At 39.9% G+C, this 72,089-nt stretch overlaps 1 protein-coding gene across 2 annotated transcripts; it reads right to left on the reverse strand.

Moving 5' to 3' along the window:
- Positions 1-24,951: 24,951 nt before the first annotated feature.
- On the reverse strand, positions 24,952-46,474 carry LOC138843421 (uncharacterized). 2 transcript variants are annotated; one of them, XR_016211520.1, is made up of 4 exons: positions 46,119-46,462; positions 32,530-32,656; positions 32,195-32,287; positions 24,952-25,551 (listed from the first exon to the last, which is right to left on the reverse strand). XR_016211520.1 is itself a non-coding variant. In XM_089301832.1 (4 exons), exons 2-4 carry the CDS (start codon positions 32,651-32,653, stop codon positions 27,510-27,512), a joined length of 2,109 nt encoding a protein of 702 aa, XP_089157958.1. In that variant the 5' UTR covers positions 32,654-32,656; positions 46,119-46,474; the 3' UTR covers positions 26,942-27,509. The 2 variants fall into 2 exon arrangements, 1 of the variants encoding a protein (XP_089157958.1); XM_089301832.1 differs by lacking the exon at positions 24,952-25,551 and adding an exon at positions 26,942-29,401 and having other exon boundaries at positions 46,119-46,474.
- Between the last annotated feature and the right edge of the window lie 25,615 nt (positions 46,475-72,089).

A 72,089-nucleotide genomic window follows, 5' to 3' on the forward strand; every position in this document is an offset into this window, starting at 1 on the left:
GCAGAATCTGGTGCCCCAACCAGGACTAGAACCTGGGGTGCCAGTGCCGCAGGCAGCCACCTAGTGAGCCACGGCACCAGTCAATTGGGTACCAGTTTGAGTCCTGACTACCCCATTTCAGTTCTAGCTCCCTGTTAATTTATCTGGCAGACCTCTATAAAGTGACTGACTCCTAGCTTTGACATGGCCCAATCCCCCAATCCCAGCTATTGTGGCCTTTGGGGGAGTGAACCAGTGGATGAAAGATCCCTCTCCCTCTCCCTCTCCCTCTCCCTCTCCCTCTCCCTCTCCCTCTCCCTCTCCCTCTCCCTCTCCCTCTCCCTCTCCCTCTCCCTCTCCCTCTCCCTCTCCCTCTCCCTCTCCCTCTCCCTCTCCCTCTCCCTCTCCCTCTCCCTCTCCCTCTCTCCCTCTCCCTCTCTCTCTCTCTCTCTCTCTCTCTCCTTTTTGCTTACTAAGGAAGCAGCTCCCACAGCGATATGTTTATGCATCTCAGTGGTGTAGCCTTGTAGGACAGTTATAATCCTAGAGTCAGACACAACAAAGGCATCTGTCCCCAATTGTCCCTCAAAGTAAATATTAAGCACTCAGAATCATAGTGTACATGCCTCTCTGCTGCTACTCTGTGTTTCTAGGAGTACTGCTGTATGAGGTGAAATGTCTTTGAGCACAGTTTCTCTTAAAGGAAAATATGGAAGCCAAGAGGTTTTCCTTTCTAACAACCAAAAATATACTAACTTATGCTATCTAATGCTTCTCTCAAGAAACTTTCCAAACTGTGGCTTTAAAAAAATCATTAGATCATTGGTTGCTATTGTTTACATTCCTGCGAGTTGGGAATGTTTGAGAGGATTGAGTGTGTGCAGGCTCTCTCCTGAGGCTGAAGTTGGACATTCACTGGAGCTGTCATCATCTGAATACTCGATTAAGGCTGATGGACTCACTTATAACTCATTCACATGGTTGACACGTTGTCACTAGATTTTGGCTACAGCCTATTTTCTACACACATGTATCATTTCACATGGTTTCCTTAGTATCCTTACAGCATGGGGATTTTCCCCAGAGGAGCTAATCCAAGGCAGATGGGAGTGATCTTTATAAGTGCCTCAGAAGTCATATGTCATCACTTGCATGACATACTACTGTTTCTACAGGGCTATCTCAGATTCAGTGAGTGTGCAAAGGGTGTGAATACTGATAAGGATCATTGGGGATCATTTTGGGGATTTGCTGAACTAGTACTTAAAAGAATAAGAAGCATATCATAAAAGAGATAGAAGGGAAAGAGGGGGAGCATGGGAGAGAAGGAAATGTTTTGATTCCTAAAAGCTGAGAACAGATAGAAACAATGTACGCAGTTCTTTCCTGAGACCTCTGAGACCGACCTTGCTGTCTCTTCACAGGAGAATCCTCGAATCCAAACTCCAGCTTCTAAGGCAGAGATTTCAGAAGAGTCACAAAAAGACAGGATGCGTTGAGAAACCTCTTCCTGGTCCCAGGAGGCACAGCTGTCTTCCTTTCCCCTTTTCCTACCTTACCTTTGTTGAAGCTATGATGTGACAAGTACCTAAAAATAAGTCTGTGGCTTGACACACATGTTCTCAAAACTGGTCACTAAAAAGTGATCACACTGGGGTCAGTGCTGTGACAGAGTGGATAAAGCTGCCACCCACAGTCCTGACAACCCATCTGGGTGCCAGTTTGAGTTCTGGCTACTCTACTTCTAGTGCAGCTATCTGCCATGGCCTGGGACGGCAGCAGAAAACAGCCCAAGGCCTTGTGCCCCTGCACCCATGTGGAAGACCTGGAAGAAGCTCCTGGATGCTGGCTTCAGATCAGCTCATCTCTGGCCATTGCAGTCATTTGGAGAGTGAACCACTGGATGGAAGACCTCTCTGTGAGGCTCTGCCTCTGCCTCTCTGTAACTGCATTTCAAATAAATAAATAAATCTCTTTAATAAATGTGATTGCTTTTAAAAAAAATGATGCCTCTGGGGAAGGAATGATGCTAATGTAACCATGGATGCATGAATATCATAGTCTTCAACTTTCTACTGAATATATAGAGCAGTAATTTGGAACACCGCTGGAAGAAAGTGGGAACCTAGCACTTTCCTTGCTCTTAAAAGTAAATACAAAGCAAGAGATTTACTACAATCTGTAAAGATGGTAGAATTTAACACAGAGATGCATCTAAAACATGGGGGATGGAAGTAAAGATAAAGATAAAAGCCCTGTTCCTTCTCTCCTACTGTATCCACTGTGACCCTGTTATAACCAGTCAAGTAATGTCCATTCAGCATGTGCATATCCTGTGTCTCATCACTGGAAATTCAAGACCCTAATTATGTGTCTAATGCATTATTATAGCTCTGAATCCCCCAAATAATTTTCAAAACACCATGTACCACTTACCTCCACCTGTAGATGCAGCTCTGAAGCTCAAATGAGAGAAAGTTGAAAGTCTGGACACTTCTTAGGTGGCAATTATCCACATTAAACCTCTGGGAAACATGCCACAGGGTCTCCACTCAGCTCTATTACTAACCATTCATTACAGAAATGGCCTTATTGCAACACACCCAAAGACTTGTCTCTGAGTTGCTTCAAGTGGGCACCTGGCTGCTTCCATCTCAGGTAGAGGGGATGACACCCAGTGAAGTCAACAGCATGCTCGAAGCCAAATAGCCCACTGCCACCTTCAGGGAGTGGAATGTCAAGTGTCATTTCTCTCCCCAGCTCTCTCCTGCCTTACTGAACTAGACACACTCACTCACTTGCATATTGACTATGTGCTCTGTGCTAATGAGAGTCCCCAAAGTACCCTTAATTTATTTGAAAGATTTATTTATTTATTTGAAAAGATTTATTTATTTGAAAGGGTTATATAGAGAGGTAGAGACAGAGAGAGAGAGGTCTCCCACTGGTTCACTCCCCAGATGGCTGTAATGGCTGGAATTGCACTGATCTGAAGCCAGGAGCTTCTTCCAAGTCTCCCATGTGAGTGCAGGGGCCCAAAGACTTGGGCTATCCTCCACTGCCATCCCAGGCCACAGCAGAGAGCTGGATCAGAAGAGGAGCAGCCAGTACTAGAACTGGTGCCCATATGGGATGCCGGTGCTTAAAGCCAGGGCTTTAACCCACTGCGCCACAGCGCCAGCCCTCCAAAGTACCTTTAATTCTAGTGAGCACTCATGGGGATTCAGTTGTGGTAAGGCTTAAAATTATATGAAATATTTCCTGGATCCTGCACAAGCACAGAACTTGCTTTACCCATTGTTTTACAGTCACTCCCAAAATAAAGCCAAAATCCCTCTGCTGGAAATACAAAGGCTACTTTGTGTTTTACTATGGAATATCTAGGACAAGCAAAAATGTTCAACATCCATTTTCTTTTTAAAGATTTATTTATTTGAAAGGTAGAGTTACAGAGAGGCAGAGAGAGAGGGAGAAAGAAAGTCTTACATCTGCTGATTTACTCCCCAAGTGGATGCAATGGCCCGACTGGGCTGATTCAAAGCCAGGAACCAGGAACTTCTTCCAGATCTCCCACATTGGTGCAGGGGCCCAAGGACTTGGGCCATCTTCCACTGCTTTCCCAGGCCACATCAGAGAGCTGGATCAGAAGTGGAACAGCTAGGAACTGAACTGGTACCCATATGGGACCCCAGCACTGCAGGTGGCGCTTTACCTTCTACCCCACAGTGTTGGCCCCACAACATTTCTTTGAAGACACAGTGCTAAATAACTCTATTCATCACTCTCCTGAAAGTTGACTGAAATGGGAAATACTAGTAGTCTCAGATTTTTTTATTCAAGTGGGATGTAAAGTCCCTTGGGGCATCAAATTCTTCTCTAGACCCATCAAGTTAGGTCATGTACAAGGACTTGTAAAATTCTTAACCTTATCCAGTGTACAGAGTATATAGAGTATGTACAGTTAGCCAGACTATGACAAATCCAACCAAAATTAAGCATCAGCATTAAGGAATGTTTCCAGGTTTCAATGCTGGCTTGGCCACTTCTTAGCAGCAGCTTCTTGGGCACTCTCAGTTCTTCCTCACCTCTAAAATGATGACAATAATGCAACCTACTGCTTAAGCAAGAATGAAGTGGGACAACACATTTAAAATGCTAAGTGCCATGTCTAGCATATAGTGACTCAGTACTAGCTTACCATTATCACTACTACTGTTCTATCAGGCTAAGTGCAGTGGGCCACACTTGAGTTCCCATACTCTGAATGTATAAGCCCAATCAACACATGATGCAGCCTCAGAGACAACAATGGCTCTTGTTGTCTAAAGTTCTCTAGACCTCACATAGAGCAAACCATATCCAAATGGGCTTAAAAAAGTTCATAGGAGAAATTGAATTAAAAGATAATTTTGTTTCATTTAAAAAATCAGTACCTAGTTTTCTTCCCCTTGAGAGACATTTTAATGAAATTTTTAAAGACTCTTCATGCACCCCAGTCTCTACTATGGACAACATATTGATGGCCAGAGTCCTTTTGCTTGAATACTGTCCTTTCTCACTTGATTTCACTCACATAGAAAAGCTGTAGAAAATCATGGGAGTATTCACTAGGAAGTCACATCTGTAGACATCAATAGTCACTGGGTTCCACACTCCCCTTACTTCTCAAAACTAAGTTCTGCTAAGACAAGGAAAAAAGGTATCTCTTTGTCTTCTCTTATTGAAAACCTCACTCCTAAAAAAATTAAATGAAGTCCTCTATAGAAATTTCAATTTGTAGAGAAAACACTTAGCCAACATCTGTGATTTAGATAGCTGATCATTTTCAGCATTTTTGAGCAGGAATTATTAATGAGCTTTTAATCTGAAGGGCTTAAATCATCAAAGTGCTCTAAAATTTATTGAGAATTCATAAAGGAAGCCTATCAATGCCTTCCCAGCAGCTCCCATCTTGACACCCATCTCCCAATAAAAGCAGCTAAGACTGGGCTGGTGCCCTGGTACAGTGGGTTAAAGCCCCAACCTGCAGTGCCTACATCCCATATAGGCACTAGTTCGAGTCCTGGCTGCTCCTCTACTGATCCAGCTCTCTGCTATGGCCTGGGAAAGCAGTAGAAGATGGCTCAAGTCCTTGGACCCCTGCACCAGCAAGAGAGACCCAGAAGAAGCTCCTGGCTCCCACTTTGGATTAGTTCAGCTGTCCATTGTAGTCATTTGGGAGTGAACCAGTGAATGGAAGACCTCTCTCTGTCTCTACTTCTCTCTGTAACTCTTTCAAATAAATAAAATAAGTCTTTTAAAAAATGCAACCAAGAGGATTTCTAAGACCACAAGCACACATTAGTGAAGCCACATTACAAGTCCTGTTTAAAAATTGGTTTTTAAATGGTAAAGGTTGAGGTACTTTAACCTCCAACCACAAGCCTGCACAACAAGATATGCTGTGTGTCACAAAAGAGGGGAAAGCATTAAGCCACTTTCAGACCAGGTTTATTTAGAAGAATAAAGCCTAGGAGGGGCTCACTACCAGGTGAATGCATTTAAGACAGTTGCCAATGAATACAAAGCAGAGGGGAAACCCCTCCCTTAAAGACTAGTGTTTTATATAGCACAAAATAACTGGGAGGGGCTTGAAGGTCTGGGCTAAAGCTAGGCTAGTGAGACAAAGGGAGAATTTGGGCTAGATTTAAAGTCCCTTTGAGATAGTGTGAGCTGTGAGGGGTTGGGCTGAGGCTGGACTCTGAGGCTGAGCTGTTGAAATAGGGGGAGAGAACTTGGGAGGAGTAAGAGAGATCCTAGGCTGGTAGTAGGCATCTTTTGATAGCATTGTGTCCAACAATCAAGGCAGGACAGGGCTGGTCAAGGTAGAGTGGGGCTGTATTGGCAAGGCAGAGAAACAAGGACCTGCATGTTAGTTGAGAGGTCAACATGGATCTTGTTTTTTGTCCTAGCTCCATCACTGTGTATGATGAAGTCAGAATAAAGCACACTTTGATTAAGGAAATTTCTGGCACAAATTCTTTTCAAAAAGATTTTATTTATTTTATTTGAGAGGTAGAGTTACAGTGAGAGGGAGAGACAGAGAAAGGTCTTCTTTCCATTGATTCACTCCCCAAATGGCTGCAATGGCCAGAGGTGTGCTGATCAGAGACCAGGAACCAGGCATTTCTTCCTGGTCTCCCATGTGGGTGCAGGGGTCCAAAGACTTGGGCCATCTTCTATTGCTTTCCCAGGCCATAGCAGAGAGCTGGGCTTGAAGTGGAGCAACTGGACTAGAACAGGTGCCCATATAGGATGCTAGCACTGCAGGCAGAGGATTAACCTACTGTGTCATGGCACAGGCCCCTGGTAGAAATTCTATAATAAAAAATATAGCCAATTGCAATCTATGGCAATTCACATAGATTTCATTCTAGCTAAAGGGATTCATGTTTGGTGCCTTTAACTGAGAACATGAGGAAATGTCTAACAGGGGTGAATGCCATAGAAGTGGCCAGAGACTCTAGTAGAGAGAACAGTGCAAACCACCAGTGACAAAATCCAGCCCTAATGACAGTACTCAAATCCCCATGAGGGGCCACACATTTAGCATCTTTCAAGTTCACAAGGTGTACTTATATTTTACAAGAACTCTCAGTCAAGCCTCAAGTGATGTGCATGTCTATGTTTGTTTTAAGGAAATATCATGTGCTGGAACATTTTCAGGAAAGATGGGCAGAAACATAGCTGTATTAGGCCCTTCACTTACGATGTGTAACATCCCTACTACCACCAACTCAGATTTAAGAAGAGGTCAACTGCTAATCTTGGGTGTGCAAATTGAGGAAGGGACAAAAGGGATGTGCTTTCTGCTATCTCTTTGCTCTGTTTCTAGCCTGCAAATCTCTCGTCCCCTTCTCTAGCAGTCCTAGGCAAGAGGTTAGCCTGCTTCACTCACTCCCCAGTTTGTCTGGGAAATATGATGTCCCACTATTACTCTGTCAGACCCTCACATAGATCATGCATGTGGGTGACTGCATTGGCCAGCATCCACTGTTGCACATACTGTTAGGACTATGACCCACAACCTGTATATATTAACCAGAATCTCATCTTGTAGCCTTTCTTTTTTTTCCTTTTTTTCATTTTTTTAACTTTTATTTAATGAATATAGATTTCCAAAGTACAGCTTATGGATTACATTGGTTTCCCCCCATAACTTCCCTCCCACCCACAACCCTCCCCTTTCCCGCTCTCTCTCCAATTCCATTCTTATCAAGATTCATTTCCAATTTTGTTTATATACAGAAGATCAGTTTAGTATATATTAAGTAAAGATTTCAACAGTTTGCACCCACATAGAAACACAAAGTGAAAAATACTGTTTGAGTACTAGTTATAGCATTAAATCTCAATGTACAGCACATTAAGGACAGAGATCCTACATGAGGAGTAAGTGCACAGTGACTCCTGTTGTTGACTTTACAAATTGATACTCCTGTTTATGGCATAAGAAATCTCCCTATGCTCCAGTCACGAGTTTCCAAGGCTATGGAGGCCTTTTGAGTTCACCGACTCTTATCTTATTTAGACAAGGTCATAGTCAAAGTGGAAGCTCTCTCCTCCCTTCAGAGAAAGGTACCTCCTTCTTTGAAGAACTGTTCTTTCCACTGGGATCTCACTTGTGGAGATCTTTCATTTAGGTTTTTTTTTTTTTTTTTTTGCCAGAGTGTCTTGGCTTTCCATGCCTGTAATACTCTCATGGGCTTTTCAGCCAGATCCGAATGCTTTTAGGGTTGATTCTGAGGACAGAGTGCTGTTTAGGACACCCGCCATTCTATGAGTCTGCTGTGTATCTCGCTTCCCATGTTGGATTGTTCTCCCCTTTATTTATTCTATCGGCTAGTATTAGCAGGCACTAGACTTGTTTATGTGATCCATTTGACTCTTAGTCCTTTCATTATGATCAGTTGTGAGCAGAAATTGATCACTTGGACTAGTGAGATGGCATTGGTACATGCCACCTTGATGGGATTGAATTGGAATCCCCTGGTATGTTTCTAACTCTACCATTTGGGGCAAGTCAGCTTGAGCATGTCCCAAGTTGTACATCTCTTCTCTCTCTTATTCCCACTCTTATATTTAACAGGGATCACTTTTCAGTTAAATTTCAACATTTAAGAATAACTGTGTATTAATTACAGAATTAAACCAATAGTATTAAGTAGAGCAGACAAAAAACTACTAAGAGGGATAATGTATTAAGTTGTTCATTAACAGTCAGGGCTATGCTGATCAAGTCACCATTTCTCATAGTGCCTATTTCACTTCAACAGGTTTCCATTTTGGTGTTGAGTCAGTTGTCACCGATCATGGAGAACATATGATATTTGTCCTTTGGGACTGGCTTATTTCACTCAGCATGATGTGTTCCAGATTCCTCCATTTTGTTGCAAATGACCGAATTTCATTTTTTTTTACTGCGGTATAGTATTCTAAAGAGTACATATTCCATAATTTCTTTATCCAGTCTAACATTAATGGGCATTTAGGTTGGTTCCAGGTCTTAGCTATTGTGAATTGAGCTGCAATAAACATTAGGGTGGAGACTGCTTTTTTGTTTGCCAATTGAAATTCCTTTGGGTAAATTCCAAGGAGTGGGATGGCTGGGTCGAACGGTAGGGTTATCTTCAGGTTTCTGAGGAATCTCCAGACTGACTTCCATAGGGGCTTGACCAGTTTGCATTTCCACCAACAGTGGGTTAGTGTCCTTTTTTCCCCACATCCTCTCCAGCATCTGTTGTTGGTAGATTTCTGTGTGTGAGCCATTCTAACTGGGGTGAGGTGAAACCTCATTGTGATTTTGATTTGCATTTCCCTGATTGCTAGTGACCTTGAACATTTTTTCATGTGCCTGTTGGCCATTTGGATTTCCTCTTTTGAAAAATGTCTATTGAGGTCCTTGGCCCATCTCTTAAGTGGGTTGTTCGTGTTTTTTTGTGGATTTTCTTGATCTCTTTGTAGATTCTGGTTATTAACCCTTTATCTGTTGCATAGTTTGCAAATAATTTTTCCCATTCTGTCGGTTGTCTCTTCACTTTCCTGACTGTTTCTTTTGCAGTACAGAAACTTCTCAATTTGATGCAATCCCAATAGTTGATTTTGGCTTTGACTGCCTGTGGCTCCCAGGTCTTTTCCAGAAATTCTTTGCCTGTGCCAATATCTTGAAGGGTTTCTCCAATGTTCTCTAATAACTTGATGGTGTCAGGTCGTAGATTTAGGTCTTTAATCCATGTTGAGTGGATTTTTGTGTAAGGTGTAAGGTAGGGGTCTTGCTTCATGCTTCTGCACGTGGAAATCCAGTTTTCCCAGCACCATTTATTGAATAGTCTGTCCTTGCTCCAGGAATTAGTTTTAGATCCTTGATCAAATATAAGTTGGCTGTAGATGTTTGGGTTGATTTCTGGTGTTTCAATTCTGTTCCATTGGTCTATCCATCTGTTTCTGTACCAGTACCATGCTGTTTTGATTACAACTGCCCTGTAGTATGTCCTAAAATCTGGTATTGAGATGCCTCTGGTTTTGTTTTTGTTGTACAAGATTGCTTTAGCTATTCGAGGTCTCTTGTGCCTCCATATGAATTTCAGCATCATTTTTTCTAGATCTGCGAAGAATGTCTTTGGTATCTTGATTGGGATTGCATTGAATCTATAAATTGCTTTTGGGAGAATGGACATTTTGATGATGTTGATTCTTCCAATCCATGAGCATGGAAGATTTTTCCATTTTTTGGTATCCTCTTCTATTTCTTTCTTTAAGATTTTGTAATTTTCATCGTAGAGATCTTTAACGTCCTTGGTTAAGTTTATTCCAAGGTATTTGATTGTTTTCGCAGCTATTGTGAATGGGATTGATCTTAGCAGTCTTTCTCAGCCATGGCATTGCTTGTATATACAAAGGCTGTTGATTTTTGTGCATTGATTTTATACCCTGCTACTTTGCCAAACTCCTCTATGAGTTCCAATAATCTCTTAGTAGAGTTCTTTGGATCCTCTAAGTAAAGAATTATATCGTCTGCAAAGAGGGATAGTTTGACTTCTTCCTTCTCAATTTGTATTCCTTTGATATCTTTTTCTTGTCTGATGGCTCTGGCTAAAACTTCCAGAACTATATTGAACAGCAGTGGTGAGAGTGGGCATCCCTGCCTGGTGCCAGATCTCAGTAGAAATGCTTCCAACTTTTCCCCATTCAATAGGATGCTGGCCGTGGGTTTTTTATAAATTGCTTTGATTATATTGAGGAATGTTCCTTCTATACCCAATTTGCTTAGAGTTTTCATCATGAAAGGGTGTTGAATTTTATCAAATGCTTTCTCAGCATCAATTGAGATAATCATATGGTTTTTCTTTTGCAGTCTGTTAATGTGGTGAATCACATTGATTGATTTGCGAATGTTGAACCATCCCTGCATACCAGGGATGAATCCCACTTGGTCTGGGTGGATGATTTTCCTGATGTGTTGTTGCATTCTATTGGCCAGAATTTTATTGAGGATTTTTGCATCTATGTTTATCAGGGATATTGGTCTGTAATTCTCTTTCAGTGCTGCATCTTTCTCTGCCTTAGGGATTAAGGTGATGCTGGCTTCATAGAAAGAATTTGGGAGGATTCCCTCTTTTTTGATTGTTCTGAATAGTTTGAGAAGAAATGGTATTAGTTCTTCTTTCAATGTCTGGTAGAATTCAGCAGTGAATCCATCTGGTCCAGGGCTTTTCTTTGTTGGGAGGGCCTTTATTACTGTTTCAATTTCTGTTTCAGTTATGGGTCTATTTAGGTTTTCAATGTCTTCCTGGTTCAATTTTGGTAGATTGCATGTGTCCAGGAATCTATCCATTTCTGATAGATTTTCCTGTTTGCTGGCATACAGGTCCTTGTAGTAATTTCTGATGATTCTTTTTATTTCTGTGGTGTCTGTTGTTACGTTTCCTTTTTCTTCTCTGATTTTATTGATTTGGGTCTTTTCTCTTCCCTTTTTAGTTAGTTGGGCCAATGGGGTGTCAATTTTGTTTATTTTTTCAAAAAACCAGCTCCTCGTTTGGCTGATTTTTTATAATGTTTTTTTTTTTTTTTTTTTTTGGATTCAATCCTGTTGATTTCTTCTCCCGGAATGCCCTGGGAGAAAGGGAGAACTGGGGACCCCCAGTGTTTCCTGTTTGGTGGGTTGCCTGCAGTAGGGAAATTGAGTGCAGAGACTCAGGTTTTGTTTGTACTGCTGAAACTTTGGTATTTGATCGAGCTCCTTAGTCTTTTGTATTTGTATGGGACGCCCTGATGGCTCCTGTTTGGTAGACACTTTGTGTGGTCCTTGTGTGCTGCTTCTCTATGCTGTTTGTCTGTTTGTGTACATTGTGTTGTTTGCTAACATGGGCCAGATTGTGTCTACACCTTTGTCTCTAACTTTGAATCATTGGTAGGAGGTAAGCCACTAGGCACATACCTTTCTTTGTCAGTCAAAAAGGTAAAGTGTCAGTCTTTAGGTGCCTCTAAATGGCCTGCTCTTGGAGTGGACAGGCCCTCAGAGGGCTCATTCCATTTACCACTCATTAGCAGAGTGAAAGAGGCCATTCTCCAGCCTGGCCGTCATGGGCACCCAGATGGGGTTTTTAAGAAGACATTGAAGGTCAGTATTCCTTCCCTCAAGTGGGACCGGATCTGTGGAAGTGACCGTTGAGTGTCCGGCACCCCATAGCTCTCCGAGAAGGTGGAGTCCCCCCAGCCACGGCTTAGCTAAGGCTGAAACTCCAGAGGGATTGTAAGGAATGGGAGGGAAATTAGGAAGGGCAGTTGGCTGAGAGCCTGGAGACCCCCTGAGCTTGCTTCAGCTTCCAGACGGCCGGACTGCGACCCGAGGACCAGGTCTCTCGGAGGGACGCCTGGTCACGCTGCCTACTGCTACGTGAGCAGGGCTTAGCTTCTGTCGAGGCTAATATTGGCTCTTCAGTTAAACTCAGACAACTAGGTAGTGGGTAACCTTGAGCGATAGGAGATTTCAAACCCCACTCAGCCCCCAGACTGAGGAGCTTCATTGCTTTCTGCCTTCCTCCTCCTCCCGGGGGCTCCCTCCCCCACTCTTTTGCTCTCCTCATCTCCATTCCTATACCACTGGCCAGGAAAAAGGGAGAGGGAAATTCCACAGGTCTCCACCCAGGGAAAAGCTGTTACCTGTTAACCCTTTCCAACCTTGTAGAAAGTTTTCCATCTTTGCAGCTTATGGTAGCTCTGGTGCGTCTTAAAGTTTTTTGTGAACTATTACTGTTGCTAAGCTTTGATTGCCTAAGGACTGAAAGGAGCGGCCGAGAGCCGCCATAAAATGGCCTTAATAAAACAGTCCTGGGAAATGGGGAGTAAACTAAGTTCACAGAGAAAGCAGATAGCTACTAGCCAGAGATAAGGGCTACTACCCAGAGATAAGGGCTACTACCCAGAGATAAGGGCGACAGAACATCCTGGTATGCACATAAGCCCCCTCCCCTGTGCTTGTTCAAGCTTAACAAAGAAACCGCGAGACACGTAGGGCACGTAGCCACCCCTTTCTGCTCTTCAAGGACCCCCTCCCCTTGTCCAAGCTTAGACACGTAGGGCACGTAGCCCCCGTTTCTGTTCTCTCCTCCTCCTCGACGACCTCCTCCCCTTGTAGTTACCCAATAAACTTACGCCACCCTATGGTATGTTAATTTTGTGGTTTTGCCCCTTAAAAGCTGTGTGAGATAGCTGCTCGGGGCTCCTCTCGCTTGCTCGCTGCTTGCAGCAGTAGAGGGCCCATTTGCGCAAATGAAATAAATAAAATTACCTCGTGCTCTATTGCATCGTCTGGTCTGGAGTCTGTGTTTCTGGGGTCGTCACAAGAGGACACCGCTTTTGGGGTCCTACAGGACTAAATCTGGAAAAGAGCTAAAGTTAACTATCTGTTGTAATTGACTGAGTGTCTGCAGTAGTCCTAATTGATCTGGCTTTGGTTAAATTATAGGAGGTTCCCAACACTCTTAGTAAAACGGCGCACCTACCCAACCCCAAGGTTAGTCCTGCCAGGCCCTGGTGTGTGCAGTCTTCCCTGTAAATGGGGGAACACAGCCTTTCTCTGCACTCTATTCTAGTCCATGTGGCCTGCTGCACCCAGGCAGGCATAGCCAAATATCTCTAGGCAGAGCCCCCACACCAGGGCTGCTTCTTTTTCCTCTCCTGGAGGAATTTCCAATTCAATACCACTGCTGGCCTTACCTAAGGGAGCCAGAACCTTAAGCCATTAACCCTTTCCAACCTGATTAGCTTTTCTCTTTGCAGCTAATAAAAACCTAAACAATGGGTTCATATGCTGATAATCAGCTCTTTTCTGTGCTACTGTCCCTGACTTATCTGATGAGAGTGTTCACCTGTCTTGAAGGTTTTGTGTTTTTCTATTGCCATTATGAGTCTTAATTAAAAAAAAAAAACTACAGTGCGAAGTTTGTTTACACTGTTTATCTGTTTTTAATGTCTGATTACCCAACTGATCAGAAATGTACTAATTTTGGCTAAATGGTTTGACTCTCTGACAGCTTAAATTCTAAACCGAGTCTTCCAACTTTGGGCTTCCAGCTGGATCCCTGGAACTCTCAAAGAATGAGACTCTAAATTTGTTAAAGTAACAGCTGCTTGGGTCAATTCAAATTATATAAAATATATTAAAACGTTATAAATGGTGTCAGACCTATACTGTATTTATGTTTTTGCTTTCCAGCTAAAGTGGTCTTATAAAAATAAAAGTAAATTCTATGTATACAAGCCTTTATGTTGTTAACTAAAGTAAGCCAATGCAGATTGGTTCAGAAAATTGAGGTAATGCAAACACCCTTCGGTTTGCTCAGTGGCTTGCTTGCTCAGTTTTACATGTCTATAATATGCTTTAAACTTGTTTCTCTTAATGAGGAAGATCTTTTCAAAGCTGTAAACATGCACTAGTGTTTGCTGTCCAGGAGGTGTTATCCTCATGTTACTTAAAAACATAAAAATGTAATTTTAACTTTTATTTCAGATAATGGTGTGGTATTCATTAATAACTCAGTGTCTTAAGTCATCTAGGCATCAGTGCTAAGTAAAACTTGGGAAAATATATTATATATACTTTTAACATCTCAAATTCAATAAAAAAAACTGTTTGAGTTTGTTAACATGCATTCTCATAGGTTGTCCATACATGACAATTCAAGGCTATGTAAAAGTAACTATGGGTATAAAGTTTCAAAAGGTGTAAACAAGTCATAAAAAGTTTTAAAATGTTTACAATTTTAAAATATTGTTTACAGAGTTGAGTGCTAATGCCAAAATTACACTAACCTAAAGTTAAAGTCTGATCTTCTGTTATAACAATGGGTTTTTTTTTTTTTTAAAATGTGTACTAATGTTAGTAAATATCTAAAAATGGTCCAAATCATAAATCTTAAAATCTGTTTTTGCAAAAACTGTAACATCTATTTTAACAGTGTCTGATTATTCGGTTACTCTGCCATTTCTAGAGTTAGGTCCTGTAAGCTCTTTTTTTGACTCTGTTAAATAATCCTAAATTATGTAAACTCTTATATACAAGGTTTTTTTTATTTCTGGTTTATTCGACAACAAGAGACATAAAATTCATGTTAATCCATTGTGTACTCTACTGTCTCTGTTAAGTTATGGTTATGCGGCAGATGCTAGAAAACTGGGTTCCAGAAACCCAAGAAAACTCTAGTGTCCACAGGCTACACGGTAAATACCTGGAAGCCAAAGAATGGCAGAGACCTCTGCCACAATTTCTCCTCTAAGTCAGGCTACACAGTAAACACTGGTTAAACTGCCAGTTAAATCTAAAAGCCCAAAAAGTCAGGCTAGAGACCCAACTCGCTGCCTCACTTCTCCTCTTTTCTCTTCCAGAAGGGAAGTTACTACTGTTCTGCAGGACTCTCCACTGTGATGTACGGTTTGATCCCCAGACCTTATGTAAGGGATGACTGACCTTTTCTGTGATAATGACTGGCCACAGTATAGGGCCCCAAACAACAACAACAACAAAAAAGGTTAAACTATAAAATAATGTGACAACTAGATCAATTTTTCGGTGTAAAAAGTTACACTGATGACCTCAAAGTATGCAAGCAGGTCACCACAGTTGATCTTACCTAAAGGGTCATAGTTCTCCTCATGGGCACGGTCTTAACTCGCAGGAAAATACTAAGTGTCAGAATTTGCCCATGACCATAGTTTTTCTAGCTCACCCTGATATTTTAAAAAAATTTCCAAAAATCAGGATTGGGTTGAGCACCCCCTTGACTGACATCATAGAGGCTGCCTCCTTGGTCTACTTTATTAGAGACCAGGAAAATGAGGAGCAAGCTAGCAGCAGGAGCAATGTAAGGACAGGCAACAGGCCAATCAATGGCTGCTTTACACGATGATCTGCTGTCAAGGAGACCTAGCAAGGCCAATGCACCCCAAACGGCACCTGTTGCTGATATAAGGAGCCAGGGCATTGGGCAAGCAGGTGTCGTGACAGCAAATGCCTTCTGTCAGCTCTGCCAAGAGCACAGTCACTGGACATGGAACTGCCCTGGGTGTCGAAGGACCCCTGGTTCAGAACTGCAGACCCTGTGGCCCTGAACTAAAAAGTCTTTGGCTCTGCCCAGCCTCTGCCCAGCTTCCAGCTCCAGCCACTGCTATTGAGGGGACGGCCTAGGGTCAGTGAAACGCAAGTTGCCTATTTCTATCAGCCTCCTATTCAGCTCTCCTCCTAGTCTAGCCATGTAATGCAAGTCAACAGGGTGCCTCCCTTAAAGGAGATTTGCATCTCTTTCAATTCTCTTCCAGCACCCCATGGATAGGTCTGGGCCTCACACACCCAGCCAGGCCTTAAAAGTCTATCTAATAACATTAAGCATAGAAAGCCCTCCCTGCCAGTTCCTAAAAACAAGACTTTCAGTAACAGCTAACTCAGATAGCCCTACACCGATTTGGACAAGTCCTCACTGAGGACTTAAAGGGCCTATCTCTTGGGGGGGGGTGCACAATAATCCATAATATAAATGGTTAAATGTAAATAATTCATTAGTCTGTCCTTTTCCCAGCCTGAGACTCTAGTCTTGTACATTGGCTTAACTTCCTAGCAAAACGGCTACAAAATATCAAAAAAAAAAAAAAATTGTCTCTGGGTCAATCAGACTAGACAGGCAAAAACCCAAATTTGTACTTTTCCTGGAAAAAGCCAAACAGCTCCAGGACCAGGCCAAGCAGGGCTGGGATTCCTGGCCTGATATCTGGTCACGGAAATCCTGGCTATTTCCTCTCCTTGGCCCACTAACTTCTGCAATCTTGATGCTTCTCTTTGCACTGTGTGTTTTTAATGCCCTTGTTCGTTTTGTCTCTTAACAGACTAAAAGCTGTTGAACTCCAAATGGTCATCAGGCAAGACTTCCAGCCCATTCCACTGGACAACTTGAGCAGCCCTCTGGACCGAGCAACACAGTCTTTCCAAGGCCACTGTTGCACACCATAAGACAGGTAGCAAGAGGAAATACCCAAATCCCCCTTGACACCCACATGCCAGCTTCGAAGAAGTTACAGAAAATGGAACTCCATCCATAATCCCAAAGAAAAATTTTGGGTATTACCTCTTGAGGGGAAAATAATAGGCAGAAAGTCAGTTATGAGCTTATGTGTGTGTGACATAAAGGCCTAATGTGTCCAGCATATGCATCTACATCTCAGTCATCCTGACAATGTTTCATGGGCAGCACAGCCTTTGCATCCTGCCCTGCCCCCTTCTACCTGATAACCTGCCAGGTGGAGATCCCCGCCCCTTCTGCCTGACAAATCTTCCACAGTCTCCCAGATGTAGCCCAGTATCTGCATTTCAGTATTACAGAACAGACGGGGGTTGAATCTCATTTTCATGGGGGTGGGTTATGCGCGGCCCTAAAAAAAAAAAATCGTTTTTATGCCGACTAAACTGGGGTGGTTAGAAACTCCGTGGCCAAACTCAGAAAATGACTGAAAAAACAGCAACGGGAGAGGGAAACTCAACAAGGATGGTTTGAGTCATGGTTCGGCCAGTCCCCATGGCTTACTACTCTACTGTCAGCCCTAACAGGACCCTTAATTGTTCTACTCCTAATTGTAACCATAGGACCTTGTGTGTTAAATAGACTCATCACCTTCATGCGGGAACAAGTTAAAAATGTTAAACTCATGGTTGTAAGACAACAACATGTCACATTAAAAGAGACAAAAACGAATAATCTCTAAGATTAGAGATCCTCACAACAAGGAGTGGGGAATGAAGAGTTAAAATTGTATATGTGCAGGTGTAAAAAGTTAAGCTTAAGCTTACAGGTTTAAACCTTCCTGGTGCAGCTGTGAAAATAAGACAGAGTAAAGTAGCACCTTGACAGTAGGGACTCCATTTTGGAGCACTTGAGACTGCATTCTGGGAAAGCACCCCCACCATGAGACTCTGGTCTGAAATTATGATCTCAAATAGTCGGACAATAGCAGTGCACTACATCACCCTTGGCAATGCACAAAAACCCCCTAGCATGATTGCTCAAGCTTAAAAGTAGAAAGGTTGCACCTGGGTTACCTGGGCTAATAATAAAAATGTGATTTGTCTATGTCTTAAGATCATAATTGCTGATTGTAAGATTTTAGCAACTGCTTAACAACCATGTATTCTCTCCCTCCTCCCAATTTTGCGGTTTTTGCCTTTATAAACCCTATGCTGTAGTTCCTCACTGCTCCTCTGTCCTTGTCAGAGGGCCCCAACATGTTGGATCAATAAATTTAACCCTTTGCTGGTTGCATGAGAGAAAAAGTCTCTTGGAGTCGTTCCTTGGGCGGTGGGCTTTTTCAGACCCTAACAAACATATCTTTTAAATAGACCGGTGGGTGCATATACATTTATAATAGTTACATCTTCCTGTTGAATTGAACCCTTAATCAATATATAGTGTCCCTCTTTGTCTCTCTTAACAGTTTTTGTATTAAAGTTTATTTTGTCTGATATTAATATGACTACACCTGCTTTTTTTTTTGGTTTCTGTTGGCATGGAATATCTTTTTCCAACCTTTCACTTTCAGTCTGCATGCATCTTTGTTAGAGAGATGTGTTTCTTGTAGGCAACAAATAGTTGGGTTGTGTTCTTTGAGCCAATCAGCCAATCGGTGTCATTTAACTGAAGAATTTAGAACATTAATGTTTAATGTGACTATTGATACATAGTGACTTTGCCCTGCCATTTTCCCAGAGATATTTTCTAGTATATGCTTTGAGCTTCCCATGCTCTTTTACTGGTAGGTGTTCTTCCTTTACCTTCTTTCATATTGATGGCCGTGTTTCTGTGTTTCTGAGTGTAGCACATCTTTAAGTATCTTTTGCAGGGCTGGATGAGTGGCCACAAAGTCTTTCAATTTCTGTTTGCTATGAAAGGTCTTTATTTCACCTTCATTCACAAATGAGAGCTTAGCAGGATATAATATTCTGGGCTGGCAATTTTTCTCTCTTAGCACCTGTGCTATGTCTCGCCATTCCCTCCTAGCCTGTAGTGTTTCTGATGAGAAGTCTGCTGTGAGTCTGATTGGAGATCCTCTGAGAGTAATCTGACGTTTCTCTCTTGCACATTTTAGGATCTTTTCTTTATGTTTCACTGTGGTAAGTTTAATTACCACGTGTCGTGGTGAGGATCTCTTTTGGTCATGTTTATTGGGGGTTCTATGAGTTTCCTGTACTAGGATGTCTCTGTCCTTCTCCAAACCTGGAAAGTTCTCTGCTAGTATCTCACTAAAAAGGCCTTCTAATCCTTTCTCTCTCTCCATGCCTTCAGGAACTCCTAGAACTCAAATGTTGGTTTTTTTAATAGTATCCTATAGATTCCCAACAATATTTTTTAGATTTCTAATTTCCTCTTCTTTTCTTTGGTTTGACTGTATGTTTTCCTGTGCTCTATCTTCTAAGTCCGATATTCTCTCTTCTGCTTCACCCATTCTGTTTTTAAGGCTTTCTAATGTGTTTGTCATTTGATCTATTGAATTCTTCATTTCATTTTGATTTCTCTTCACTATCACACTTTCCTGTTCTACTAGTTTCTGCATTTTGATTCTTCCTTAAAATTTCATTTTCACGAGAGAGATTTTCAATCCTGTCCAATAAGGATTTCTGTAGTTCAAGGATTTCCTTTTGAAAACTTCTAAATGTTCTTATCATAAATTTTTTGAAATCTGTATCTTGCATTTCTTCTATCTCATCATCTTCATAATCTTGGCTTGGGGTGTTTTGTTTATTTGGAGGCATCATAGTGTCTTCGTTGATCTTGTTCCCTCGATTTTTGTGTTTGTTGCTTGGCATTGTTAATTTTTCTTCCCTCACTGTGAATTTTTTTTTTAATATTATGTCTGTGTTAAGTGGACTGTCTGCTGTTGGAGCAGCCTTGGAGGCTTGAGATGGGTGTGGCCTGAGAGCTCTGCCTGGTTCTTTCCGGTTACAGGTGTGCAAAGGTGACACCCTCAGGTTATGCGTGGTAAATCTTTCTTTCTTTCTTTCTTTCTTTCTTTCTTTCTTTCTTTCTTTCTTTCTTTCTTTCTTTTATTTTTTTATTCAGGAGGTAAGTAATACCGCAAGGCTGTGCAGAATTGATGGTATTTAGCTTCCGATCTCTGACTTCTGCCCAAAGAGTCTGTGTGGGCTCAGTTTCTCCTGCAGACTCCCACTGGGTTGCCTAGGCTACTGAATTGTAGCGCCTCAGTTCCTTAACTCTACCCTTCTGTTATGTATATCAAGAGTGGGGCCTGCTCTTTGTCTCTTGTTCACCTTTGCAAGGTTGGCAGAGAGAGAAACTCGTCTGTACCAGTACCCCCCACCTTTTTTCCCCTTCTCTCCTGTAGTCAGTCTGGTGAACTTTCCCGCCTCAAGCCCACTTCCCTCTAGATTCTGTCCGCTGTTTCCCCACCAATATCTCGCATTGCTGAGCTCACCTCACCTTCCAGTGCTGATGTGTGGACTCGGAGCCCTGGGCATCCCTGCTCTCCCCACTGGTCGTCTGTGTCACATCCACTCCCCTTCCAGCACTCTCTTGTAGCCTTTCAACATCACCCACTTAGGTTTTGCACTCAGGCTCCCCTAAGTTCAGAGGACATAAGGCAAAGGACACGGGGTCAGGAGACCAGCCCACCTTTGAAAGTTGAACTTTTAATAGTAAAACAAAGAAAAGTTTCTAAGGTGTGCATGAGAGAAATGCCAGATTATTTTCAGAGACATTCCAACTAGTCCCACAGCTGACTTCTTGTCAGAATCTCTATTGGCTATGGAAGAATGCAGATACATAGTTTAAGTTTTAAGAGAAAAAAATGAAAACAGAGAATACCAGACTCTGCAAAGCTATCACTTATGAATGAAAGTAAATAATGACCTTTCATAACACACAGAAATTGAATTTGTTATCATTCATCTGGCCTTATAAAACATGCTTCAGGATATGCTACACACAGAAATACAGGAATATATTCATCATTATGAAAAAATGAAGACAGAAAATCTCCCAGTAAAAATACAAAAGAAATCTAAAGTAAACAATAAGAGTATGTATGGAAAATCTCAGGGCCATGTCATTACATAATAATAACCTTGAATGTAAATAGCCTCAATTCTTCAGTTTAGAGATATAGACTGATTGAAAAGATTAAAAAACCAAGACCCACCAAGGTATAGCTTTCAAGAATCACACCTCACCAACAAAGACACACACAGACTGAAACTGAAAGGATGGAAAAAGATAATTGATGCTAGTGGAAAGCAAAAAAGAGCAGTTATAGCAATCCTAATATCAGATAAAATAGACTTTAACAACAAAAAAAAACTGTTAAAAGAGACTAAGAGGGGCACTATGTAATGATTAAGGGATCCATTCAACAGGAAACTGTGACTATAGTAAATGAATATAAACCCAATTATAGGATACCTGGGCATTTAAAAGAAAGATTAATGAATTCAAAGAGAAGCATAGACTACAATACAATACTAATGGAGGACTTCGACAAGCCACTTTCATCAATGAACAGATCTCCTAGACAGAAAATCAACAAAAAATGACAGTTAATTGACACTAGGGACCAAATGGATCTAACTGAAATCTGCAAAATTTTTCATGCCACAGTTAAAGAATACACATTCTTTCCATCAGTCCATGGAACTTTCTCTAGAATAGATCATATGCTAGGTAATAAAGCATATCTCAACAATACTATACATCATCTCATACCACAAAGTAATAGAATTGGAAATCAAGCACTCAAGAAACTCCAGAACATTTGTGAACACATGGAGGATGAACAACATGCTCTGAATGAATAGTAGGTAACAGAAGAAATTTAAAAAAATAAAAACATTCTGGTAACAAATGAAGATGATAATATATCAAAACTTATGAGATGTAACAAAAGTAGGGTTAAGTGAGTTTATAGCAATTGGTGCCTACATCAATGAATTTGAAACATACCAAATAAATGAGCTATCAGTGCATCTCAAGGACCTAGAAAAGCAACAACAAAACAAACTCCAAATTATTAGGAGGAAATAATTAATATTAGGGAAGAAATAAACACAATTGAAATATAAAATAAAAAAGATCAGTGAGGTAAAATCAAAACAGCCTGGTATTGGTTATAAAAAAAGAGAGATGTGTAGACCAATGGAAGGAGTAGAAACTTGAGAAATCATCCATGCATCTGCGACCAACTGATCATTGACAAAGGAGCTAAAATATATCCTTGAATCAAGGGCAGTCTCTTCAACAAATGATGCTGGGAAAACTAGATCTCCACATGCAGAAGTATGAAACAAGACCCCTACTTTACACCTTACACAAAAATCTACCCAACATGGATCAAAGACCTACATCTATGATATGACCCGATACCATCAAATTACTAGACTATACATTGGAGGAACTCTACAACATATTGGCAGAGGAAGAATCTTCTTGGAAAAGATCCCAGAAGCACAAGCAGTCAAAGCCAAAATTGACAAATGGGATTACATCAAGTGGAGAAGCCTCTTCCCTGCAAAGGAAAAACTCAGCCAAATGAAGAAGCATGACAGAATGGAAGAAAACATTTACAAGCCAGTAATCAGCACACACAAAATGTCAAGAAATATAACAAGAAGAAAACAAGCAATCTGGTTAAAAGGGGGGCAAAAGACTTGAACAGCCTTTTTATCAAGAGAGGAAATTCAAATGGCAATAAACACATGAAAAAATGTTCAGGATCACTAGCCATCAGAGAAATGCAGATCAAACTACAATGATGTTTCACCTCACCACAGTTACAATAGCTCCAATGGAGAAATCAGCAAACAACAAATTCTGACTAGGATGAGGGGGAAAAATATCCTAATTTATTGTTGATGGGAATGTAAACCGGTGCAGTTACATTAAAAGAAATCAGTGTATGAAAAATTTATCTTTTTCCCTATGTTGATTGCAGCTCAATCCACAAGGGCTAAGATTTCAGATCAACCCAGATGTCCATCAATTGAAGATTAGATAAAGAAAATGTGTTATATATACACCAAGGAATACTATACAATGGTTAAAAATGATATCCTGTTGTTTGCAAAAAAAATGGATGCAACTGGAAATCATTATACTTAATGAAATAAGCCAGTCTGATTGTGGTAATAGAGTACCTAAAAAGTAATCTATAGGAATGAAGTCGACATTTTGAATTCAGTGATTTTTTTAAAGAATTGTTTTATTTATTTGAAAGACAGAGTTAAAGAGATAGAACCAGAGAGAGAGAGAGAGAGGTCTTCCGTTCCACTGGTTCATTCCCAAAATGACCACAATGGACAGAGCTGAGCCGATACAAAGTTAGGAGCCAGGATCCTATTCCAGTCTTCCCATGCAGGTACAGGGGCCCAAGGACTTGGGCCATCTTCTACTGATTTTCCAGGCCACCAGCTGAGAGCTGGATAGGAAGAGGAGCAGTTGGGACTCAAACTGGTGCCCATATGGGATGCTGGCACTGCAGGCTAGGGCTTTAACCCACTGCACCACATTGAAAGCCCTTGCAGTGACTTTTAAGTCTTTGTCTCTACTGTTCAGGTTCAATGTTCTTTTGTGTTTTTTTCTTCATACTATTTGTTGAACTCTACTTAGAGCATGGTTATTTTTATAACAAATTGAAAATAGATATTTGTTAAAAATAAGAATGGGATGGGGGAAGAAAAAGGGTGGGCACATGTGTTGTATGGAGGGCAGGGTTGAAATTATCACTGTTTCTGAATCTGTACATATGAAGTACATGCAATTTGTATAATTTGAATAAAAATTATAAAGACTTCTATTTGTGATCTTAATTTTAATCTCATGATAAAATACTTTATATCCCAAATGGTCTAGTCCAAACCTGATGTGAAAATTTCATGGGTTAAATTCTTGTTCACCATTTTGAAAATGCTGTGTTTATTCAATATCTAGTCTCTGGATTTATGGTTGTACAATGCCATTCCTGAGAAGCCATGGTTGACCCCACCAAGAGCATCTTCTCTTTTGGACCCTCAGAGCTGAGCTACTGTATACCTGTCCATCCAGGGCAGACACATAAGAAATCATTGACTGATATTTTACCTTAAGGGGGACAGGGATTAGTAAACTTATGTAATCTTTTGGTTTTTGTAAAATTTATTTATTCATTTGAAAGAGTTACAGAGAGGGAAAAGGCAGAGGCAGAGAGACAGAGGGAGCTAGAGGTCTTCCATCTGCTGGTTCATACCCCAAATGGCTGCAATGGCTGGAACTGAACAGTTCTGAAACCATGAGCCAGGAGCTTTTTCAGAGTCTCCCACATGGATGCATGGTCCAAGCACTTGGGCCATCTTAAGCCGCTTTCCTAGGCACATTACAGAGTGCTAAATCAGAAGTGGAGCTGCTGGCACTTGAATCAGCACAGCTTAAAGCCAGGATGTTAGAACTCAATTTGGTCTTCCAATTTGAATGGCAACATCCAAATATGTGTAGTATCAGGCAACTAGAATCAGAAATGAAGCTGGACTCAAATCTAGGTATTCAGACATCCCAAGTGCTTTATTAAGCACTGCACCAAAGATCTTTCTCCAAATCAACTAATTTTAAACTTGAATCCATAATATAATACTTGTTCACAACATTTCATTCCTTCAGTATTGTGGCTAACTGTGTTTCTATTAAGTGGCCCCATATGACCTGTTCTTCATCACCAGGAACTTTTTGCTATAACAAATCTACAAAGATCTTTCATTCATCTAGATTGACTATGCCAGGCTCTCTTAAAGCTCACTAAAGTTAACAGAGCTATAAAAAGTTCACAGACAATATCCAGCAATTCACAATGGCATCAGACTCCAAATCTTAGGACATCAGTTGATAGCAAATTCTTGGCTGGATACAGTTACAATTGATATGGATACCAGCTGGCTCACATTAGCTACCAATTCACCAGCATTTTCTTCTGTGAACTTGCTTCCCCTTCTCATATTTTCTATGCCCTCACTCTTCATCTGGCATCAAGTCCCATATAAGACCCTCATATATGCTCCTGTCTCAGCCTTGTTTTGAAGTAAAACAAAATTAAGATGGCAATAAATACAAGCAGGTCAAAATATCCCCCACCCTGATCAAGTCATAGATAATCAAACAAAGCCCATAGAGAAATAGACTCCTTAATTATAGAGGAAAGCAAGACTCCCAGCCAGAAAATGTACAATTACTTGTCATAAGAAATTATGGCATCATCAGTCAGCAAACTAACCAGTGTCTCTTTCAATAGAACTCATAACACATGTTGGAAATTAACACCAAAACAAAAATTCAAAGAAATTAGTGGATTTCTGACAATAACTGTCCTCTGCAGGTCCCTGAGTATTATTTCTAAATAAAATAGATCACATTTAACTTTAGAAAAAAAGAATTTATTGAGGCATCAGTGATTAAAAACATTGGAAAAGCAAAAATGACACAAAACAAATAAACCAAAAGAATTATATTCCATCCATAATTAAGAAATGGCTTCTAGAGGCATACTGCATTATTTATATTCCAACAATGATAATTATAAGGAAATAATTAGATGTGGATCAGGGAGCTAATTGATCCATCCGTTGACCCTACTAGCAAGTTTTTGTCAGTTTTCCCAGATATGATCAGTTTTTATACTTCTACCACTAGATTGTGCTCACGTTTCATGAAATTTCAGTCACTTCCAGGTTAGTAGTAAGAGAATCTGGTTACCTATTGTTACTGTCAAAAATTATCACAAGCTTAATGACTTAAAAAAAGTAAAATGTATACTGTCACTCTTTGAAGGATAAAAGTGAAATCACTCTCTCTGGCTCAAAATGCAATGCAGGGAGTGAGGTCTGTGCTCCAGCCAGTATCTACAGAATAATCTCTTCATTGCCAACTTCAGCTTCTGGTAGCCTCTGTCTTTATGATTAGATGACTTTCATCTTTGCCTTCATGATGACATTGATTTTCATTTTGAGTATAAGCCTCCTTTTGCCTTTGGAAAAGGATGAAAACACACATTTTCAATAAAAATGAGGGTCACTTTTAGCAGTACAAAGTAATACTACCCAAATTATTGTTTCTGTGCAAGAAATTAAAGGAAGAAAAGTATAAAATAGGGGATTGTAAGTGAAATATTTTAAAATGGATTGCAACTCAGTAATCCAAGAAAATTTAGGAGACAAAGAGCAATTTATAGGATTTGAGATAGTCCCATTATATAGTGAAGGTGATGTGTGCAAAAAGTCCTACCTGAATATTCAAACAGACCTCAGGCAGTATAGTCTAATCCAGACATGCACACAGATAACTTGAAAGTTCACATGAGTATACAGGTGACCACAGGCTCATTCCCTATACTGGACACAACACTCATCACCCAGGGCTGGAGTACAGAATGATGGCTGGAACATGTGTCAGTTCAGTTCACACGCCTATGGTCACATCACTTCTTTGTACTACAATACTACAATAATGTGGGGAAAGAATCCTAGGCAGGAGGTAAAACTGCTATACAATAACTTTGTAATTGGTGAAGGTATTCCAAGTAACTGTTGAATCAACCATTGAATATTTGTTAGCAAAATTTATACATGAAAGCATAGGTCATTTACTTGGTCTCACAATAATGGGAAACTAAAAGCACAGGTTATATAAGAGAAAGAATTTCTGAAGAATGGTTAACCTGTCTCAGTCACAATTCATCATGTGAATTGCCTAACACTTGCTGAGGTGTGATTGTATCTAAGAATTCTAAACACATGACATTTTCAGAAACTTCTCCCTGTAATCTTGCTAAGTAGTGCAGAAGTTTGCCTTACAGTAAAGGTTTTTCCAATTACATTACAATCAAAGGATTTTCTCTTTGGTGAGTTCTCAGCTAACCATTGAGAGATGACTTATGGTAATCTCATTTCTGAGTCACTTCTTGTGAACTAAAGACAGATTAACAGGAGATGAATTTTTTTAAACATTCCTTACATTTATTTTTTTCTTTATGGATTCTCTGATGTCTATTGATATCTAATTTCTGGCTAACTGTTTTGTCATATTTTTTGAATTCTGTATCAATGTAAGCATGAATTCCCGGAAAATACTTTTCAACATTCATTACACTTGTAAGAAAACCCCTGTGCGAATTCTTTGATTATAACAATTGATTTTGGAAGAATGATGTTTTTCACACTAATAACATTCATTAGCTTTCTCCTTTACATGAGTCCCTGTTGTATGGGCCATGGTTTCTAACAAAAGGCTTTGTCACAAAGGTTACATTGATTTTGGGAAAAAGCTCTTCCACATTCAGTATATTCTTAAACTATTTCCTTTGTTTGAATTCCATGATGTGTTATGGGGCATTACTTCTGACAAAAGGATCTCTTACATTTATTACACTCAAAAGTCTCTACTCTAAATTCTCTGATGTTATAAGGCATGATTTTGGCAAAGAGCTTTCTAACACTCATTATATCCATAAGGTTTCCCCCCCATGTGATTTCTGATGTCTTAAGAGGTGTGACTTCCAGATAAAGGCTTTTTCACATGCATTACATTCAAAAGGGTTTTCCCCTATATGATTTGATGATGTGCAGTTAGGGTTGAATTATAGTTAAAAAGTTTCTGAGTCATTACATTCATAAGGTTTCTCCTTGTGTGAATTCTCTGGTGCATTGAGTTCTTCTCACTTATTGTCAAAGGCTTTTTCACATACATTACATTCATAAGGCTCCTGCCCTGTGTGAATTCTCTGGTGTTCAATAAGGTCTGATTTTTGGCCAAAGACCTTTCCAATAGTCATTAGCTTAATAAGGTTTCTCACCTGTGTGAATTTTCTGGTGTATAGGAGTTGTGATTTTTCACAAAAGACTTTTCCAGTCATTACATTCATGACATTTCTCTCCTGTGTTAATTCTCTGATGCATTGAGTTGTGATATATTTCCAAAGGCTTTTCCTCAGTCATTACATTCATAAGGTTTCTCCCCTGTGTGAATTCTCTGATGCATTATTAGGCTTGCCTTCCGGCCAAAGGCTTTTCCACAGTTATTACATTCATAAGGTTTCTCCCCTGTGTGAATTCTCTGATGCATTATTAGGCTTGCCTTCTGGCCAAAGGCTTTTCCACAGTTATTACATTCATAAGGTTTTTCACCTGTGTGAGTTCTCTGATGCATTATTAGGCTTTCCTTCTGGCCAAAGGCTTTTCCACAGTTATTACATTCATAAGGTTTCTCCCCTGTATGAATTCTCTGATGTCTAGTGATTGTTGACTTCTTGCCAAAGGCTTTTCCACATTCCTTGCATTCATAAGGTTTCTCCCCTGTGTGAATTCTCTGATGCATTATTAGGCTTGCCTTCTGGCCAAAGGCTTTTCCACATTCCTTGCATTCATAAGGTTTCTCACCTGTGTGAATTCTCTGATGCATTATTAGGCTTGTCTTATGGCCAAAGGCTTTTCCACAGTTACTACATTCATAAGGTTTCTCCCCTGTGTGAATTCTCTGATGCATTATTAGGTTGGTCTTATGGCCAAAGGCTTTTCCACAGTCATTACATTCATAAGGTTTCTCACCTGTGTGAATTCTCTGATGCACTATTAGGTTGGTCTTCTGGCCAAAGGCTTTTCCACAGTCATTACATTTATGAGGTTTCTCCCCTGTGTGAATTCTCTGATGCCTCATGAGATTTGATTTCTGGCCAAAAGCTTTTCTACAGACATTACATTCATGTTTCTCCCCAGTGTGAACTCTTTGATGAATGATGATGCTTGACTTCCGGCCAAAGACTTTTCCACAGTCAAAACATTTATAAGGTTTCTCCCCTGTGTGAATTCTCTGATGCATTTTGAGGTTTGATTTATGACCAAAGGCTTTTCCATATTCATTGCATTCATAATGCTTCTTCCCTTTGTGAATTCTCTGCTGATTGATGAGGTTGGACTTGTTCAAAAAGTCTTTTCCATAGTCATTATATTCATGAGGTTTCTCCTCTATGTGAATTCTCTGTTGTGTTATGATGTACGGTTTTGGGAAAAAGACTTTTCTACTATCAGTACACTCATGAGGTTTCATCTGTATGTGAATTTTCTGTTGTCTAATGAGATCTGACTCCTGGTGAGTGGTCTCTCCACATTCAATACACATATGGGGGTTTCCCTGTATGTGAGTACGGTGATGGATGTTATGGCAGGACTCACAACTGAAAGATTTTTCACAAGGTTTACCTGCATGGAGTTTTTTCTCTACATATGGTCTCTGATTTATGGCAAGATGTGATTGGTAAATAACAGGTTCCACATATCTAATATATTCATAAAATTTCTCTCTTATGTGGGTTTGTTGACACGTACTGAGGTTAGAGCTTTTGTGGAAAGCATTTATTATTTGAGTTGCCTTTCCAACAGTGATAGTTGACTTATTACAGGTTTCTCCCTTATGAACCTTCTCAGATTTAAAGAACATCTTCCTTGTGAAGCCTTTCCCTTGTCCAATATGCTCAAATGTCTGATTCACAGTCTGAATCTTGTGACACTGATTAAGAGGCTCACAGAACTGGAGAGAGTTCCCAGGTACCTTAGTGGAATCAAATTTCTCTTCAGCTTGTAGTTGATCAGACCCCCTTTGGGGATACACATTGTGACATACATTGCATTCTTCAGGTTTCATTCTTAAATAATTTCCCTTTCTGATATTTAGTTTTGGAATATGGCTTGAACATAAATTAAATGTTTTTCTTAATTCAACTCTCTTTGGAGTTGATGTGTTGTTATTTTTCATAACATTAAGATTCAGACTTTTGTCCTGACATTCCTGGTTGGTCCTAATCAGGTCATCCCTTTTCACAGCAACTGAAATGAGAAAAAAATAAACAACCACTTCACTGAATCACATAGAACTTTCTCCTTGATAACTTATGTAAATTGAATCAAGTTACTTATTATTCAATTGGCATAAGATATTAACAAAATCAATATGAGAAACTTAGTTATGATTATTATATGGCTTTTCTCCTTAACACATTAATATATTGAATAGTATCAATAGTCTCCCAATGCTCAATCATGATTGTGTTCACTACTTGAATTCTGTTCAGATATGCCAGTTTGAAACCTGACTACTCTTGTCTCCAATACAACTCTCTGCTTTGAATATAACTCTCTGCTTATGTAACCTGGGAGGCTACAGATGACGGTTTATGTGTTTGGGACCCTGTGATACACCAGAGAAGACTAAATAGAATTCCAGGATATTGGCATCAGACTAGTCAGACCTAACTGTTGCAGTCATTTGCAGACAGTGAGTTAAAAGATCTCTCTCTACTCATTGACATTCTGCTTTTATCAGAGATGAAACAACTACACAAGTTTTCAAAGATTAGACAAATATTTAGCAAAAATTTTCACCCCTTGCCTAGCAAACATTTTTTTCCTTGTGCTTTTGCTCCAGTTTATATTTAGAAAAATTGTGTATTTTGGGCTTCTCTAATATTTCAGAAATACGAGAAAGTTTTACTGGATCATTTACCTTCAGGTGAAGAGTGAAATGTGTTTGTATTCCAAACAGGATCACATTTAAGGAATAGTATATGAGTGTATGTTTCCTCATGTTTAGTCTTCCCTGGGGTTTGTAGGATTTTTCAAATGAAAAACTTTTATCTGCAATCTATGACAGCTTCCCCATATTCCTAAGTAAATCTGACATCTTCAGCTTCTCATATCTGTTACTGGTACAGAAAAGTCACAGTATACCATCTTGGGTAGAAACTTGATACCAGTTTAAAGAATTTGTTTCTACAACCCACGGGGTGCTCACTTTCTTTGAAAAGTGTTTTCTTATTTTTTTTTAACTTTTATTTAATAAATATAAATTTCCAAAGTACAGCCTTTAGATTATAGTGGCTTTTCCCCCCACATATCTTCCCTCCTACCCACAACCCTCCCATCTCCCACTCCCTCTCCCATCCCATTCACATCAAGATTCATTTTCAATTATCTTTATGTACAGAAGATCAATTTAGTATATATTAAGAAAAAGATTAACAGTTTGCACCCACACAGAAACACAAAGTGTACAGTACTGTTTGAGTACCAGTTATAGCATTAATTCACATTGTGCAACACATTAAGGACAGAGATCCTACATGAGGAATAAGTGCACAGCGACTCCTGTTGTTGACTTAACAAATTGACACGCTTGTTTATGGTGTCAGTAATCACCCTAGGCTCTTGTCATGCGTTGCCAAGGTTATGGAAGCCTTTTGAGTTTGCCAACTCTGATCATGTTTGGACAAGGTCATAGTCAAAGTGGAAGTTCTTTCCTCTCTTCAGAGAAAGGTACCTCCTTCTTTGATGGCCCATTCTTTCCACTGGGATCTCACTTGCAGAGATCTTTCATTTAGGTCATTTTTTTTGCCAGAGTGTCTTGGCTTTCCATGCCTGAAATACTCTCATGGGCTCTTCAGCCAGATCCGAATGCCTTAAGGGCTGATTCTGAGGCCATAATGCTATTTAGGACATCTGCCATTCTTGAGCCTTCCTTGTATCCCGCTTCCCATGTTGGATCATTCTCTTCTTTTTAATTCTTTCAGTTAGTATTAGCAGGCACTAGTCTTGTTTATGTGATCCCTTTGACTCTTAATCCTCTCATTATGATCAATTGTGGACTGAAACTGATCACTTGTACTAGTGAGATGGCATTGGTACATGCCACCTTGATGGGATTGAATTGGAATCCTTGGTACATTTCTAACTCTACCATTTGGGGCAAGTCTGATTGAGCATGTCGCAAACTATACATCTCCTCCCTCTCTTATTCCCACTCTTATATTTAACAGAGATCACTTGAAAAGTGTTTTCTAACTAATTCTGAAAACACCAGCTGTGGTTATCTCCTCTCAATTCTTTCTACAAACACTCCTCTGTGATAATTTGAGTTTCTCAAGGCTTTTGATTAGTTGCCTCCTATTTTCACAGAACACTTCATTTCCTATGCTGTTTTGTTATTTTCTTGTTTTTCAATGACAATGAAAAATAAGAATTCATAATTCAAACTCTTCTCCCAAACAAATCTGAGCCATTCAACATGAACATATGAGGTTACTTGACCTTGGGAATCAGAAACTCATGAATTTCTTGATGAGTCTAGGACCACTTATTTTCATGTTCCTATACAAGTTCATGCTTAGCTTTATGATTTTTGATGTCACAGCACAGAGGCTTATTCCTGATCATCTTTTAGCATTTACTCATTTATTAACTTACTTCAAAGCCAAAGAGACAAAGATTGAGGCACAAAGAGAATGAAAGAGAGGGTTGCCAGCCACTGAAGGAGTTAATAAATGCATGAAGGAAAAGGTATGAAAGTGTGGAGAATGACAAGTTAGAATTTGTAGAATGAATCTAACCTGGAAAAAAAAACCCTTAGTAACATCAGAAAAGCATTATATTTTTTTTAATTTAAGAATATCTTCACCAAGAAAAAAAGAGACAGACATTGGTATCCCCAGATATTCTAGAATACCTGATTTACAAATACAGATGTCATCAGGAGTAAGACTTGAGAAAAATTCATGGAAAGAGCACCAGTCAACATCTGCTGCACTGCTTCTACTTGGCCTCCCTGCCCATTATGTGCAGACTGACCTGGATGGCTCTGATGCAAGCATTCTTCCACCATCCAGGGTTCTACTCCTTGCTCCAACTTCAAGATCAAATCAGGTTTGGTCATGCAGTGCCCTATTAATGGAAACAATGTCAGACTTTGTGAAATCACAATGTTGGGTTATTTAAAAGACTAGAGCTTGGTCCAGGTGCTCTGCAATAAAGGTACCAATTTGAATCCTTCCTGGATGTTAGAAATTCAGATTATTCATGTTCTCAAATTCTACACCTTCCAAACATTATACTTTATAAAGTGTTTACTTATTTGTCAAATAGCAGAAAATGTTACCATTGGGAATGTGATGGGTGTCACTCACCCAAGGAGAACAGGATGCTGTAGGTCTCCAGCATCACATCCCTGTACAAGATTTTTTGAGCATTGTTCATGTTCTGCCATTCTTTCCAGGTGAAATACACAGCCAGGTCTTCAAATCCTATCATCACCTGTAATAGAACACCTCTGGTCAACATATGAACTCTGTCACAAAACAAACACTAAAAGCTGTGTATGTTGTATACAGGTATGAAGGAAGAAGGAAGGATGTGGTTTCATTTTAGACTGGAGCATTTGGACAATCACATAAGAAGCATTAAACAGGGAGTCAAACTATTGTCTGAAAGCAGTGAAAAATGCCCAAGCCAGAGGGAAACAGGAGTTTCAGATCAAAAGGGCTACATCTGTCCAGAGGAATTACATAACAGACTGAAAGGGGGATAATATTAACTTTGAGTGAGCAATGTTAAAGTGAAGAATTTAGACGTATTTAGGGAAAAAGACAAGATCCTATCAGTGAAGCCTTAATGAGAATGAACACAGAAGAATTTCCAGGAAAACATCATCCATATTCACTTCAAATATGGCAGAGGACAAATATTTTAAAGAGAGGGCAAGCATTTAGTTTAGTGTTTATGATGCCAGCTAAGAAACCCTAGTTCTACTTCAGAGTGCCCAACTTGGATTTCCAGTGCCAGTTCTAGTTTCCGGCTCTCAGCTAATGCAGAACTGGGGAAGCAGTAGTGCTGCCACCAACGAGGCAGGCATAGACTCCATTCCTAACTCCTGGATTCAATCCTGCTCACCTCTGCTTGGTATGGTTATTTAGGGAATGAATAAATGCATGGGAGCTCTCTCTCTCTCTCTCACTCTCTCTCTCTCTCTCTTTCTGTCCTTTAACTTCTTTCCCTATCAAGCTCATAAATATTTTTAAATAAGAACATTGAGGTAAGACAGACAATAGAAAATAGCTTTTGGCTTTGTCTATGATTATTCTACTGATGAACATTTGAAGAACTGAAATAACATCAAATTAAAGGAAAACAATGGAATTATTTGCCTAAAAACAGTACTTGGGGAAGTCTGCACTACAATCTGCATTTGTGACTAATTGAGAGAAATGCATAAAGATTTAAGAAACTGAAGTAGGCATCTGCAATGTGATGTAGCAGGTTAAGCCTCCATCTGCAATCCTGTCATCCTTTGTGAGCATACAATTTGACTCCTGCCTCTCTATTGCAACCCAGCTCCATTGCTAATACGTCTGAAAGAGTACTGAAAGATGGCCTGAGTATTTGGGCCCCATCCCCTAATATGGGTGACCAAGACGGAGTCCCAGGCTCTTGGTTTAGCCTGGCCCAGTCCCAGCCACTGTGGCCATTTGGGAAATGGAGCAGAAAGATATCTCTTTTTCTCTCCCTGTCTCTCCCAATCTCTATAACTCTTCTTTTCAAATCAATAAATAAATATTACAAAAACAAAATAACCTGCACTAGATTCTTTTCCCCACATTTTGGATCCTATACCTGAATCAAGTTCAGCTCCTCAAAACTATTAAGGACTGCATTACTCTAAAAATTCAGAAATGAATTTAACGGATATGTGTGTTAGTACTAGGCAATTTTTACCTTTGTAGAATTCTAAGTATTTATTTTCAAGGTAGCACTAAAATGTTGACCACTATGTCATGTATGTGATGATAAAGACTGGGACATCATGAACCAAAAGATTTAGGATATTTTGCTTTGAGGTTCAACTCAAACATGTAATATATATTTTGTCATGGCAACAGAAAGAACAGAGACCAAACTGCCCTATCTTAGATGAATGTAATGTTTCATAATCATGACACATTTGTCATTCATCTTATTTGTGGATATTCTCTGAGAACAAAGTTATGTTTATTTTCCTTTTTGATTAATAAACAATTATAGATTTCCTAAAATGAAAACTGACTACAAGCTGAGGAATAATTAAGAAAGCACTGCCTACAAATTTTGTAAAATAATGAGATAATAGTAAAAAAAATTAAAACTTTAAGGGCGATTATCCAAATAAATGAGGTTATCAAAGAGATAAACATTATGTTGTCACTAAAATTTACATTAGAGAAAGTCATTTTGAATTCATTCTTTTTCTATGATTTCAAAAATACCATATAGGATTCCATATATATGTGTGTACACTAGAACACTTCTTGTATTTTTAGACCTGAAAGTCTATAGAAAGAATGCAATTTACAGCATCACATTTTTGGCCAAAATTGCATTGGAACAAATATACATAATATATATTTAATGTAGTATACTTTTTCAGTAATGATTTCAAATAACACCATTCCCTGTATCCATCCCTTCACAAGACCTTGGATTTTACCATTTCACTTCCTTTACCTATGAGACATCAGGGCATGTGAGAGAAACACACATTGTAAAGCATTTGCCTTCTCAGATTTTCCTTATTTGACACAGTTATCTTCAGGAAAACCCTGGGGTCTGCTTGTGGAAGAGATAAGATCTAGCCAAGATTCACTAGAAATTACCATTTGAGTGGCTGCTCCCCTCCTGATTCAATTCCAGCTCCCTGCAAAATCACATACTGAAAAACACCTCCTGGGAAGCAATGACTCAAGTAGGTGAAGGCCTTTGAGCCATGTCAGAGACTTGGATTGAGTTATTTCTTAAACAAAATTGCTTATTTGAAAAACAGAGAGAGAGAGAGAGAGAGAGAGAGAGAGAGATCTTCCTTATCCCAAAAACTTACAACCAAAATTCACCACAAATATGGTCAATTTCTGTAGACATGCTTACTGTGGACATAACATATAGTGGAAGATGGGATCCATGTGTTCTCTTGACAAATACAGAGCCTCCATCATTCAGATAGGACGGGGCACTACTTCTCAGCCATATTCACCCAGGACATATTCTTGGCAACAGGAAACTGGAGTCAGAACAAATGAGGATGCCTTGCCCTTCAGTTGGTGGTAGAGAGGAGAGGGATCCTGATGTTTCCATTTCATTGTGTCACGATAGGGGATAAGAAAGCAGACCAGGTTTCAACTGGCACCAAATCTCTTTGCTCTTACTTTCTGTGGTATTTATTTACTCCCTATATGTCTTTGGAGTTTACTAGAATAGCTTCTTATTTAGATTTTAAGTAACCCTCATCAATTTTACTAAAAAACGTGTTCCCACTGCTACACATGATCATTTCCAAATTCTATGAATCATTCAATTTTAATGCTTATATGCTTAATTATTAATTATATTTGTAATTGCCACATACTAATGACAAATTAGCTTAAAAGAATTGAACTCAATCAAATGTAAGTCTCATATCTGATCCATGGTATTATTTCTATGTTTTGGAAGCTTTGTAGATGTTTATTATATGTGCCACTAAAATTCAATTTTATGTTCATTAAACTGGTAAAATTCAGTGCATGTTTTGAAAAACACACATAGTGATAAATTTGGAAAAGCTGTGAAGTACTACAAGTGGTTGTCAAAGAGATGAAAAACCCACAACGACTATTCTTTTTTTTTTTTTTTTTGACAGGCAGAGTGGACAGTGAGAGAGAGAGACAGAGAGAAAGGTCTTCCTTTTGCCTTTGGTTTACCCTCCCATGGCCGCCACAGCCGGTGCACTGTGGCCAGCGCACCACGCTGATCCGATGGCAGGAGCCAGGTGCTTTTCCTGCTCTCCCATGGGGTGCAGGGCCCAAGCACTGGGGCCATCCTCCACTGAACTCCCTGACCATAGCAGAGAGCTGGCCTGGAAGAGGGGCAACTGGGACAGAATCCGGCGCCCCGACTGGGACTAGAACCCGGTGTGCTGGTGCCGCAAGGCAGAGGATTAGCCTAGTCAGCCGCGGCGCTGGCCCACAGTGACTATTAATTTAGTATCTAGTGTTGAGAAAATCAGAAGTATTTGTGAAAATTTTGCTACAATGCATTACATTTATGGTTTTCAGAATCTATCTTTCCTATGTATAATGTAGTTCTGTGCTAGCTTTGAGTAACAGAAATTTAAAATGTGAAGATTTTTCAATATTTTATAAAGATTCAATTTTTATTTGAGAAGCAGCTATGGACATAAAGAAGGAGAGACAGAAAGAGGGGTCTTCTATCCACTGGTTTACTCCCCATATGGCCACAATGGCTGGAGCTGGGATGATCCAAAGCCAGGAGCTAGGAGCTTCCTCTGGGTCTGCCACATGGTTGCAGGGGCCCTAGTACTTGGGCTATCTTTCACTGCTTTCTTGGCCATTACCAAGAGCAGAACTGGAAGTGTAGCAGCAGGCACTTGAATTGGCACCCATATGGGATTCCAGCGCTGCAGTTGAAGACCTAACATACTATGCCAAAGCATTAACCCAATGAATGGTTTTGGGAAGACATTCTCCATGCAGCATAGTCTGTAATATTGAGAGGTAAGATTTAGGTTTTATTTCCCACACATCAGTATTTATCTTTTAGCAACTATAAATATTGAATATCATATATACATATATTTACATATTTTTGTAGTGGCAGATTTTGTTTTTATTCTCTCCATTACTCTTTTTAATGGTTTGCTAATTTGCCACCTTATGGTTATTGTATTGATGTTACCTATAGGTAACAACCATTAGGCATTTCCACTGTAGTATGTGTTTATATGTGCAAGTATTTTTGTTTCCGTGTGTGTGCATGCATGCACAATTTTCAATGGAGTTAGCTCTGAAAGTAATACTTTAAGAATCCTAAAACTCATTTCAACATCTCTAGCCTCCCCAGAGATGGCTGTCTTTGAGTCAGACCATGTAGCCCATATAAGTGTTATGGACTGAAATGTGCCTCCCTAAAACTCATACCTTTAAGTGCTAAGTGCCAATATGATTCTACCTGGAGAAATTGCTTTTGAGCAGAACAAATAATATCATATGTGTGAGGTCCATTGGGAGAAAGGCCTCTAGAAGAAAATCAAGCTTGTTATGACTTTGATCTTGTGTTTTCAATCTCCACAACTCTGAGAAGTAAATTTCTCTGATTAAAATGACACTATCTGTGGTATTTTGTTAGCAACCTAATACAGCCTCATTTCTGCAAGTGTTCTCTGCAGTCACCTAGAAGGTCCCCACAGTTATCAGGGAAACATAGAAATTAAAACTATGACTTCAGTTGGCCAAACATATAGAAACACAATAAAGATATCAGATAAGGAACCTACTATCCTTCTCAAGTACCCAGAAAAAACAAGAATAAGTCAAATCCAAGGCAGTAAAAAAGGAATAATAAAGATCAAAGCAGAAATAAATAAGGAAGAATCTTAATCAATACTAAAAATAAAATGAAGAGGGACCAGCATTGTGGCATAGCAGGTAAAGCCACTGCCTGTAGTGTTGGCACCCCATATGGGAGACAGTGCAAGTCCTGGCTGCTCCACTTCTGAACCAGCTCTCTGCTATGGCCTGGGAAAGCAGTAAAAGATGGCCTAAGTCCTTAGGCCCCTCAACCCACATCTGAGACCTGGAAGAAGCTCCTGGCTCCTGGCTTTGAATGAGTGCAGTTCTGGCCATTGTGGCCACTTGGGGAGTAAACCAGTAGATGGAAGACTCTCTCTATCTCTCTCTCTCACTCTCTCTTTCTCTGCCTCTACTTCTCTGTAAGTCTGCCTTTAAAATAAATAAATCAGTCTTTTAAAAAAAAATGAAGAGCTGATTCTTTGAAGAAAATAATTTTCTAGCTAAATTAAGAGAAACACGAAATGATTCAAATGAATACAATCGAAAAGAGAAAATATCTACTCAAACAGGAAAGTAAGAATTTAAATTTATATTTCTGTTTGCAGATAACATGGTTCTATATGGAAATAAATAAGAACATCATCAAGAGAATTCTGGAACTGATAATTTAATAAAATTGACAATACAAAATGAATTCAGTAGCACTTTGGTATATAATAATGAACTTAGTGGGAAGCAAATTTTAAGAGCAAACATATTTACAATTGTCACAAGAAAATAAAATATCATGCAATAAATTTAATCCAGGATATGAAAGCCTTCTACAATAAAACCTCTAAACTGATGAAAAAAATATATAAAAATTGGAAAGTTGTCTCATTATCCTAGGTTGAAATAATTTGTATGATTGAAGGAGGTGAAGAAAATTTTATTCTTTTTCTAATGGATTTGTTAGATTCTTGACCAGTGCCTGTTAGCCTTGCCACAAACTTTTGTATCACGCTACTTTCCTTCTGCTGAACTTCTATTTAGTCTCTTCTCTGTGGCTTTAAAAATAGTATACCTGCTGTATAACAAGGATATTTTTGTTTTATTCCTTGTTACATTTCTCCAAGAAATTGTGATCCTCAAAAGATTCACTCATTTATACAGTCTGTAGTTTTCATGAGCCATGGTTTTCACATGTCAAGTAGTATATTAAGGGCAAGGTATGGAGCAGGAACTGAGCAAAAGTTCACAGTGATTAAAGCAGAGTTGGGGTCAGGGGCCACTGACAAAGATGAAGATGAAGAAGTAGGCAGAAGTGAGATGTGGAAGAGTCATGTGGTGTAGATGAAGATATGAAAGAGAAATAAGGTGACAGCTATTGTGTTTAATTTGCTGCTTGGGGAATGGACTGAAGTTGAGAGCAAGAGTGGGAGCCATCTTAGATAACTATTGTAATTTCATTTATGTAGGTGACAGCAGATATAAGGAAGGTGGGACCAAGGAGGTAGCAGGTGGAATGAAGAGATTTGAAAAATAGGTAAGGAATACACTCATCCAGTCATAGGTAAGTGAACAAAAAAGGGAAAGAATTGATTATTCCCAAATATTTACCTTTTATAGAAAGTGGAATGTTGGTGACATATTCTGAGATAAGGTTTACCAAGGGGGAAGCAAGTTTTACTTTTACTTTTGTTCATATTGATTTTGAGGAACTGTGAAGCTCATAGTTGCATATATATATGTGTTCTATGCTCAGGAGAAATGTAAATTTATTTAATATAACATAAAGTAAGATGTCATGAGGAGTAGATGAGTTTAGCCAAGCACTACATGTATTTGTAAAGTGTGTAGACAACCACTGCAATGGTAAACATCTGAGAAATATCAATATTTGATTTTAAGCACATGAGACTGCAAATGAACTTAAAAGGAGTAATCAGAAGTACAGAGGAAATTGAAGGAGATGTGTTACTATGTATGCTGAGGGAGACAGTGTTTGAAGAGGGAGCTAGGAAATGTGTCAGATGATGCCTTCTAAACCCATTCTTTGTTCTGATTAGTTACTTATCCCATTACTATGCTTCATTTTCATAACACAATTTATTCTCAGTGAAAGTGTACTTTATGTTATCTTGTGAGCATGTTGTCATATTAACCGTTAAGAGAAAAAGAGCCTATATTTTGTGCCTAGAAGAGGGTTTGGCATGCAGTAGAACTTTACAAAGTGCACTCTGTAAAAATTAAAAACAAAAATTCCATTTAACAAACACAGTAATCACTAATGACCTTGGGAAGAGCAATATTAGGAATAGTGGAAATAAAAATAAAACTTCAATAAATTGAATAACAGAGAGAAAAGGAAATGGGGTGAATGCTGATGTTAATGACTTTTTGAGGACTAAAATGATAGGGAGAGGGGCTGGCATTGTGGCATAGTGAGTAAACTGCCAATTGTGAGGCCAGCATCCCATGGGAGTGCCAATTTGACTCTGAACTACTCCACTTCCAACTCAGACACCTGCTAATGCACCTGGAAAGACAGCAGAACATGGTCCAAGGACTTGGGCCCCTGCTTTTCATGTGGGAAACCCAGAAGAAGCTCCTGACTTGAGCCTGGCCCAGCCCCAGTTGTTGCAACTCTTTGTGGCATATGCTATCAGATGAGAGATCTCTCTGTCTTTCCCTCTCTATATTTAACTCTTTCAAATAAGCAATGAAATACTTAATAAAAAATAAATAAACCAATAGAAAAAACCCACAATATTATAACTTATTCCAAAAATATAAAAAAGAAAATAAATGCTAGAGAGGATATGAGAAAAGAAAACTCTCATATACTACAGGTAAAAATGTAAATTAGTACAGGAGTTATGGAGAACAGTATGGTCATTACTCAGAAAAGAAAAATTAATCTACATGACATAGCTATCTTACTGCTGGCTATACAGTAAAAGGAAATGAAATAAGAATATCAAAGAGAAAGCAATTTTCCTACAGTCACTACAACACAGTTCACAGCATTCATGATTTAGAACAAATCTAGCTGTCAATCAGTGAGACAGTGGACAAGGGAACATCATTTGGACACAAAAAATAAAATAATTTAAGTATCTCTATGTTTTAAAAGATATAAAAATAACTTAAATAAGCCAGACACAGAAACACAAATGTCACACATTCCTTGTCATATATTGAAGTGACAAAAAAATGGGTCTGAATTGTGATGAGTAGAGGCTGAGAAGGGTGGCAGCTTGGGAGAGAGGGGTATTGCTAACAGGTAGCAAAGCACAGGGAGGCAGAAGTAGCTTCTGGTGTTCCATAATACAGTTTGATGACTAGAGTGCACCATATTAGGTACTATGTAAAGAACTGGAGGAGAGGAGCTGGTAGGCTCAAATTATGAAGAGGAAATGGAAAACTAGTTATCTAGCTTAATTAGTTTCTACTGTGTATATGTGTTCAAATATTGCACTATATCCTATGATAATGTATGACTAGTATACATTAATCAAAATTGCTAAAATGCAACTTTAAAAAGCAAAAGCATTTGTACGTACTAATAATGAACTACTACAAAATGAAATTAGTAAAACACTTCCATGTATAACAGCATAACAAACAGTTGGAAAAATATCCTCCAGAACTCTCAGTGATTAATGAAATACATAGCTTAATAATCAAAAAAATCAAGGTGGCCTTCCCACTTTAATTTTTCTGATCAATCCTTACATGATTTACAACCAGATTAAACTGGTATTTTGAAAATGCCATTGTGGGGAAACTGGAACTCAGATGGATCCTTATACTGGTCTATTCATTGCTAATACTGTTATCACTGCTATCATCATGTGGCTTCTCCTCCTCCCTCCAATCAGACAAGGGGCCTGAATTCACCTCCCTGGTGCCTCAACAAGTCACTCAGTATTTATATACCCCTTGGAAATTTCATATTCCTTATAGGCGCTGGCCTGAAGTGCCAGCATCCAATATGGATGCTGATTCGAGAACCGGCTGCTCCACTTCTGACCCAGCTCTCTGCTATGGCCTGGGAAAGCAGTAGAAGGTGGCCCAAGTTCTTGGGCCCCTGCACCCATGTGGGCAACTGGGAAGAAGCTCCTGGCTCCTGGCATTGGATTGGTGCAGCTCCAGCCATTGCAGCCAACTGGGGAGTGGACCATCAAATGGAAGACCTCTCTCTCTCTCTGCCTCTTCTCTCTGAGTAACTCTGACTTTCAAATAAATAAATCTTTTAAAAAAAGTGAAAAAAATATTGTGTCTTTTTTACTTGAGTGAGTTCAATTCCTGGATACGGATATGGCTCCTGAATCCATCTTCCTATTAAAGCAGACTGTGGGAAGCAGTGGTGATTGCTTAAGTGATTGGGTACATGAAACTCACATGGAAAACCAGGATGGAGCCCTCAGCAACCAGCTTTTGCCATGGTCCTCACCATGGCATCTGTGGGCATTTGGGTAGTAAATCAGTGGGCAGGGATTCTCTAAGTCTCTTCAATAAATAAACAAGCAATGAATTCATCAAAGAAAAAGAGTTACAGATTTAGATAACAGGTCACAAAAAGGAGTGTGAAGTGCATTGAATTTGCCATTAACATTTTGCAGAAGTGGGAACTTTTTTTATTCCAGGGCCATTTGTATATTTATATCATTCATGGACCATATAAAATTACCAACTGAAAAATTAGCATACTGTAGATCGATTATCCATTCCCACCTGAAGTTGCCTTGGCAGGGCCAGAACAAATGCTTTCATGGACCTTATAATGGCCCACAGTATGGATATTCCCCACCTCTGATTTAGAGCAAAATGTTAACTAAAGCTCTGACTTTTTTGCTTTGCTTATTGGCCCAGTCAGAGCTGATGTCCAATAAAGGTCTCTGGAACCAATTGTAGTTAGAAGAAGCTTCTTTCTATTTCCCTTGTTTAACTTTAGCTTGTACATTTTCATAGCCATTGATTTCACTTCAAAAGTCTAATTATGGGGGCCTACGCTGTGGCCTAGAGGGTAAAGCCACCACCTACAGTGCCAGCATCTCATATGGAAGTGGCAGCTCCACTTCCAATCCAGCTCTCTGCTATGGCCTACAAAAGCAGTAAAAATGGCCCAAGTCCATGGGCCCCTGTACCCACATGGGAGACCCAGAAGAAGCTCCTAGCTTCAGATTGGTGCAGCTCCAGTCATGTGGCCAAGTGGGGAATGGACCAGTAGATGGAAGACTTTTCTCTCTGCCTCTCCTTCTCTCTCTGTATAATTCTTTCATATAAATAAATATATATTTTTTAAAAAAGTCTATTGATGGGATAACATTGTGGCACACTGGGTTAAGCTACTGCCAACAATGCCAGCATCCCCTATAAGTACCAGTTCAAATCTCAGCTGCTCCACTTCCAATCTAGTTCCCTATTAATATTCCTGAGAAAGGCAGCAGAAGATGGCCTGGCACTTGGATCCCTGCCACCTGCATGGGAGTCTCAAATGGAGTTCCAGGCTTCTGGCTTCATTCTGACCCTACCCTGGCCACTGCAGCCCATTTGGAGGGTGAAACAGACCTCTCTCTATCCCTCTCTTTCTATCACTCTGTCATTCAAATACACAATGTAAATGTTTTTTTTTTTAAAGTAGTTTAAATGAGAAATGGAAGAAAGTTTATCAAAGTAATGATAACACAAGATAAATACTAGGGCTCATTAACTTCAAAAAATATACACTAAATAGAAATTTAATGAAACTCAAATTATATCCAAAAACCATCATCTACTACAATTAAAATCTTTATATTGAGAGTCATATCAGAAAAAAAATTATCCTCCCCTTTGAAAAAACCTACCTGGGGCTGGCATAGTGAGTTAAGCAGCCTCCTGCAGTGCTGACATCCCACATGGGTGCTGGTTCAAGACCTAGCTGCTCTATTTCCAATCCAGCTTGCAGCTAATGCACCTGGGAAAGCAAGTGCTTCAGCCAAGTGCTTGGGCCCCTGTACCCATGTGGGAGACCAGGAAGAAGCTCCTAGCTTCTGACTCCTGGCTTCAGCCTGGCCCAATCCCAACTGTTGAAGCCATTTTGATAGTGAACCAGTGGATGGAAGACTTCTCTCTCTCTCTTAACTCTGCCTTTGAAATAAATAAAGCAAATCTTAAAAAAAAAAAAACCTATACAATGTAGTATTTTGGTTATTCCCTCACACAGAGAAACCTTTGATAAACTGCATATGAATCCTCCTGGCTTAATGTAATTCAGAGAGGATTTTCTTCTCCTAACAACATGTGGTAGACATCAATGACTACCATAAATGGTCAGATGAATGGACATCACCAGAATGCTTCCTCACACGGCACCTTTCCTTAAAGACATCACTGCTACTTACCATCTTAGGCATCTCATATGAAACATATCTCTTACAAATTTTAAATAACATGCCAGAAACTTATAGCAGTACAAGGAATGATGTGCCAAGGACAGCCAGTTAGCCTGACAAGTCTACGAGTCCTGCTCTTGGCCATCCCCAAGTCATATTAATGGGCACACAACATGGTTGCTCAGAAAGTGGTCTTACAGTTGTTTCATGAGTGTGAAGCAGCTCTTCCCAGCAAAAACACAAAACTACTTGTCCATTCACAAGCACTGTGATAGGAAGTACACTGGAGAAAAGGTCACAAACAACATATTGAGGTTGAGAGGAGAAAAACTGTCACACTAACACCCTTGATCCAGGATTCAGTTTCTATTTTTACTTCCTAGATGACCTCATTATGGTAAATGAGATTCATAAATTAGTAATCGGTGGCAACACCACTCTAATAGAATACATGAGTCACTTAAACAGTTATTCTTGTGAAAACTTCACTATACTCAAAGACAGCAACAGTTTTCAAGGCCACATCTACACTATGTGGGCAACTCTGTATGGAGGATGGGGCACTTTTTCTTTTCCCTCTTCTTTCTTACCCCTCCTCACATTGACAACTTGTATAGAGGCTGGCACAGACCACAGTCATTATGAAAATCTATAACTAATATCTTTCATATCAAAAATGTCATGGACTTAAACACAAAACTTAAGCAAAGTAACTGGACTTCTTAATTAAAACAGTATGGTCTGTAAGATAATCAGCTTGGGGGCTGGTGCTGTGGTGTAATGGGCTAAGCCTTTTCCTGCGGCACCAGCATCCCATATGGACACCAGTTCTAGTCCCAGCTGCTCCTCTTTCAATCCAGCTTAGTAGAAGATGGCCCAACTGCTTGGGTCCCTGAACCCATGTGGGAGATCCAGAGGGAGCTCCTCGCTCCTAGCTTCAGATTAGCTCAGCTCCAGCTATTGCGGCCATTGGGAGAGTGAGTCAGGGGATGGAAGACCTCTCTGTCTCTCCCTCTTTCTGTATGCAACTCTGCCTCTCAAGTAAAACAAACAAATCTTTAAATAGCTTGGTGAAGCATTGGGTGACTGTAAGGAACTGGGCAGAGAAAAAGTTACTTTTCTGTATGTATGTTTCTAGAGTTCTCCACTTTATCCAAACCCAGATTAAAATAGCTCCAGTTACTGACCCACACAATAGATTTGCATTAACTTTGGTTCACATCTCACTTTGCAAAGAGTTCAGTGGCAGGTAATAAGAGTTGACTTCCTTGCTAACAGAAGAGAGAAGGATGAAGATAGAAACTAAAAAGCAGCCAAATAAATAATCAGCTAGGTTTTCATGCCACAAACTCCAAATTGGTAAGTCTGTTAACAAAATACAGAACAGACATCAAACCACAAAACTACCGCATACCCATCAAGCTGCACTGCCTAGAAAATGTCAGCTGGGTAAGCAGATCCCAGCTGTCAGGTGTGCCACGGGGACCCCACCCCTCTGGGCCTTTGAGGTGTAGGGTGGGGACCAAGGAGCAGAAGCAGATCCTAATCTGAGTCTCCTTCCCCAACCCCCTGCAGCCTTTGGCCCCTTGCCAAGGCCACTGAGCCCCGCCCAGCTGAAACAACCTCGGGAAACAGCAGGAGGCCTAGCCAGATGGAATTCTGCAACCCATCCTACCTGTGAATCACGCTTATTGAAATATAGAGAATGAGAGGCTCATTGCCTTCCTTGGCTGTCCCTCTGCTTGCCCTGCTTGTAAAGCTCTCCTATCCCGTGCCCCCTCTCTAGTAACCACTACATAAGACACATTAAGGAAAGTTTGAGCAAGGTAGCATGTGGGACTGATTGGGCGCAGGGAGGTGGGGAAGCAGCGGTGGAAGACTCAACAGCTCCTACCGTGGGTCCCAGCCCCTACCGTGCCCAGGGAAGCCTGCAGGTTCCCTGGCAAGCAAGCGAACAGTGTCTGGGATCCGCTGCCCCCCCTCACATCCACCCCTCTCCCACACATGCATCCATGCCCCCTTTCTGTTCTCCATACTTACAAAAAAAGTCCCAGGCGCACGTCCCCTTTCTTCAGGACAGACAGGGAGCAAAGCAGGGAGTGGGGTGCAGGAAAAGTCCCTGGCAGTGTGACCTACAGGCGGTAGATCCTGAGGCTTAGTAGCAGAGGGTGGCAGGCTGCAGGATGCCTGGGATTGCACTTCCACAGCAAGAGACCTGGCGAATGCAGGAGAAAGCAATGCAGCCGCTCAGTGAGTGAACTCCCTCAGTTCCCAATTCCAGGCAACATGGGCAGTGATGCGCAGGTGCACACACTTTCTGCCACATTCACCCTCACAGGCATTTGGAGCACGGAATACGTAAGGACACCGGGGACTCTGGGAAATGGAGTCCATGATAGGGCATACCTAGAGAGACCACTACCACTTTCCCCACCCCAAGGACTTCAGTCTGGGTTGGAGACAGACTGGAAACCAAAGGGCATTTGCTTCTGTTTACATCCCTCCTGCCCTTCCTTCCCATCCCCAAATCTCAAATTGGTGTTTTTCAAGAGTGGTTACCGACTGCTGCTAATTGATCCCCAAATCCTGGCTCCTTCATAACCTCTTGTCTTTTTCCAGAAAAATATTACTTGTTGCTTTCTTCTGAGAGACCTGAGCCTGGATCAAGGTGCAACTATTTTAAAATAGGCCTTCATCTTGTAACTCGGGCCTGACCAGGCCCTGAACCCTGAGCCAGAAGCTCCTAAATAAAATAAATGAACTCCCCTTGCAGTAAACTCTCCCAGCAACAGCCAATTAGCAGATAACAGAGAAATACCTAGAGTTCCTGGTGTCTTCTCAAGGCAATTAAGGTGATTGATAACTTCCCGAGACCCTGCAGTTTGGCATTATACCCCAGCAGCTCAGACCCTATACTTTAGCCAATCACTTTAAGAGACATCAGCCCCAAAGCCATCCAACCACCTTTACTAGGGCCATTCCCACCACTGGATGCACTAATCAATTCTAAGAGATGTCCTTTGAATTTCCCATGAGATGAGATGATTTGCTAAATGGTGCTATGATATATAGAATGTCTCTAAAAACCCTATAAAACCCCTGTTAACTGAAGAGTCGGGGCTCTCAATTCAAATCTGCTGTGTTGGTGATAGTTGAGAGCCCAGGCATGGACCTGTAATAGAATTCTCATGTGTTTTACAGTGGTATCGGCTCCTTGGTGGTCTTTGGGGACAATCAAACTGGGCATAACACTTCCAGGAATGATTCTCTCAAATAATAAATGACTATAATTGCAATACAGTTTTTAGAGGAGTATAGATGGAATGGTTTAACATCCAGATTTAAGAAAACAATTTTTATTTGTGTTTTATTGATGTTCAATGTTCGTTTCAAATCATTTGACACCATCCTTTAATTCACCAAGTACAGAAACGAACAGGGGAACTGATACAGAACTAGCATTGCTGAGTATCTTCTAGGAGCCAGGTTAAGATACTGAATGCCTTACATCACATCATTTATACCTTAGGTTAATTTTGGAGGCAGGATTATCATCAGTTTACAAAGAGGAAACTGAGGCAGAAAGAGTTTAGAATTTGCCCATAACAATATAGTTAAAAAGTATATGTTAAAAGCCAACCAAATTCTAATACTAGTTTAAGAAATCTTTCTTTTTTCTTGGGGTTCAGTTTCTAAATCCCAGATTTCTCATCTGGAAAAAAAGAGAGAGAAAGAGTACCTACAATGATTATCTACACAGAAAACTGCATAGGTTTATACCTTGTCTAAAAAAGGAAAGAAATTCAAAGTTGCTATTATTCCAAGATCATTTTTCTTATGTTTAATATCAAGATAGCATACAAATTTTATGTATTCTTAGGTATATGTGTGTTGTTTGTTTTTTAAGTTTTAAAGTAGAAACGCAAATAGTTAACTGGATGACATAGAGTTCTATGTTTATGATTCTTCTCTCAATTATAGTTCATAGGATTAGAGCTGCTGGATTGGGAATGCATAAATCTTTATCCATTCGCTTCACACTAGCATTTACTAGATCAGAACATTCTTTGGGTAGATGCTCTTTCTTGCCAGATTGAAAACCTCATTAGGACAAGAAAAATGCTTGCTTTGACATTAAAACTCAGCATCGTGATAAAGTAAGCCTCTTAGTTGAATGAATAAATGAGGATATAACAAATAAAAATAAGATTTCTGACCTTCAATAACTATCTAATAGAGGATACAAGGAAATAGAAATCTATTTGATGACTGCCACAATCAGCTGAATATATAATTTGTTGCTCTGAGAAAAGTTTGATCATAAAAGGACCAAGTTAATAACTATACAAGATTGAAGTGTAGAAATAGGAACCATCCAGGACCAATCAGGTTAAATGTTCACCCTAGCAATGTAATGCATTCCATTCATTTATTTAATATGCATTTATTGAGCATTCTTTCATATGGTGTTTTGAAGGAGCTGTACCTCATACAGTGCCAGCATCCCATAATCCCATATGGGCAACTTGTTAGAAACCTGACTGCTCCAGTTTCTATCTAGCTCTCTGCTATGGCCTGGGAAAGCTGTAAATGATGGTCCAAGTACTTGGGCTTCTGCACCCACATGGGAGACCCAGAGGAAATTCCTGGCTCTTGACTTTGAAACAACCCAGCTCTGACTCTTGTGGCCATTTGGGGAGTGAACCAGTGAAGGAAAATCTTTCTCTCTCTCTCTCTCTCTCTCTCTCTCTCTCTCTCTGTGACTCTGCCTTTCAAATAAATGCATGAATCTTTAAAAAAAGAAGAAGAAAGAACTACCACCTACTTGCTTTCACTAAAAATTGGAGTGAGATACTGAGCTACCAAATACAGCCAAGAAGAGTGGGCCAAATCACAAAAATCTTTGGACACAAAGGTAAAGAAGACAAAAGGCAAGAAAGTCAATTAAAGAGTTCATTAGGAGCCAGCACTGTGGCGTGGCAGGTAAAGCTGATGCCTGCAGTGCTGGCATCCCTAATGGGTGCTGATTCTAGTCCTGGCTGCTCCTCTTTCAATCCAGCTCTTTGCTATGGCCTGGGAAAACAGTAGAAGATGGTCCAAGTCCTTGGGCTCCTGCATCTGCATGGGAGACCTGGAAGAAGCTCCTGACTTCTGGCTTTGGGTCAGCACAGCTCCTGACATTGCAGCCAATTGGGGAATGAACCATCAGGTAAAAGACCTCTCTCTCTCTCTCTCTCTGTAACTCTGCCTTTCAAAGAAATAAATATATCTTTTTTAAAAAATCACACAAAATTAGCATTAAAATGCTTTAAAAAGTCTATTAAATGTAATTTAGTAGGATCAGAACCAAGGAACTATGGCAGTGGGAATAAAGAGGCAACAAGTGAGATCTAAAAAGTATAATCAACAGAATTTCAATGCTTTACTATGGTAGATGAAGGCAGAAGGAATTTGGATTTCATTATTTAAAAGACAAGGTGTTGTCAGTACATTAATGTTCATCAGTAATAAAATGCTTCCTCCAACCAACTTATGGTGTCCCCATAAATCCAGGACACAATCTCATGAGTATATGCTCTCTATAAACTCTATGTCAATCATCAAACAAATATTTTAACTGCTACCATATACAATGGCCCTCATTATGATATATTAACTTAGAAACTAGAAGACATAATCAGGGTTGATAACCAGGATCTACAAAGAAATCAAGAAGCTCCACAACAACAAAACAAACAACCCACTTAAGAGATGGGCCAAGGACCTCAATAGATATTTTCCAAAAGAGGAAATCCAAATGGCCAACAGGCACATGAAAAAATGTTCAAGATCACTAGCAATCAGGGAAATGCAAATCAAAACCACAATGAGGTTATACCACACACCCCAGTTAGAATGGCTCACATACAGAAATCTACCAACAACAGATGCTAGCGAGGATGTGGGGGAAAAGGGACATTAACCCACTGTTGGTGGGAATGCAAACTGGTCAAGCCACTATGGAAGTCAGTCTGGAGATTCCTCAGAAACCTGAAGATAACCCTACCATTCAACCCAGCAATCCCACTCCTTGTAATTTACCCAAAGGAAATGAAATTAGCAAAGAAAAAAGCTGACTGCACCTTAATGTTTATTGCAGCTCAATTCACAATAGCTAAGACCTGGAACCAACCTAAATGCCCATCAACAGTAGACTGGATAAAGAAATTATGGAATATGTACTCTTTAGAATACTATACAGCAATTGAAATTCTCCAGTAGACAGCGCTGGGTAAGTCAAGGGTGGGGGTAGGGCTGGGTTATTAAGATGCAGGCTGCTGTATTTTAACCAATGGTTTGGGGAGGGGTGCCTGGAGAAAACAAAGTGACTTCCCTGTTTTGAAACTTGAAATTATTATTTTTGTTTGGTAAAAATGGGAGAAAATTCTAACATCCCTGGCCATAAGGGACCACTTCCACTGAGAAATGAACAGTGGGAACTCAAAACTTTGAAAACATTTCAGGAAAGAGAAAATTGGCTTTCTGTTAATTGGCAAATGTTCCAATGGGTCTCTGTTTTTGTTGGGATGTGTTATGTTGTATGTACACATTTATGGACCAGAGTCTACTGAGGTTACAAGGTTCAGAAAATACGAGTGGTAAAATCTGGATTTTTGTTCCTTTATCTCAATAAAAGCCCACTGGAACTACAAAAAAAAAAAGAATACAGCAGTAAAAAACAATGAAATCCGATCATCCGCAACAAAATGGAGGAATCTGGAACACATCATGCTGAGTGAAATAAGCCAATCCCAGAGGGACAAGTATCATATGTTCTCCCTGATTGGTGACAAGTAACCGAGCACCAAAAAGGAAACCTGTTGAAGTGAAATGGACACTATGAGAAACAGTGACTTGATCAGCCATAGCCCTGACTGTTGATGATCAAGTTAATATGAAATTCCTCTTAGTATTTTTTTTGTCTGTTCTACTTAATACTATTGGTTTAATTCTGTAATTAATACACAGTTATTCTTAAGTGTTGAAATTTAACTGAAAAGTGATCCCTGTTAAATATAAGAGTGGGAATAAGAGAGGGAAGAGATGTACAATTTGGGACATGCTCAAGCTGACTTGCCCCAAATGGTAGAGTTAGAAACATACCAGGGGATTCCAATTCAATCCCATCAAGGTGGCATGTACCAATGCCATCTCACTAGTCCAGGTGATCAATTTCTGTTCACAGTTGATCATAATGAAAGGACTAAGAGTCAAAAGGATCACATAAACAAGACTAGTGCCTGCTAATACTAACCGATAGAAGAAAAAAGGCAGAGAACAATCCAACATGGGAAGCGAGATACACAGCAGACTCATAGAATGGCAGATGTCCTAAACAGCACTCTGGCCTCAGAATCAGCCCTAAAGGCATTTGGACCCAGCTGAAAAGCCCATGAGAGTATTTCAGACATGGAAAGCCAAGACACTCTGGCAAAAAATAAAAAAATGTCCTAAATGAAAGATCTCTGTGAGTGAGATCCCAGTGGAAAGAACAGGTCTTCAAAGAAGGAGGTGAGGGTGGGGCAAGATGGTGGAATAGGGAGGGAGCACATTGATAGTCCAGGAAAAGATAGCTCAATAAAAGTTGAGATTCTGTAGTTTTGGGGAAAAGTTAGTGAAAAAATACTGCAGAGGAAACTCTTCCAGAACTAGTGAGACAAGGTGGACCTGTAAGGAGGGCGCAGACATCCACAGTGCAGGACACCAGGCAATGAGTCTAAGCACCAGCACTGGAAGCCGAGGTGAGACAGGGCACTCGCCCACCTCTGCTGCAACAGCTGGTGCTGCCCCTCCCCCAACCCACTCTGGGACAGACACTGAGACATGCGTGACTGAGTTGGGGTGGAAATAGAAAACAGAACAGAGTGTGCAGTGCCTGCGGAAAGAGTACGCGATTCAGGGGCACTAACTGAGGGTCTAAACAAGTGAGGATCCTTTGCTGCCTCCACCTTTTCCCAAATTGGAGCTGCAGTGGGCGGGAAGCAGCCATCTTGTTTGTTTACATTCAGGCTTAAAGGAGAACTGCCTTTGCCTCCACAATAACCTTCAGAGGCAGAGCCCAAAGGTGGAGTGGAGTGACACAACATTCCTCACGCAGGGGTGGGCAGCGAGGGAGGGCAGCTCAAAGCCCTGACACCAGTCTGCTCATTACTAGAAAAAAAAAAAAAACTACCCAGATGGAATGCCAAAAAACAAAACAAAAACCCACAATAAGAATATGGAAGAACATATAAACTCGCCAATGGAGCAGGCTAAACCAACCATAACAGAAGCTGAAGAAGAAGAATTTGAAGCCATGCCAGAAAAAGAATTCTGAAAATTAATAATCAGATTACTTAGAAATAATGAGAAACAGTGTCAAGAGCTGAACGAAAAACAAGCCCAAGGATTAGAGATCCTAAAGAGAAACCAGAATGAAATAGTGGAAATGAAAAACTCAATTGACCATATAGAAAACACCGTGGAATCCCTCAGAAATCAGAGGAACTAGAAGACCAAATATCAGAATTCTAAGACAAACTTCCATAAATAATACAGTCAGTTCAAACACAGGAAGAAGAAATTAAAAAAATTAAAAAATATGGTCTGAGACCTACAAGATTCAATCAAACGGTGTAATGTTCAGATAATAGGAGTCCCTGAGGGGGTGAAAAGAGAGATTGGATTGGAAGGTGTTCTCAATGAAATAATATCAGAAAACTTTAAACAAAGGTAGCTGGATAACAACAGACAAATGCAACAGATAGTCAGGACTCCGAACAGGGTAGACCAGAAGAGAAATTCACCGCGACACATTGTGGCAACACTCAGCTCAGTGACACACAAAGAACAAATCCTAAAATGTGCCAGAGAAAAACAACAAATCACATTCAGGGGTAAGTTAATCAGACTCACCCCAGACTTCTCATTGCAAACACTACAGGCAAGGAGACAATGGCATGATAAATTTCAAGTATTAAAAGACAAACAATGCCAACCTAGAATACTATACCCTGCAAAGCTATCATTTATGAATGAAGGGGAAATAAAGATCTTCCAAGACAAACAGAAACTGAAAGAATTTGTATCCACGCGTCCAACCCTACAACACTTGCTCAAAGACGTGCTGCACATAGAAATACAAAAACAAGAACTTCACTACAAAAAAAAGTGAATGTAGCCAGTTAGATTGGCTTACATACAGAAATCAACCAACAACAGATGCTGGCGAGGATGTGGGGAAAAGGGGACACTAATCCACTGTTGGTGGGGATACAAACTGGTAAAGACACTATGGAAGACAGTTTGGAGAGTCCTCAGAAACCTGAATATAGCACTACCACAGGACTCAGCCATCCCACTCCTTGGAATATACCCAAATGGAATTAAAGGGGAGAAAAAAAGAGCCATTTGCACCTCAATATTTGTTGCAGCTCAATTCACAATAGCTAGGACATGGAATCAACCTAAATGTCCATCAACGGATGATTGGATAAAGAAACTATGGGATATGTACTCTATGGAACACTATACAGCAGTGAAAAACAATGAAATCCGGGCATTTACAACAAAATGGAAGAAGCTTGAAAACATATGCTGTGTGAAATAAACCAGTCCAAAAGGGACAAATATCATATGTTCTCTCTGATCAATGGCAACTAAATGAGCATCTAAAATGATACCCATTGAAGTGAAATGGACACTATGAGAGACAATGACATGATCAGCCCTTGTCTAGACTGTTGAGGAACAACTTACTATTTTATTCCTTTTAGTATTTGTTGTTGTTGTTGCTCTGTTTGTTCTCCATAAGACTACTGGTTGAACTCTGTAATCAATGTACAATCATTCTTAGGTGTTTAAAATTAATAGAATAGTGATCTCTGTTAAACATAGGAGTGGGAATAAGAGAGGGAGGAGATATATAAGTCGGCACATGCTCACTCAGACTTACCTCCAATGGTGGAACTAGAAATGTGGCAGGAGATTTCAGCTCAATCTTACCAAGGAGGAAGGCACCAATGCCAGTGCACTTGGTAAAGTGATAAGTATAAATACACAACCAATCAAAAAGATAGGGTAAGTGTCGAAGAGATTTCACAAATAAGACCAGTGCAAGCAAACAATGAAGGATGGAATTAAAAGGGAGAATATGATCCTGCAGGGGAAGCAGGACACACAGCAGACTCATAGAATGGCAAATGCCCAAAGCGGCACTCCTGCCTCAGAATCAACCCTTGGGACATTTGGATCTGGCTAAAAGGTCCATGAGAGTCTCACAGGTATGGGAAGCCATGACACGGTGGCAAAAAAAAAATCTAAATGAAAGATCCCGGTGAACAAGACCCCAGTAGAAGGAACAGGCCATCAAGGAGGGAGGTGCCTTTCCTGAAGGGAGGAGGGAACCTCCAGTGTGATATGGCCTTGACTGAACAAGTGCAGAGTTGGTGAACTCAAGGGGCTTCCATAGCCTAGACAGCTCATGGCAAGAGTCTTAGGTGATTGGTGATGTCATAAATAAGAGTGCCAATTGTTAAATCAACAATGGGAGTCACTGAGTACAGGCTCTCCATGTAGGATCTCTGTCCTTAATATGTTTTACTATGAAACGTAAAAACAACACTACTAGTCGAACAATATTGTATACCTTGTGTGGTTGTGTGAGTGCAGCCTGTTGAAATCCTTGCTTAGTATATACTAAGTTGATCTTCAGTATATGAAGGTAATTGGAGGGCCACGGGAGGGAGGGAGGTTGGGGAGGGAGCCACAACAATACAAAAGTTGCACTTTGTAAATTCACATTTATTCAATAAAAAATAACTATATAACAAACAAAAAAAGAAAAAAAGAACTTAATACTTTACCCTTTTAGTATTTTTTATGTTCTACTTAAAACTATTGGCTTAACTCTGTAATTAATACACAATTACTCTTAGGTGTTTAATTAATGCTATAACTAGTACTCAAATAGTATTTTACACTTTGTGTTTCTGTGTCGGTGGCAAACTGTGGACATCTTTACTTAATATATGCTAAATTGATCTTCTGTATATAAAGATAATTGAAAGTGAATCTTGATGTAAATGGAAGGGGAGAGGGAGTGGGAGAGGGGAGCATTGTGGGTGGGAGGAAAGTTATGGGGGGAAGCTATTGTAATCCATAAGCTGTACTTTGGAAATTTATGTTCATAAAATAAAATAGAAAAAAAGAAATTAATTACTAGCCCACCATGTTGTCAAACTTCAAAAAAAAAAAAAAGAAGGAGGTACCTTTCTCTGAAGGGAGGAAAGAACTTCCACTTTGACTATGACCTTGTCTAAATAAGATAAGAGTCAGTGAACTCAAAAGGCTTCTACATAGCCTTGGAAACTCATGACTGGAGCATAGGGAGATTACTGATGCCATAAACAGGAGTGTCAATTTGTTAAGTCAACAACAGGAGTCACTGGAAACTTACTCCTCATGTAGGATCTCTGTCCTTAATATGCTGTACATTGTGATTTAATTCTATAACGAGTACTCAAACAGTATTTTTCACTTTGTGTTTCTATGTGGGTACAAACTGTTGAAATTTTTACTTAATGTATACTAAACTGATCTCCTGTATATAAAGAGAATTGAAAATGAATCTTGATATGAATGGAAGGGGAGAGTGGGAAAGGGGAGGGTTACGGGTAGGAGGGAAGTCATTGGAGGTGGGGAAGCCATTGTAATCCATAAGCTGTACTTTGGAAATTTATATTCATTAAATAAAAGTTTTTAAAAAAAGAACAAATGAATTAAAAAAGTTAAATCTCAAATACTGAATGCACAATGAAGCAGGAAGTAAAAACAAATTCCAGAATAGCCAAAATATGCATTATAAAATCCAAGTGAAGTGCCCCACCACTGACTCAGCATCACAGCTCTTAAATGAAGTCACTCTGTCTTGACAACTCTGGCAGGAGTGGATGGGCACATAGAGAAGAAGAAAGCAATAGGTACGAGCAGTGAATTACTAGAAAGGGCTCCAACAACAGTGCTGCAGAACTCTTTGGCCACTAACTGAAATGCAATATGCAGGCAGACATCTTCATTTCTGGTAGACGGCTAGAAATGAAAACAAGAACCCAGTTGTTAAGAACTGAGCACAATCAGAGCATTCAAGGCCAACATCCACAATTCAATTAGTGATAATAGAGCACAGTAGCTTGGCTTCATGGGTACAACTAAGCCTTATTCGCCTGCTATATCTTTTTGTTTGGAGCCACTGGAACTGGAGAGAACATGGCGTTAGAGGAAATATAGAAGTGGGGTGTGTGGGGGTCTCATGGTGGTAGTTGTGCAGAGGGAGCTGTGGAGGAAAAGATCAAAAGCATCTAGCACTGTGGAAGTGAGGAGCAGAGGACAGAAGGAGACAGGGATGACTTGTCTCATTATGCCTGGTGCTCTCCTAGGCATCACTGATACAATATGAATGATATGAATATAATGCTTACCCTAAAGGGTAAGGGGGACAGATGACAAGGACATAGACAATTATAAAGCCATGTGAAAAAAGCTCTAGGTGCATAATAGAATCACCTACATCATTTGTAGATGTAATGCCCTTTCCAGGTAGGAAATATTGGTTTAAGGTCAGATCTCAGAAGTAGCAGAGCCCAGAAATGACACCACTGTCTGAAATGGAGATAAGCATATGGTGGGCAGAGGCTTGGTAACTGAAACTGGGGACAGAACATGGATGCTGACTGACTGGGAGGCTGCTAAACCCATCAACAACCTGGGCAAGGCTGAGATCTCTAGTTTATTTCTTTTTTTTATTGGAAAATTTTTAACTTTTATTTAATGAATACAATTTCCAAAGTACAGCTTATGAATTACAATGGCTTTCCCCATCCCCACCCTATAACTTCCCTCCCACCCCCTGCCCTCTCTCCCCTTCCATTCACATCAAGATTCATTTTTAATTCTCTTTATATACAGAAGATCAGTTTAGTATATATTAAGTAAAGATTTCAACAATTTGCACCCTCACAGACACACAAAGTGAAAAATACTGTTTGAGTACTAGTTATAGTATTAAATCACAATGTACAGTACATTAAGGACAGAGATCCTACATGAGGAGTAAGTTCACAGTGACTACTGTTGTTGACTTAACAAATTGACACTCTTGTTTATGGCATCAGTAATCACACTAGGCTCTTGTAATGAGTTGCCAAGGCTATGGAGGCCTTTTGAGTTCACCAACTCTGATCATGTTTAGACAAGGTCATAGACAAAGTAGAAGTTCTCTCCTCCCTTCAGACAAAGGTACCTCCTTCTTTGATGACCCGTTCTTTCCACTGGGATCTCATGCGCAGAGATCTTTCATTTAGGACATTTTTTTTTGCCAGAGTGTCTTGGCTTTCCATGCCTGAAATACTCTCACGAGCTTTTCAGCTGGATCCAAAGGCCTTAAGGGCTGATTCTGAGGCCAGAGTGCTGTTTAGGACATCTGCCATTCTATGAGTCTGCTGTGTATCCTGCTTCCCATGTTGGATCGTTCTCTACCTTTTTTATTCTATCAGTTAGTATTTGCAGACACTAGTCTTTTTTATGTGATCCCTTTGACTCTTAGTCCTGTCATTATGATTAATTGTGAACAGAAATTGAGAGATCTCTAGTTTCTATCCTAGTGCCCATGTCTTTACAGAGAGGCAGAACCAAGAAAGAGAAACTCACCTCTGTAATTTGGCTGGCTACGGGGACTGTGAGAGCTCCCCACAATTTGAAACCAGAATAATTTACCCTGAGGTTTTCTCTTTCATAGGAAGGCTCTTTTTTTCTTCTTAGTATAAACATCTCTTGCCACTAGCTCTCACAGGCCCACATCAGAGGGCAGATGATAATGACTTGCTGAATGAACAGAATCTTAAGGTGTCATTTAAATAGAAGATACATGCTATAAGTGAATACTCACATTATGAGTGTATGGCAAGGTGATAAAACTGAGGAAGGGGACATTGGTCATGCTCTAACTTAGAGTCCTACTTAAAAAACAAAATAAATAAATAATCCTTTCCATAGCTCAGAAGTGCCCAGCTGCTAACCTGTTGAGTGCATGCTCCTAAAAAACAACAAATCTCCAAAGACCAGACGTGGGCATGGAACTATCTTAATGCCATAGAAAACATTTCAGGAGAAGAAGCCCCACACCACTAGAACCCATCTGTCAAAGGATCCAGCAGAAGCCTCAGAGGCTAGTCTCATCACACATTTGCTGACAAGGTAGGCCAGGCACAAAACATGTGGTGGGTTGTGGGCTTGTTGTGATGACTGCAGCAATTGACCCACCAGGAATTGGTAGTAGTAGTAGGCAGTGGTTTGAGCTAGCCTTGCCTCTGGCCAGCTGCAGTATGCATGAACTGAGTTTGCACCTGGACTGCCTGCTAAGGCCAAGGGATACCTGGGGACTTGTAATCAGAGAAAGTCTGTTGCACTGCCTCAAGATTGGAGAGTTGCCATAGCAACAGCATTTTCAGGGGGTGATGTGTCAGGGGCAGCCCTGGGGAGGTAGGCTGGTCTCTTGATCTCATGTTTTTCCCCTTATGCCCCTCTAAATTTCTGTGAGCCTGAGTTTAATGCAACAACCTGTATGGGTGATGCTGAGAAGCCACAAGGTGAGATTCTGCTTAGTCCTACAGAAACAATTGTATGTCATGGAAGAGATGATATGTGACTTCTGAGGCTGTTATAAAGACCATTCTCATCTGCCTTGGATCCTTTCCACTGGGGAAAATTCCCATGCTACAAGGACACTCAGGAAACCCTGGGGAGAAGCAAGTGTTGTATAGAAATTGGGCTGTAGCCAAAATGCAGTGACGACTCATCAATCATGTGAGTGAGTTTTAAGTGTGTCCATCAGCCTCAGTCAAGCACTCAGATGACTATATCTGCAGTCAAAATCAGGAGAGACCCTGCACCAAACAGCTACTCAATCTTCTGCCACATTCCCAATTCACAGGATCTGTGAATAACAACAACTTACCATCTAATGATTTTTTAAAGTCACACTTGGGATAATTTCTTGAGAAAAGCATTAGCTAATCTAAATAAGTACACTTTTGGTTGTTGGAAAGGAAAATTTCTTGGCTTGCTTATTTCCTTTGTGACCAACTAAGCTCAAAGACTTTTCTTTTTTTATTTTAACTTTTATTTAATGAATATAAATTTCCAAAGTACGATTTATGGATTAGAATGGCTTCCCCCACATACCGTCCCTCCCACTCACTACCCTCCCCTTTCCCACTCCCTCTCCCCTTCCATTCACATCAAGATTCATTTTCGATTATCTTAATATACAGAAGATAAGCTTAGTATACATTAAGTAAGGATTTCAACAGTTTGCTCCTACACAGAAACATAAAGTGAAAAATAATAGATGATTTTTTTAAAATGATGATGAAATCAGATCAGACCTATTGTCATGTTTAATCCCAGTGAGAGTCAAGTTGGGAGTTGATAATTTCTTTTTCTTTTTTTTTTTTTTTACAGAGGATCAGTTTATTATACATTAAGTAAAGATTTCAACTGTTTTTACCCCCATAGAAACACAAAGTGAAATATATTGTTTGAGTACTCGTTATAGCATTAAATCTCAATACAGAAGAATTAAATGGGGGGCGGAGCCAAGATGGCGGAATAGTGAGGGCGCGCACCGATAGTCCGGGAAAATTTAGTTTAATAAAAGGGGAGTTACGGTAGCCGCAGAAAAAAGAACCAGGAAAAAATTGCACGGGAATCGTGAATCGGAGGTCCTACTGGGAGAACAAGGTCGCCCACCGCGCGGAAGCCAAGTTGCGGGACCGAGCCGCAGAAGCCCCAGTGCTCCAAGGGGAGTGCATGCCACACAGACAACAGCGGGGAGACTTGGGACGCTCAGGGCTCCGAGTCCACACATCGGCGCTGGAAGGGGAGGTGAGCTCAATAACCCGAGACATTGGTGGGGAAACGGGGGTCAGAATCTAGAGGGGGGCCGGAAAGTGCAGCAAACTCACTACCGGAAAGAAGGGAAAAAAAAAAAAAGCTTTGGGGTTTCTCTTCCCCCTAACCTTGCAAAGGTTACAAGGCTGCAAGGCTAGAAGAATTCCCAAGAGACAAAGAGCAGGCCTGCTCTCTGGATTTACATATCAATGGGGGAGAGCTAAGGAACTGAGTCACTACAATTCAGTAGCCTAGGCAACCCAGTGGGAGTCCAGAGGAGCCAAAGACTGGAAGCTAAATACCATCAATTCTGCACAGCCATGCCCTGCGGTGTTACTTACCCCCTGAATAAATAAAATAAATAAATAAATAAAAAGAGAGAGATTTACCACGCATAACCTGAGGGTGTCACCTTTGCACACCCTTAACCTGGAAGAACCAGGCAGAGCTCTCAGGCCGCACCCATCTCAAGCCTCCAAGGCTCCTCCAACAGCAGGCAGTCCACTTAACACGGACACAGTATAAAAAAAAAAAGAAAAAAAAACGCACAGTGACGCAAGAAGAATTAACTATGCCGAGTAACAAACACAGAAATAGAGGGAGCAAGATCAACGATGACACTATGATGCCTCCAAATAAGCAAAACACCCCAAGCCAAGAGTATGAAGATGATGAGATAGAAGAAATGCAAGATACGGATTTCAAAAAATTTATGATAAGAACATTTAGAAGTTTTCAAAAGCAAATCCTTGAACTACAGAAATCCTTAATGGACAAGATTGAAAATCTCTCTCGTGAAAACAAAATTTTAAGGAAGAGTCAAAATGAAACTCAGAAACTAGTAGAACAGGAAAGTGTTATAGTGAAGAGAAATCAAAATGAAATGAAGAATTCAATAGATCAAATGACAAACACATTAGAAAGCCTTAAAAACAGAATGGGTGAAGCAGAAGAGAGAATATCGGACTTAGAAGATAGAGCACAGGAAAACATACAGTCAAACCAAAGAAAAGAAGAGGAAATTAGAAACCTAAAAAATATTGTTGGGAATCTACAGGATACTATTAAAAAAACCAACATTCGAGTTCTAGGAGTTCCTGAAGGCATGGAGAGAGAGAAAGGATTGGAAGGCCTTTTTAGTGAGATACTAGCAGAGAACTTTCCAGGTTTGGAGAAGGACAGAGATATCCTAGTACAGGAAGCTCATAGAACCCCCAATAAAAATGACCAAAAGAGATCCTCAACACGACACGTGGTAATTAAACTTACCACAGTGAAACATAAAGAAAAGATCCTAAAATGTGCAAGAGAGAAACGTCAGATTACTCTCAGAGGATCTCCAATCAGACTCACAGCTGACTTCTCATCAGAAACCCTACAAGCTAGGAGGGAATGGCGAGACATAGCACAGGTGCTAAGAGAGAAAAATTGCCAGCCCAGAATATTATATCCTGCCAAGCTCTCATTTGTGAATGAAGGTGAAATAAAGACCTTTCATAGCAAACAGAAATTAAAAGACTTTGTGGCCACTCGTCCGGCCCTGCAAAAGATACTTAAAGATGTGCTACACTCAGAAACACAGAAACACGGCCATCAATATGAAAGAAGGGAAAGGAAGAACACCTACCAGTAAAAGAGCATGGGAAGCTCAAAGCATATACTAGAAAATATTTCCGGGAAAATGGCAGGGCAAAGTCACTACGTATCAATAGTCACATTGAACATTAATGGTCTGAATTCTTCAGTTAAAAGACACCGTTTAGCTGACTGGCTCACAGAACACAACCCAACTATTTGTTGCCTACAAGAAACACATCTCTCTAACAAAGAGGCATGCAGACTGAAAGTGAAAGGTTGGAAAAAGATATTCCATGCCAACAGAAACCAAAAAAAAAGCAGGTGTAGCCATATTAATATCAGACAAAATAAACTTTAATACAAAAACTGTTAAGAGAGACAAAGAGGGACACTATATAATGATTAAGGGTTCAATTCAACAGGAAGATGTAACTATTATAAATGTATATGCACCTAATTACAGGGCACCGGTCTATTTAAAAGATATGTTAAGGGACTTAAAGGGAGATTTAGATTCCAATACAATAGTACTGGGGGACTTCAATACTCCACTCTCAGAAATAGACAGATCATCCGGACAGAAGATCAACAAGGAAACAGCAGATTTAATTGACACTATTGCCCAAATGGATCTAACAGATATCTACAGAACTTTCAACCCTACATCTACAGACTTCACATTCTTCTCAGCAGCGCATGGAACCTTCTCTAGGATTGACCACATACTAGGCCATAAAGCAAGTCTCAGCAAATTTAAAAGAATTAGAATCATACCATGCAGGTTCTCAGACCACAGCGGGATGAAGCTGGAAATTAGCAACTCAGGAAACCCCAGAAAGTATGCAAACACATGGAGACTGAAAAACATGCTCCTGAATGAACACTGGGTCATTCAAGAAATCAAAAGAGAAATGAAAAACTTTCTGGAAGTAAATGAAGACAACAACACAACATATCAAAACTTATGGGATACAGCAAAAGCAGTATTGAGAGACAAATTTATAGCAATAGGTGTCTATACCAAGAAATTGGAAAGGTACCAAATAAATGAGCTTTCAGCGCACCTCAAGGACCTAGAAAAACTGCAGCAAACCAAACCCAAATCTAGTAGGAGAAGAGAAATAATTAAAACCAGAGAAGAAATTAACAGGATTGAATCCAAAAAAACATTACGAAAAATCAGCCAAGAGAGAAGCTGGTTTTCTGAAAAAATAAACAAAATTGACACCCCATTGGCCCAACTAACTAAAAAAAGAAGAGAAAAGACCCAAATCAATAAAATCAGAGATGAAAAAGGAAACGTAACAACAGACACCACAGAAATAAAAAGAATCATCAGAAATTACTACAAGGACCTGTATGCCAGCAAACAGGAAAACCTATCAGAAATGGATAGATTCCTGGACACATGCAATCTACCAAAATTGAACCAGGAAGACATCGAAAACCTAAATAGACCCATAACTGAAACAGAAATTGAAACAGTAATAAAGGCCCTCCCAACAAAGAAAAGCCCAGGACCAGATGGATTCACTGCTGAATTCTACCAGACATTTAAAGAAGAACTAACTCCAATTCTTCTCAAACTATTCAAAACAATCGAAAAAGAGGGAATCCTCCCAAATTCTTTCTATGAAGCCAGCATCACCTTAATTCCTAAAGCAGAGAAAGATGCAGCACTGAAAGAGAATTACAGACCAATATCCCTGATGAACATAGACGCAAAAATCCTCAATAAAATTCTGGCCAATAGAATACAACAACACATCAGGAAAATCATCCACCCAGACCAAGTGGGATTCATCCCTGGTATGCAGGGATGGTTCAACATTCACAAATCAATCAATGTGATTCACCACATTAACAGACTGCAGAAGAAAAACCATATGATTATCTCAATTGATGCAGAGAAAGCATTTGATAAAATTCAACACCCTTTCATGATGAAAACTCTAAGCAAATTGGGTATAGAAGGAACATTCCTCAATATAATCAAAGCAATTTATAAAAAACCCACAGCCAGCATCCTATTGAATGGGGAAAAGTTGGAAGCATTTCCACTGAAATCTGGCACCAAGCAGGGATGCCCACTCTCACCACTGCTATTTAACATAGTTCTGGAAGTTTTAGCCAGAGCCATCAGACAAGAAAAACAAATCAAAGGAATACAAATCAAGAAGGAAGAAGTCAAACTATCCCTCTTTGCAGACGATATGATTCTGTACTTAGAGGATCCAAAGAACTCTACTAAGAGACTATTGGAACTCATAGAGGAGTTTGCCAAAGTGGTATGATATAAAATCAATGCACAAAAATCAACAGCCTTTGTATACACAAGCAATGCCATGACTGAGAAGGAGCTGCTAAGATCAATCCCATTCACAATAGCTACAAAAACAATCAAATACCTTGGAATAAACTTAACCAAGGACGTTAAAGATCTCTACGATGAAAATTACAAAACCTTAAAGAAAGAAATAGAAGAGGATACCAAAGAATGGAAAAATCTTCCATGCTCATGGATTGGAAGAATCAACATCATCAAAATGTCCATTCTCCCAAAAGCAATTTATAGATTCAATGCAATCCCAATCAAGATACCAAAGACATTCTTCGCAGATCTAGAAAAAATGATGCTGAAATTCATATGGAGGCACAAGAGACCTCGAATAGCTAAAGCAATCTTGTACAACAAAAACAAAGCCGGAGGCATCACAATACCAGATTTCAGGACATACTACAGGGCAGTTGTAATCAAAACAGCATGGTACTGGTACAGAAACAGATGGATAGACCAATGGAACAGAATTGAAACACCAGAAATCAACCCAAACATCTACAGCCAACTTATATTTGATCAAGGATCTAAAACTAATTCCTGGAGCAAGGACAGTCTATTCAATAAATGGTGCTGGGAAAATTGGATTTCCACGTGCAGAATCATGAAGCAAGACCCCTACCTTACACCTTAAACAAAAATCCACTCAACGTGGATTAAAGACCTAAATCTATGTCCTGACACCATTAAGTTATTAGAGAACATTGGAGAAACCCTTCAAGATATTGGCACAGGCAAAGAATTTCTGGAAAAGACCTGGGAGCCACAGGCAGTCAAAGCCAAAATCAACTATTGGGATTGCATCAAATTGAGAAGTTTCTGTACTGCAAAAGAAACAGTCAGGAGAGTGAAGAGACAACCAACAGAATGGGAAAAAATATTTGCAAACTATGCAACAGATAAAGGGTTAATAACCAGAATCTACAAAGAGATCAAGAAACTCCACAAAAACAAAACCAACAACCCAATTAAGAGATGGGCCAAGGACTTCAATTGACATTTTTCAAAAGAGGAAATCCAAATGGCCAACAGGCACATGAAAAAATGTTCAAGGTCACTAGCAATCAGGGAAATGCAAATCAAAACCACAATGAGGTTTCACCTCACCCCGGTTAGAATGGCTCACATACAGAAATCTACCAACAACAGATGCTGGCGAGGATGTGGGGAAAAAGGGACACTAACCCACTGTTGGTGGGAATGCAAACTGGTCAAGCCACTATGGAAATCAGTCTGGAGATTCCTCAGAAACCTGAATATAACCCTACCATTCGACCCAGCCATCCCACTCCTTGGAATTTACCCAAAGGAGTTTAAATTGATAAACAAAAAAGCGGTCTGCACCCTAATGTTTATTGTAGCTCAATTCACAATAGCTAAGACCTGGAACCAACCTAAATGCCCATCAACGGTAGACTGGATAAAGAAATTATGGGATATGTATTCTTTAGAGTACTATACCGCAGTAAGAAACAACGAAATCCAGTCATTTGCAACAAAATGGAGGAATCTGGAACACATCATGCTGAGTGAAGTAAGCCAGTCCCAAAGGGACAAATACCATATGTTCTCCCTGATCGGTGACAACTGACTCAACACCAAAAAGGAAACCTCCTGAAGTGAAATGGACACTAAGAGAAATGGTGACTTGATCAGCATAGCCCTGACTGCTAATGGACAACTTAATACATTATCCCTCATAGTATTTTTTTTTGTCTGTTCTACTTAATATGACTGGTTTAATTCTGTAATTATCACACAGTTATTCTTAAGTGTTGAAAATTAACTGAAATGTGATCCCTGTTAAACATAAGAGTGGGAATAAGAGAGGGAAGAGATGTATAATTTGGGACATGCTCAAACTGACTTGCCCCAAATGGTAGAGTTAGAAACATACCAGGGGATTCCAATTCAATCCCATCAAGGTGGCATGTACCAATGCCATCTCACTAGTCCAGGTGATCAATTTCTGTTCACAGTTGATCATAATGAAAGGACTAAGAGTCAAACGGATCACATAAACAAGACTAGTGCCTGCTAATACTAACCGATAGAAGAAAAAAGGCAGAGAACAATCCAACATGGGAAGCGAGATACACAGCAGACTCATAGAATGGCAGATGTCCTAAACAGCACTCTGGCCTCAGAATCAGCCCTAAAGGCATTTGGACCCAGCTGAAAAGCCCATGAGAGTATTTCAGACATGGAAAGCCAAGACACTCTGGCAAAAAATAAAAAAATGTCCTAAATGAAAGATCTCTGTGAGTGAGATCCCAGTGGAAAGAACAGGTCTTCAAAGAAGGAGGTGAGGGTGGGGCAAGATGGTGGAATAGGGAGGGAGCACATTGATAGTCCAGGAAAAGATAGCTCAATCCCATCAAGGTGGCATGTGCCAATGCCATCTCACTACTCCAAGTGATCAATTTCAGTTCACAATTGATCATAATGAAAGGACTAAGAGTCAAAGGGAGCACATAAACAAGTCTAGTATCTGCTAACACCAACCGATAGAATAAATAAAGGGGAGAGTGATCCAACATGGGAAGTGAGATACTCAGCAGACTCATAGAATGGCGGATGTCCTAAATAGCACTCTGGCCTCAGAATCAGCCCTAAAGGCACTCGGATCTGGCTGAAAAGCCCATGAGAGTATTTCAGGCATGGAAAGCCAAGACACTCTGGCAAAAAGATCTCTGTGAGTGAGATCCCAGTGGAAAGAACAGGTCTTCAAAGAGGGAGGTGCCTTTCTCTGAAGGGAGGAGAGAACCTCCACTTTGACTATGACCGTGTCTAAACAAGATAAGAGTCGGAGAACTCAAGGGACTTCCATAGCCTTGGAAACTCATAACTGGTGCATAGGGAGATTACTGATGCCATAAACAGGAGTGTCAATTGGTAAAGTCAACAACAGGAGTCACTGTGCACTTACTCCTCATGTAGGATCTCTGTCCTTAACGTGCTGTACACTGAGGCTTAATGCTATAACGAGTACTCAAACAGTATATTTCACTTTGTGTTTCTATGGGGGTGCAAACGATTGAAATCTTTACTTAATGTACACTAAACTGATCTTCTGTAAAAAAAAAAAAAAAAGAAATTATCAATTCCCAACTTGACTCTCACTGGGATTAAACATGACAATAGGTCTGATCTGATTTCATCATCATTTAAAAAAAATCATCTATTATTTTTCACTTTATGTTTCTGTGTGGGAGCAAACTGTTGAAATCCTTACTTAAGGTATACTAAGCTGATCTTCTGTATATTAAGATAATTGAAAATGAATCTTGATGTGAATGGAAGGGGAGAGGGAGTGGGAAAGGGGAGGGTTGTGGGTGGGAGGGACGGTATGGGGGGGAAGCCATTGTAACACATGAGTCATACTTTGGAAATTTATATTCATTAAATAAAAGATAAAAAAAAAGAATTAAATGGGTTTTAAACATAGAAAGTACCTCACCTTGTGGGAGAAGGATCTAGAAATAAAGTGGGCTCCAAGTTTGATATGATAAAAAAAAAAATCTCAATACACAGCACATTAAGGACAGAGATCCTACATGAGGAGTAAGTGCACAGTGACTCCTGTTGTTGACTTTACAAATTGACACTCCTGTCTATGGCATCAGTAGTCTCCCTATGCTCCAGTCATGAGTTTCCAAGGCTATGGAAGCCCCTTGAGTTCTCCGATTCTTATGTTGTTTAGACAAGGTCATAGTCAAAGTGGAGGTTCTCTCCTCCCTTCAGAGAAAGGTACCTCCTTCTTTGATGACCTGTTCTTTCCACTGGGATCTCACTCGCACAGATCTTTTGGCAGAGTGTCTTGGCTTTCCATGCCTGAAATACTCTCATGGGCTTTTCAGCCAGATCCGAATGCCTTTAGGGCTGATTCTGAGGCCAGAGTGTTATTTAGGACATCTGCCATTCTATGAGTCTGCTGAGTAGCTCACTTCCCATGTTGGATTGTTCTCCCTTTTATTTATTCCATCAGTTAGTTTTAGCAGGTACTAGACTTGTTTATGTGCTCCCTTTGACTATTAGTCCTTTCATTATGATCAATTGTGAACTGAAATTGATCACTTGGAATAGTGAGATGGCATTGGTACATGCCACCTTGATGGGATTGAATTGGAATCCCCTGGTATGTTTCTAACTCTACCATTTGGGGCAAGTCAGCTTGAGCATGTCCCAAATTGTACATCTCTTCCCTCTCTTATACCCACTCTTATGTTTAACAGGGATCACATTTCAGTTAATTTTTAACACATAAGAATAACTGTGTATTAATTACAGAATTAAACCAGTCATATTAAGTAGAACAGACAAAAAAACTACTAAGAGGGATAATGTATTAAGTTGTTCATTAACAGTCAGGGCTATGCTGATCAAGTCACCGTTTCCCATAGTGTCCATTTCACTTCAGGAGGTTTCCTTTTTGGTGTTCAGTCAGTTGTCAATGATCAGGGAGAACATATGGTATTTGTCCCTTTGGGACTGGATTATTTCACTCAGCATGATGTGTTCCAGATTCCTCCATTTTGTTGCAAATGACTGGATTTCGTTGTTTCTTACTGCGGTATAGTATTCTAAAGAGTACATATCCCATAATTTCTTTATCCAGTCTACCGTTGATGGGCATTGAGGTTGGTTCCAGGTCTTAGCTATTGTGAATTGAGCTACAATAAACATTAGGCTGCAGACCGCTTTTTTGTTTGCCAATTTAAATTCCTTTGGGTAAATTCCAAGGAGTGGGATGGCTGGGTCAAACGGTAGGGTTATCTTCAGACTTCGGAGGAATCTCCAGACTGACTTCCATAGTGGCTTGACCAGTTTGCATTCCTACCAACAGTGGGTTAGTGTCCCTTTTTCCCCACATACTCTCCAGCATCTGTTGTTGGTAGATTTCTGAATGTGAGCCATTCTAACCAGGGTGAGGTGAAACCTCATTGTGGTTTTGATTTGCATTTCCCTGATTGCTAATGACCTTGAACATTTTTTCATGTGCCTGTTGGCCATTTGGATTTCCTCTTTTGAAAAATGTCTATTGAGGTCCTTGGCCCATCTCTTAATTGGGTTGTTGGTTTTGTTTTTGTGGAGTTTCTTGATCTCTTTGTAGATTCTGGTTATTAACCCTTTATCTGTTGCATAGTTTGCAAATATTTTTTCCCATTCTGTTGGTTGTCTCTTCACTCTCCTGACTGTTTCTTTTGCAGTACAGAAACTTCTCAATTTGATGCAATCCCAATAGTTAATTTTGGCTTTGACTGCCTGTGCCTCCCGGGTCTTTTCCAGAAATTCTTTGCCTGTGCCAATATCTTGAAGGGTTTCTCCAATGTTCTCTAGTAACTTGATGGTGTCAGGTCATAGATTTAGGTCTTTAATCCATGTTGAGTGGATTTTTGTTTAAGGTGTAAGGTAGGGGTCTTGCTTCATGATTCTGCACGTGGAAATCCAATTTTCCCAGCACCATTTATTGAATAGACTGTCCTTGCTCCAGGAATTAGTTTTAGATCCTTGTTCAAATATAAGTTGGCTGTAGATGTTTGGGTTGATTTCTGGTGTTTCAATTCTGTTCCATTGGTCTATCCATCTGTTTCTGTACCAGTACCATGCTGTTTTGATTACAACTGCCCTGTAGTATGTCCTGAAATCTGGTATTGTGATGCCTCCGGCTTTGTTTTTGTTGTACAAGATTGCTTTAGCTATTTGAGGTCTCTTGTGCCTCCATATAAATTTCAGCACCAATTTTTCCAGATCTGAGAAGAAGGTCTTCGGTATCTTGATTGGTATTGCATTGAATGTATAAATTGCTTTTGGGAGAATGGACATTTTGATGATATTGATTCTTCCAATCCATGAGCATGGATGATTTTTCCATTTTTTGGTATCCTCTTCTATTTCTTTCTTTAAGGTTTTGTAATTTTCATCGTAGAGATCTTTAACATCCTTGGTTAAGTTTATTCCAAGGTATTTGATTATTTTTGTAGCTATTGTGAATGGGATTGATCTTACAAGTTCTTCCTCAGCCATGGCATTGTCTGTGTACACAAAGGCTGTTGATTTTTGTGCATTGATTTTATGTCCTGCTACTTTGCCAAAAGCTTCTATGAGTTCCAATATTCTCTTAGTAGAGTTCTTTGGGTCCCCTAAATAAAGAATCATGTCATCTGCAAAGAGGGATAGTTTGAGTTCTTCCTTCCCAATTTGTATCCCTTTAATTTCTTTTTCTTGCCTAATAGCTCTGGCTAGAACCTCCAGAACTATATTGAATAGCAGTGGTGAGAGTGGACATCCCTGTCTGGTCCCAGATCTCAGTGGAAATGCTTCCAACTTTTCCCCATTCAATAGGATGTTGGCTGTGGGTTTTTCATAGATTGCTTTGATTGTATTGAGGAATGTTCCTTCCAAACCCAGTTTGCTTAGAGTTTTCATCATGAACGGGTGTTGTATTTTATCAAATGCTTTCTCGGCATCTATTGAGATAATCATATGGTTTTTCTTCTGCAGTCTGTTAATGTGGTGTATCACATTGTTTGTCTTGCGCACATTAAACCATCCCTGCATACCAGGGATAAATCCCACTTGGTCTGGGTGGATGATCTTTCTGTTGTGTTGTTGCATTCTATTGGCCAGAATTTTATTGAGGATTTTTGCATCTATGTTCATCAGGGATATTGGTCTGTAATTCTCTTTCAATGCTGCATCTTTTTCCAGCTTAGGAATTAAGGTGATGCTGGCTTCATAGAAAGAATTTGGGAAGATTCCCTCTTCTTTGATTGTTCTGAATAGTTTGAGAAGAAATGGGATTAGTTCTTCTTTAAATGTCTGGTAGAATTCAGCAGTGAATCCATCTGGTCCTGGGCTTTTCTTTGTTGGGAGGGCCTTTATTACTGTTTCAATTCCTGTCTCAGTTATGGGTCTGTTTAGGTTTTCTATGTCTTCCTGGTTCAATTTAGGTAGGTTGCATGTGTCCAGGAATCTATCCATTTCTGATAGGTTTCCCTGTTTGCTGGCATAGAAGTCCTTGTAGTAATTTCTGATGATTCTTTTTATTTCTGTGGTGTCTGTTCAAAGACTTTTCACCTCATACAGCAGTACTCCCAGAAGCCTGGAGTGGCAGTAGAGAGGCAAGTGCACTGTGATCATGAAGTGCTTGGTGTTTACTTTGAAGGGTAACTTGGGGGAAGCTGTCGTAGTTACTGCATTGTGAATGTCTTGGTGGTGTCTCTAGGACTATGACTATCCTGCAAGGCTACACCACTGGGATGCAGACATCTATTGCTTTGGAAGATGCTTCCTTAGTAAGCAGGGGAGGGAGAAGAGAACCTCAGCACTGGTCACTTTGGTAACAGCCAGGAATAGGACCCATTCAAAGAAAACTGGACCCCTGTCCTTTCTAGTGCTTTATTTTTTATTTGTGTTTATTTGTTTAAAAGACACAGATACAGAAAGAAAAAGAAAAAAAAGGAGAGGTAGGGGAGAGAGAAAGAGATAGAGAGATAGAACTTATATCCACTTATTCACTCACCAAAAGGCCAAAATAGCTGGAATTGGGCCATGTCAAAGCCAGGAGCCAGTTCCTTCATACAGGTCTCCCACATGGATGGCAGGAGTTCAGACATATGGGATATACTCCACTGCCTTCACAGGTACATTAGCAAGGAGCTGGATCAGAAGTTGGGTAGTCAGAACTCAAACTAGTACCCATAACAGATGCTGACACTGTGGCCTCTGTGTCAGCCTACTGTGGCTCAGACATTGGGCTCATTTCTTGGAACTGATTTTCTGGAATATGTCTTTAGGAAAGTAGCCTATTAGGGGGCAGCTTTAATCATCTGAAATTTGCCTACTCTCAGATGTGTAATCTTTAGAAAAGTATTTAAATGTAATCTGAGTTTAATTTATGGATACTGAAGCAAAATCCTTCAAATTTAAGAAATTTTCTAATAATGACAACTACCTCTTGATTTATTATTAATAAATTTAAGGCACACTTTTAGTTTAGTCTAAACATTCACAAACTTTAATTTTACGTTAATGATTTTGTTGCATTTTAGGAAATAGTAATGCATGATGGTAGCATTAAATTAGTAAATTAATATTTGATGGTAGCATTAAAAATAAACATGAAT

This window comes from Oryctolagus cuniculus, chromosome 8 (assembly GCF_051225735.1).
Source record: "Oryctolagus cuniculus isolate XC-2025 breed Fujian yellow rabbit chromosome 8, ASM5122573v1, whole genome shotgun sequence".
NCBI lineage: Eukaryota > Metazoa > Chordata > Mammalia > Lagomorpha > Leporidae > Oryctolagus > Oryctolagus cuniculus.

What these genes read in the sequence shown, in the direction of transcription:
- LOC138843421 (XM_089301832.1), bottom strand. Translation starts at nt 32,653, where the DNA reads ATGATAGGATTTGAAGACCTGGCTGTGTATTTCACCTGGAAAGAATGG. An exon ending in CAGCATCCTGTTCTCCTTGG is followed by an intron (nt 32,288 to 32,529) that starts GTGAGTGACACC and finishes TTCCATTAATAG; the next exon opens with GGCACTGCATGACCAAACCT. An exon ending in CTTGCATCAGAGCCATCCAG is followed by an intron (nt 29,402 to 32,194) that starts GTCAGTCTGCAC and finishes TTCTCATTTCAG; the next exon opens with TTGCTGTGAAAAGGGATGAC.